Here is a 72,089-nt window from a genome sequence, read left to right as displayed (position 1 = left end):
CAAAATATAGCCAAATTGCAGATCTCTCAGTTTAAGGAGAAATTATTGCAAGTATCCAGAAAGAAATTATTCAAATATCATGGAACCCTAATCAGAATCATACAAGACTTAGCGTTTTTCACCTTAAAAGAGCAGAGGGCTTGAAATATGATATTTCAGAAGGTACAACCAAGAATTACCTAATTATGAAAATGAGAATAATCCTTCAGAGGAAAAAAGTGATACTTAATGAAATTGAGAACTTTCTAACATTCCTGATGAAAAGATCAAAGCTGAATAAAAAATGTAGCATTTAAATACAAGACTCAAGAGAAGCATAAAGTAGTAAATTTGAAAGAGTAATCATAAAGAATTCAGTAAAAGTAAGTTGTATAGGTACAATTGGTGCCACAGTGGATAGAGCACCAGCCCTGAAGTCAAGAAGACGAGTTTGATGTGATTGGTGGTGGTATAGAGACTTGTGGGAATCCCCCCTGGTCAGAGGCACAAAGGTCCAATATGAAAGAATTCACAAACCCAAAAACTCTGAATGGCAAAAGGGAAGTTTATTAGCACTGAAAAGCCAGCTTTACTAGGGAGACAGATTCTTCAGAGGCAAGAGGTCATGGCAGAGAAATAACAAAAGGTTATCACTGAGAAGAGGGCCTCTTCACAGCAAGCTGGAGTGCTGGCAGGCAGCTTTGCCAAGAAGACAGCTTCTTTGGAAAGCATAATTCCTACCTTGGACATCTGCAAAGATTTGGAGTTCAAAATGGTCATTTTATTGGCAGTCTGCGGGGTAGGACTTCCATTGAATGAGATTCCCTCAAGGTTATCACTGCCTGCAGGCCTAGATTTCCAGCTGAATGAGACTACTTAACTTGTTAAGTTACTGGGAGTGGTCCTAGGCTAATCTTAATGAAACCACTTAACTGCCCTGAAGGGTGGGTCTCTGTCAGAGGAAAGTTTCAGGGCTCTCCCCCATGGCTTCCCCCCAAAAGCCAGGGGAGATAGTTTCAGGGTTCACTCCCATCAATTTCAAATATGATCTCAGACACTTAAACACTTCCTAGAGCAAGTCACCTAACCCCAATTGTCTCAGCAAAAAAATAAAAAAAAAAAAAAATAAAGCCAGTTGTATACATTCCTATTTGAAAAGATTCATGTAACTCCCAGAAACTTTATCATTACTAGGACAGTTAGAGTCTACATAAACATGAATTCAATTGCAATTGATGGTATTGTAATAGTAGTAGTAGTAGTAGCAGTAGTAGCAGCAGCAGTAGCAGGAACAGTAGGTGTGGTAGTAGTTATAACAGTAATAGCAGCAGCAATAATAGCAGAAAGAGTAGAAGTATTAATTGTCACAGTAGTAATAATAGTAGAAGCAACAGCAGCATCATGAATGTGATTCAATTGTAATGGTGGGATGATCTAAAAAAAGTGGGGGGAGGACTGAGGAAAGTGGATACACTAGGAAAACAAGAAAGAGAAAGATTCAATGGAGAAAATTTTGTCACATAAAAGGAGCACAAGGAAGATCTTTTATAATGAAAATGGAAGAGTCACAGCAGTCACTGCTTGAGTCTGACTCTTCAGAATTGTTCAAAGAGAGAAGAATACACACATATAGATATACACAGTCTCTTATATATGGAAATATATCTTTCTGAAAAATGTAAATAGGAGGGCAAGGGAATAAAGATTTGTAAGGATGATAAAAGATGGGAAGATTAAGGTGGCAGTGATGATAAGCAAAACTTTTGAGAGGAAAAGAATAAAAAGAGAGAAAGGCAAAGAGAAGAACATTGGATGGAGGGAAATATATATTTTGTAATCATAATTATCAATGTGAATGAGATGAACTCATCCATAAAATGTAAGCAGATAGAAGAATGTATCAGAATCCAAAATCCAGCAACATGTCATGTACAAATTCTAACCATGAAATAGAAATATACTCAGAGAGCTAAAATAAAGGACTGGAACAGAATCTTTTCTATTTCCTAATTGAAATAGAAAAAAAAAAGGCAAGGGTAGCAATCATAATCTAAGACAAAGCAAAAACAAAAATAGACCTAATTAAAATAGACAATCAGAGAAAGTACATTTTGCTAAGTACCATAGACAATGAAATATTAAAAAATATTTTCCTTTATCAAAGAATATTTTCTTTGATAAAGGATTACTTTCTCAAATAAAAAGGAAACTGAGTCACATTTGGAAAAAAAGGAAGAAAAATAAGAGCCATTCCTCAATTAAAAAATAGTCAGAGATATGAACAGGCAATTTTCATAAAAAAAAATCAAAATTATCTACAGTCATGAAAAATTGTCTAAATCACCACTGATTAAGAAATACAAATTAAAGGAACTCTGAGGTTCTACCTCACTTCTATCAGAAATGACAAATACTGGAGAGGATGTGAGAAAATAGTACACTAATAAACTTCTAATAAAGATGTGAAGTGTTCTAAACTTCTGTAGTATGATTTATAACTATAGTCTAAGGACTATAAAACTATGCATGCCCTTTGATCCAGCAGTGCTACTGTCATTAGTAGGTCTGTATTTCAAAGTGATCAAAAAGAAAATGTATATAAAAATATTTATAGCAGCTCTTTTTGTAATGGCAAAACAATTGGAACTTGAGGGGATGCTCAACAATTGGAGAGTGGCTGAACAAATTATGACATGTTATGATGGAATACTATTATGCTAGAAATAATGATGAGACAACTAGTTAAATAGGGAAAAAATATGGCAATTCCTATTTTAACTGATGTGAGATAAAGTGAGAAGAACCAGGAAATCATTGTATACACCAGTGTTCAACTGATGTAATGATGATCAACTGTGAAAGACTTTGCTACTCTGATTGATTCAATGACTCAAGACAATTCCAAAGGATGCATGATGAAGAAAATGCTATCTACCTGTAGAGAGAGAACTGAGTGCATGTTGAAATATTATTTTCTTCACTTTATTTTATTTTACTTTTTGTGATATGGCCAATATAGAAATATGTTTTGCATGATTTTCCATGTATAATTGATATCTTTTGCTTTATTTCTCAGTGGGTGGGAAGAGTAGAAGAGAGGGAGAGTATTTGTAATTCAAAATTTAAAAAGAAAATAATGTATGTGTACATGTGATGTGTGTGTATGTGTGTGAATTTTAAAATGTATTAAATTTAACATAATAGTATAAATCAAAATATGCTGCTTTGGTGGTCTCTGTTCTTGAGATCTTTCTGATCTCTGGAGTATTTTAAAAATGTTTCACTGATGCTCTTTTTTTCTCAATTTCTTCACAAACATTCTTTCTACCTCTTCTCTTTAACTAAAACCTGATTCTCTCCCTGATCATAGCAGGCTAGTTGTATTTCTTTTCAAATGGAAATTGTCCCTTTCTCATTCTCAACTTATTGAATGAGGAGGTTTGGATTCACTCCTAGTTTCTCTACCTTTCCAGACAATTGTTTACCAACCATCCCTCCAAACTTTTCTTCTAGAGGGAAAGAATGAAAAAGCAATTATTAAGTGCTTCCTAGTTGTCAAGCACTATGCTAAGTGCAATGGAAACAAACACAAAAGAGAAAGCAGTTTCCTTCCCCAATCCCTTTAAATTCTCCCAATGGTGAGGTGTAATATTTTCTCTAAAATGTAATGTTCTCTGTCGAGATTTTCTTGGGGTCTCTGGAGGCAGCCTTTGTTTCAATTCAGTAATCACCACACAAGTAGCTAGAGGTTAAAGTCCAAATCCTTTATTGTCTCCTTCAAAGTCTTGTCTCCTTCAATTGGGCTCTGTTAGTTTTTCTGGAGGCCTTCCAGATCTTGGCTTCAGTGGAGAATAGAAAGGGGAGAGCCTGCCACCACTTCTCTTGTCTTTCCTAGTTCTGATTCTGGCTGAGTTTGTCCGAGCTTATATGGTCTCTTATCAAAAGTGTGAATCTTGTACAGCTATAGTAAGTACTAAGTACATGTACTAAACTAGAGAACTGTTTCAAGTTTTGGCCCATAACAGTAGGGAGAAAAAATAAATACATGGAAATGGTGGCTAGAAAGGGATACTTTGCTTTGAGAAGTTACAGGATTGGTGAGTAGAACTAGAACAGAATAGCTTGAGAATCCCTGATTATGTTTTCAAAACTCAAATAAAGGGAGGGCTTAGTATTTTTGTGGCATGGCAGATAGTAGGAAAAAAGCCTGGGATAGAAGTGAAGTTTGGCTTGATCCAAGACAATGACCAATCAATATAAGAGGGCTCTAGAACATCAAATGGTTAGGTCATTTGGGGACTTGGTTTCATATTTGCTGATTTGGTGATTTATAAGAAATCCCAGAAATAAAGTCCCTGCTATCTGCTTAGACTGCAATTTTCACATCCACATTGTCTATCAATTTCCAAGATGCTTTCCCACTTTCTGTTATGAGTGTACCTATATGTTGTCTCTCCTAATTTAAATTTATTGAGGGTAGAGACTGTTTTACTTTTCTATCTATTAAAAGAAGGAATTGGATTAGGTGGACTCAAATCTCTTCCAGTTCTATATCAGTGATCCATGATTCCTCTACATGCCATTGCCAGACTCAGTAATCTAGGACAGCTTTGGCCATTTCATTAGATGGCTTCATTGCTTATAGAAATAGATTCCTTGCTCCATAGAATCCCAGCATCACAGAAGCACAGAATTGTAAGGGACCTCAATCTAGTCCAATCATTGCCTAAAGAATGATTCCTCTACATCAAATTTGAATAGTGCTCATCTGGGTTTTACTTAGTGTACAATTGATAGAGAAAACATTACTTCTCAAGTGAATTAATTCCACTTTTGGATAATGTTGATTGTTAGTGTTATGCCACAGTTCCCTTTTAATGTCCTGATCCAATTTCCCTAATTTTCTACTTCATTTATTTGCCTCAGGCTATAACCATTACCTTTTAATCATTAGAATGTTTGATTGAATAAAGGTCTTATATCTTAGACCCCAGGCTATAATCATTCCCTCTGTATGTTTGATGGGATAAAGGTCTTTATCCATTTTAGACATCATTAGAATATCAGGAGCCTCTCTGGTACCTCACTCTGGTACCACACTCATTATGTCATCGTAGGTACTTCCCCTCATTAGTTCATCCACATCCAGGTGCCTCCCCCCCTTAGGCCATCCCCATATCAGGTATTTTCCCATTATGTCACCATTCTCGTTATGCTATAAAAGAATCTGCATTAGCTGCTGGATTCTTAGAGACTATAGTCTCATTCAGCCCTGGGACCAAACCATGGATCCATTTGGTCCCAGTAAATCTCTCCCTTTCAAATAAAATATTAAATTGTTCTCTAATCTCTCTCCTGCCTTATATTAGGAAGCTTTTCCTTATGTTAACAATAGATATATATTTTTTTGAAACCAAAATACCTAGCATGGTACTCAAAAGTCACTTTCACCATGAAGCTCCTCCTAATTCCTTTACCAGAAGTGGTAACTTATTCTGTTCAGACTTCACTTATGACTTTCACCATACACTACCTTTTATTACCCATATTTGAGCACATATCTTACTTCTTTCCATTTATTATTAGATAATTAAAGACAATGTCTTATGACATTTATTTGTGTTGTGATATTATCGCCTTATTAGATTGTAGAGCCCATGATAACAGTGTTGTTAAATTCCTTCCTCCATCCTCATGTATTTAAAAACATACATCTTCTGGTAACTTATTCATTAATATATATATTCCCCTTAAAGTGAAGAACAAGCTCAATTTTCTTTATATATCTGAAGTACTTAGCATAGTGCCCAGAACATAGTTTGAGACTTGATATATATCATTTTAATGCCTTTATTTTTCTTTTCTTTCCTTTTCAAGATCTGTGCTTTGTGATAAGGAGCTCTCAGCATGGAAACTACTTCTATTGATATAAATTATCAATAGATATAAATAGATTATCTCTCTATCTTTGTCTTTGTACACAATTCTTGTTCACAATTTCCCCTAAATTTGCTGCAGTAAATTTACTCAATGTTATGGAGAATTTTCCCAAAGTTAGAAAAAAAATTTGCATGTACCAGCATGTCTCTGAAAATGTCTATCCATTGTTCCTTAATCTAGTTACAAAGACTATTTACTAAAAAAGATGATATAGTATTGTAGAAAGAACACTACCATGAGATAAGAACAATTTCATCTAAACCACAATTATGTTATGATATCTTCATTACCTTTAACAAGTCATCTAGCATCTCTAGGACCCAATTTTCCCCAAAGTCCTTCAAGTTCTAAATTATGATGATATTGATTCTGTATGGTTCCCAGTCTGATATCCATTGAGTCATTTTTAGTTGCATATTATCACAGGTAGAAATTAAAGGCATCAAGAGAGATAAAGAAAAGGCAAAATGTCCCTATTTGCTGATGATATGATGGTTTGCTTAGAAAACTCTGTGGAATTATAAAGAAAAATTATAAAAAATAACTAGTTAACAATATCACTCTTCTGTTGGTACAATTATTAAATGTTCTTTAAAGAAATAAAGAACAATCTAACTGAAGAAGTATTCAGTACTCATGAGTGATAATGTTCACATCATCGTCATTAGTATTTGCATGAGATTTTAGGACCAGTAGGTGTCAACTGATAGAGGACTGGGTTTGGAATCAGGAAGATTCATCTTCTTCAGTTCAAATATAGCCTCAGATACTTACCAACTGTATGACCCCAAGCAAGTCACTTAATATCTTTTGCCTGAGTTTTCTTATATGTAAAATCAACTGGAGAAGGAAATGGTGAACTATTCTAGTATCTCTGCCAGGACCTCAAAATGGGGTCATGAAGAGTCAGAAATGACTAAAGAATAATAAAATTGGACTTTAAGATTTGTAAAGCATTTTACAATATTATTATATTTAATTCTCCAACCTAGAGAGATAGGTGTTATTTTTAGCTCAGTTTTACATGTGACAAAATTGAGCAGACTGAGGTTAAGTGTCTTGCCCTAGGGCACCCAGACAGAAGTATTTGATTTTAGTTTGGTTCTTCTGAACCAGGGCCAATGCTCTAACCACTGTATGACTTAATATAAAAATAAAAATACAATCTAAATTAGTTTATAGATTTAATTTACCAATAAAAAGTCTAACAGGTGTCTTGCAGAGATAGACAAAAGAAAAATATTTAGAGAAATGAAAATTCTAGAATATAAAGGGAAATAATAAAAATAAAAGGTAGAATAGCAAGTTGTGGAATTTCTATCCCAATTGCCCTCTGGCCTGATGAATTGGGTCCAGAGATTGTGGCTGCTATGATTCTTTCCTAATGTTATAACTGGTGTGCCTCATCCCACCCCTCACTTTGCTTTCTGTAGATATTGTTAATCAGAATCAATTTAACTAGATTTAAATAGCTTTTAAAAAGAGGCATTTCCTGAAGGTGGTAGACAGAGTTGGTATAAAATCTTCCTCCTTAAGAGTGCGTTGGATAATTGGCCCAGATTAACAGAAAAGGAAATAAATTACTTAAATTGTCCCATTTTAGAAAAAGAAATTGAACAAGCTGTTAATGCAATCACTAAGAAAAAATCTCCAGGGTCAGTTGGATTCACAAGTGAGTTCTATCAAACATTTAAAAATGATTAATTCCAATACTATGTAAAGTATTTGGAAAAATAGGTAAAAAAGGAATACTAGCAAATTCCTTCTATGATAGAAATATGGTAGTGATACCTAAACCAGGAAGAGTCAAAACAGAAAAAGAAAATTAACAATTTCCCTTATGAATATTTATACAAAAAATTAGATAAAATATTAGCAAAGAAATTATAGCAATTTATCAGAAAATAATATACTATGAACAAATGGGACTTATTTCAGGAATGCAGAATGGATTCAATATTGGGAAAACTATTACCATAACTAACCATATCGATAAGAAAACCAAAATAGATCATATGATAATCTCAATACAAGCAGAAAAGACAAAATACAGCATCCTTTCCAATTAAAAACACTAAAGAGCATAGGGATAAAGGGAGCTTTCCAGGAAATAATAAGCAGTATCTGTCCAAAACCAACAGCAAGCATTATTTGTAATAGAGATAAACTGGACACATTCCTAATAAGATTAGGGGTGATACAAGGATGCTCTATTATAACCACTATTATTCAACATTGTACTGGAAATGTTGACTTTAGCAATGAAAAAAAAAGAAATTAAGGGAATTAGAATAAGCAATGAGGAAATAAAACTATCATTCTTTGCACATGATATAAAGATATACTTAGAAAATCATCCAAAAACCTGATGGAAAAAATTAACAGTTCTAGCAAAGGTACAGGATATAAAAGATACCCACACAAATCATCAGCATTTCTCTATATTACTGACAAAGCCCATCAACAAGAGATAGAAAGAGAAATGTCATTTAAAATTATTGTAAACAAAATAAAATACTTGGGGATCTACCTGTCAAGAAATAGCAGAAGAAAATCAGGAAAAATTTCTGGTATCTGAATCGTGAAGAGAGTCAAGGATTGTAAAAAGCAAACAGTGAAAGATAATCATCATTTCTCTTCTAAGTTTCCTCTTAATATAGGAAAAAAATCTGGATTTATATATTTCAGAAAATTTTATTTTTTCCTTCTCCTTGGAAAGAGGATGATGGTGAAGTCATCACTCAGATCAAGATGGAGGTAGCAAGGGGAGAGTTTTAGGAAAAGGAAGGATGCGTTAAGGGAAAACAGTTCCAAGATAAGGATTGAGTTCTTTCTTCCTGCTCAGTTTGGCTTCCCAAGTTTTGTAATGCTGGAGAAACTGAGGCAAGATAGAGATTAGTGAGTTTTTGATATTTTATTTGAGAGGGACAGATTGTGCTGGGGGCATGTTGCCCCCAGGACTGATGTCTCAAAGCATCCAGCAACGAATGTGAGTTTCCCATGAAATATATATGGCTTTAAGCTCAGGCAACTAGACAAAGATGGGGGTTTGGGATGGTGGAGTACAAACTCTGGTGAGTGGAATCTCCAAGAAGGGATCATCAGGCTGTTTCTGACAGGGTAGGAGGTAGGACCATAAATTCTTACAAATTGAGAGTAAAGGAGATAGTTAAATTAGAGCCAGGAAATCTGAAAAGATAGAGGTAGACAATGCCAATTAGGTATCTGAGATAGGAATCTGGAGTTTTATCTTTTGGAATGCCTGGGAAGGCCACAGCCCTAATTATCTCAGGCTTAATGATCAGGAGAGGGAGGTATTGCAACCAGGGGCATTTAGGCAGAACAATACAAGGACCTGAGACATCAATTCAGGGAAACTGAGTCAGGGCAATAAAAGTGAACTGTAACACAACAGTTCAGGAACAAAGTATCAAAACTTTAAAAAATGCGTTTTGGCCATTCTTTAACAATAATCCTCAACAACAAAGTTTAATCTGACCTATCAATATCTTCATCATTTGCTTAAGTATTTTAGAATTATATAAAAAAAGTTACTTAAATATCTATGTCCTTTGACCCAGAAATTCAGTTACTAGGTATGTATAACAAAGACATCGAAAATTAAGAAACACTCCATATACACCAAAAGAATTAGAAATGCAATAGATGACTATAGACTAATAGCTAAAAAGTTGTGGTGCATGAATGTAATGAACATTACTGTGTTATAAGAAATAATGAATGTAATGGTCAAAGAGACATGAGCCCAAGATAGACTGAGCAATGCAAAGGAAAATAAGTGGAATCAAAAAAGTTAAATACAACATAAATGTAAAAAGAAAAAAAAAACATTAAATAATAGTAACTAAATGATGTGATATAAAACCAAGCTCTTTGCACACACCCCTTCCCCAAAGAGAGATGAGATGAAACCTCTCTTCCTTCTCTATGGAGGCAGATGGTTATAATATAGTATCTTATCAATGTGTTGACCACTTTTACTGAACTGTATTTTCTCCCTTATTATAAGGAGTGGCTTTCTGCAAGGAAAAGGAAGGGGAAAAGAAGGGATGTTGGGAATTTCAGGTGTGATAGGAATGGCTACCTGTTTAATATAGGCTGATTGGTTTTTACTTAATGGAGCTTGGAGACTATTTTTCAGATCATCACTGGAAGAGAAAAGAAGAGTTACTTGATCAGGAATCAATATAGTTGAAATTTGAAGCATAAAAAAAGCCAAAAAGAATTGGTGTTAGAGCTTTTAATGGAATTCCCATTGCCCTGGGGATTGTCTTTCTGACCTAGTGTTACTGATTGCTTTGGGGACTGTAGGTACAGGGGGGAATTGTGTTTTATTTGAATTCAATTAGGAATTATATACTTTTAAATCTTATTTTAAATAAAGTTGTCTTTATTGCATTTTATAGTCCACGAAGGTCTCATTGCTTTCTAATCCTGAGTCCGAATCACTGGATTGGTCTGAAATAGACCTGCTCTAGAATTTGAGATGATGTAAAGAAAATTTAAAATGTAAATTTTTTTTAAAATAACAGTTTTCTAATCCCTGATGTGTGCTGATAGTTTTTAAGAACTGGCTCTCCTAGAAAAACATGAACACCCAATAAAATTTTAAGTTGAATCTACATTAATATTTTCTCCATCACTTTATTTAGGCTAAGCAATCAGCTAAAGAATAGCTTTTCTGATTTCTGAGTATAGACGCTTATACTGAGAATTTGACAATGGGCTACAAGTTGGCTCTAACACACACACACACACACACACACACACACACACACGCCCCTATACCCCCTAATGCAATACTCCCCTACCTCTACCATCATCACTGGAAATGTTTCATTGGAGATTATGGTTACTGGACAAGTATAGTTAAATTAAGAGAAGTTTATCACTTGGTTGACTACAGATTGATGAATTTTGGACCCATATAATTCTCAAATTATCTACTAAGTTTTGAAATGCTTGCAACCTTTATTGGTGGGAGGACAAATTGATAAAATTGACAAAATGATAGATCCTTAAAGTCTTCAAAGAATGGTGGAATTGGAGACAAGAATGTAATCTGAAAACAACCACAGAAGGGGTTATCATTATCTCCTGCTTCCATTCCTTTGAGTGTCACTATCCTCATGCACTCTTTCTTAACCTCTCCCCCATACAATCTGTAACTTCCTTTAAGATGTATCTTGTAAACCCTGTCCTCCCATCATCTTGGTTATTAATATTTTTCTTTCATTAAACTGTGTGCGCGCGCACACACACACACACACACAGAGAGAGAGAGTTGTTTAACTAGCATTTATGAAGCACCTACTATGCTAATTGCTAAAGATACAAGGAAAGGTAAAAATCAAGTAATTCTCAGTCTGATGTGGGGGAGAGAAAATGCAAACATGAGTATTATACATACATAGAAGAACTTTAGATAAGATGAAAGGAACTAAGGAAATTAGGAAGAAAAAATGAGGAGGAAGAGAATTTTAGGCAGAGGAGACAACCAGTGAAAATGCTGAGATGGGAGATAATGTCTTGTGTGAAGAACAACAAAGTGAATAATGTCATAAGATCACAGTGGGTTCAGGCAGATGGGCAAGAAATGAACCAGAAGTTAACTGCTAGAGAGAAGAAAAGGCCTCCATAGAAGTCAAGAAGGATAAGGATTGAGAGAAAGACATCAGATTTTATAATTAGAAGGTCAAAATTTTGTTTGACTGAAGAGTTTGGAAGCTGGACCACAAAGAGTTAAAAAGAAATGAAATGGAAACACTTGTTGTCCATGACTCTTTAGAAGTTTAGATGCAAAAGGAAGGAGAGACCTAGCTAGTGATAGCAATAAAGAGAGGAAGATACACATCCATGTATGCATGCTTGCACACACACACATAAGTAGATACATACACACATATATATATAAATCTATGCATATAAATGATGACATGCACATATCTCAGTATATATAGACAAACCTACTTTTCATGTGTTGTATGTCTTCAATAGAACATAAATTCCCCAAGAGCAGGATCTGTTTCATTTTTGCCTAACATCTAAGTCAGAATTTTGCACAAAGAAGGCACATAATTAAGGATTGTTGGATTGCAATACATTTTACAAATTAGCAGCTACTTATATATTGCCAGAATTATCTTGAAGTGGGGCTGAGACTTTGCCTTTCTTTGTGCCTTTAGTTCATGGCATATGTTGCTGTTGTTGAATTATTTATCTATGCCTGATCTTCATGAACCTATTTGGGGTTTTCTTGGCAAAGACAATGGAGATGTTTGCCATTTCCAGTTCATTTTACAGGTGAGGAAACCAAGGCAAAAAGGGTTTAGTGATTTGCCCAGCATCAGAGAGTTAATATGTTTCTGAGTTCATATTTGAACTCAAAGAGATGAGACTTCCTAATTCTAGATCCAGTGCTCTGTCCACTATACCACCTAGCCACAAAATTCATGGCAATACAGCATAGTTTCTTAAATTGTGACTTGTGACTTCTTTGGGATTAAATGAATATGAGGGTCACAAAATTATGATTTATTGAGTAAATATTTGATCTTTATACCTATTTTATTTATAATAATTTAGATATTTTAATTATATTTAATTATAATACATAGTTATATTAATTTATATAATAATTTATGTAATTAAATAATGATTTATAAACCTGGGTTGGTGTAAAAACTTCTCAGGTAAAGAGGGCCACATTGGGAAAAGTTTAAGAAGCCTTGGAAAAGAGTAAGCATTTAAAAATGATTTTGAAAGGTTAGATTGATTGCTTTACCTCTAAGAGTTTCATATTCATTGGCTTCATCTCCCCAGGTATTCTGGGAATACCTTAAAGGAAAGGACTGTCTTGTACTGCTTTGCTACTTCCTAGAGCAAATAGCATTGTGTGAAGAATATGTAAGATGTCCTAATAAATACATATTGATTCAAAATGAAGCCTGAAAATATTACCAAGACAGGACAGAAATAAAAGGAAGTGACTTAACATGCTAATCTATTGAACTTCCGATAATATATTAGTAATCTACTTAATAACTGATAGCCATTGGTAGAACAAAAGACCAGAGATGCTTGTGAAAGACTCTCCAATTTTGGTTGTCTCTCCAAACAAACAGCAATACCAGATGACAATGAATCCTGGTCCCTTAGATGGAGTTGTCATGCAAGATAGTGTGCTAAGATGGTGGCTATTCTCTGTACATAAATAGATATGCTCCTCGGGGCCAGCATGAAGTTAGTATATTTGATGGCACCCTGAAAAATCAAATAAACAACCATCTCTACTAGAAAGCAAATTTATGAGGAAACATTAAAATAGCCAAATATACATAGATTGACCAAATGAATATTGTCAAGGGGGATCCTAGCTACAAAAATAATTGATGGGTTGTAAATGCTAAGAAGACTCATTCAGAGTCGTGTTGCTAGCAGATGTGCTAAAGCAAAGATAAGATGCTATTAGAGAGAAGAGGGGAAACACATCCCCTGGAACAGACCCACTGATCTTGCTTCCCTGGGGAAAGTGGGAAGGAAATTTCCACCCTTCAGTCATGTCAAAATGGACGGTGTCCATTTCAGCTCTAGGAGCAGATGAGTCGGTGAGGGAGAAAGAAAAGCTTTCTGTTGGCAGAAGATGCCCTGACATTGACCTCATGGGTTTCTCCCCTTTTTCTTTCTTGATTCAATTAATTTATATGATTCAACACAAACAGACAAAACCGTGCCAGGCCAGGGCGGTGAGCCAGAGGCTTCCATCAGATTCAACAGTCTTCTGGCGGGGGTCCTTGAGTCTGGGTCATGTTTGGGGGGTTAGAGCTCAGGTTGTATCCTACTGAGGCAAGGTTACAAAGGGATCTGTCTGTAAACAGGAACACTGATCTCATTAAGGATAGGGGAAAGAATTCTCTTTCCCAAATGGGGTGTATAAAAATTCTCTTTAATCAAGCAGCTTTATAGCCTAAATTATCATTCTTTTAGATACTGTGAACCACAGAAACCCATTTCTCTCCGAACTAGATTTTGGGGATTGCCAACTAGAAGTCTTTGGCTGTCGGAAGCCACATTTTAATGCATTGACACAGGGCCCATGTTTTCTTTCCCTTCTTTTTAATCAAGGGCATATTGCAAATATTAAATTAAATTAATTTGCCAATTGCCTTGTGCTGCCTGCTGCTTAAGAAATATCCTAACCTAAAGAAAAAAAAAAACTTTGGCATGTGACAAAAGAATTTTAGAACTGAGACCTCAGCTGTGATCTAATTAAACAATGAGAGTTGACAAAATAGTCAGCTCTGTCTGTTAATGACCTCCTGGGGCAGTTAAACACACCAAGGCAAAGAATGGACTGGGAAGGTCATCTTCTTCCCTCTGATAAAGATTCTTGGAGGATCAGGGCTTGATTGAATCTCACTTCAGTTTCTTCCTCAGACATCCAGGCACACAGGAACCCCTGAGGCAAGACTGTCTGGCTCAAAATCCCCCAAACAAAACTTACCCAGTAATGGAAAGCAAGATATTTCCAGGTGCCAACCAAACAAAACAATGCAAAAATGCATCATGTGTTCTTCAAAATAATTTAACAGCATAAAAGTTAAATAGAAGAAGGTGGTTATGAATGATGCTGCTGCTAGAACTTAACTTTGCAAAACATTTTCTCTAATATGCAATATAACTTTATGGAAACGGCTTCATTTGATTCTCACTATAGCCCTGTGAGATAGATGCTATCATTATCTTCACTTTACAGATGAGGAAAAGAGATTGGGAAATAGGAGGTGACTTGTCCAAGATCATATAGGTAATGTCTGAATCAGGATGGGAATCTAAAGTCTAAACCTGTATATGTACCATTTAGGCGCCTATTTCTGATAGGCTCTGAAAAGTACACATGGAAACTAAGGAGAAAACATAAGTAACTATAACTAATGATGAAGAAAGAATGGTGAATATATTGATAAGTACATATATATAAACATTCATACACAAATCTATCATCTCTCTATCTCTGTCTCTATCTCTCTTTGCTATTATATCTGACTCTTGCAGTCTCTGTGTCTCTGTCTGTCTCTCTCTGTTTCTCTCTCTCCTTCCATAGAATCAAACCTATTGCTAACAAGCACATGTGGAAACATCTGCCTAGATGTTGAAAAAACCTGTTCCCAAATAGCTCTCTAACTATTTTGGAACACATTTATAGATAACATGTCTAGAAACAAAATAAAACAGAACATGAGAACCACTGAATTTGACTCAATTCAGTTCAAATCAATTTCTTTTATAAAAAATCTGGGCATTCAGGGAAAGAACTCTGGGTGATGACTAAAAACCATTACATTGAATTCCCAATCCCTATGTTTATGCCCACCTGCATTTTTGATTTCCTTCACAAGCTAATTGTACAATATTTCAGAGTCTGATTCTTTTTGTACAGCAAAATAACAGTTTGGTCATGTATACTTATTGTGTATCTAATTTATATTTTAATATATTTTAACATCTATTGGTCATCCTGCCATCTGGGGGAGAGGGTGGGGGGTAAGAGGGGAAAAATTGGACAAGAGGTTTGGCAATTGTTAATGCTGTAAAGTTACTCATACATATAACCTGTAAATAAAAGGCTATTAAAAAAAATAAAAAATAAAAAATCTGGGCATTGGAGATAAAAAAGCAAAAAAAAAAAAAAGGTGTGTATTCTGGGGTGGAAGAGGGTTATATAATGATAAATGAGTTAATTTGATGGGGGAGGGAGTACTAACAACTGAAAATTATGGTGGAAGGTCAGGAAATCAATTAATCAAGAAATTATTAAGCACCTATTATATCAGACCCTGTGCTAAGTGTTGGGGAATATCAAAACCAAAGCCAAAAAGCAAAACCTTAAAAATCTCTTGCCCTCAAAAAAGTTTATATTCCATAGTAGAAGAAAGGATGCATAACAATTACTATACATAAAGATTCTTTGGGTTTTAGAGGGTATCTAACTAGAGTTTTAGAGGGTATCTCCTTCCAAGTACTAACTCGTTCACAGTGGTTGAGCTTAAGAAATAATCAGTAGTTAATTTAATTAGAATGAAGGGGGAAAACAGAAATTGGAGAGGGTTGGAGTGGAGTCTGAAGAACTAGCTTTGAACTTCAGCTCTGCTTTGTGACCTTGAGCAAACAAATTTCCTCTCTCTGGTGCTTCAGTTGCCTGATTTGTGCAGAATGAGAGTGTTTCGTTGAGATGACCTTTAAGATCTTTTTTAATTCTAAAACTTTGAAATGATATGGTCCACATGCATATAAAGCTTACTCAATATAACCAAATTAATTGTTATTGTTCAGTTATGTCAGTCCTGTCCAAGTCTTCATGACCCAATTAAGGTTTTCTTGACAGACCCGGATGGCTTGCCATTTTCTTCTCCAGTTAGTTTGAAGATAAACCACTGAGACAAAAAAGGTTAAGTGGCCAGCTTAAGAGTCACATGGCTAGAAAGTGTCTTTGGCCAAATTTGAACTCGGGAGGATGAGTCTTCCTGACTTCAGGCCCAGCATTCCATTTATTGCTCTACCTGATATATTAAAGATGCCGATAATTTAATGTATTGCTGAATTTTTGGCTTTTGTCAATTATTTTCTTGTTGTTGGGAACATTAAGGATATTATCTCCATCATAATAATCAACAGAAGTGTTCATTGACTTGCAGCTATTTTTGCATGGCATTGTCAAAATACTAACTCAACCTTTTTAAATAATTAAGGCTATATTTAAGAAGTGGGAGGGAGATTGCTGTGAGGAGGTTTGTTGGTTCAAACTAAACAGATTCACATACTTAATCTGTCTCATCAGGATTTATTCACCTTCTCGTCCTCTAAAACATTGAGATTTCTTTTTAAGTTTTTAATGCAGCAAACATTATCCTACCTGCCACTTCCATTGGGATTTCTGCATGGCTTAGTCTAATTACTCTGAATGCTAGACCTTGCATGCTCTGAACAACTTCAAAGAAAAAAAAAGACTGAAAAGGGGGAGTTTTTCAAGCACAATATCAAGGAGACAAGATAGCATTTTGTTCTCGGGCTATGATGGACAAATCATATGGATAATCTATTAGAATGATGGATGGTACACATCTTAATATAAAACATCAAGTGTGGGGAATTGTTTTTTAGAATTTCTTTGAAATTGCTCAGTTGTTATTTGGTCCAAATATAATATGTAAAGTTTAAAAGTTTTTTGTGTCGAAAAAACAAATGTGAGGTGGTAAGGGAGAGTTCTGGGGAGGGTGCATCTGATTACCTTTGATTCTTTTCTTGACCAACACTGTTAAAACACTGGTTCAGAGCAATAGTTTCAGAAAGAAGTGCCTGAAAATGAATCATACTTCCTGCCTCCAGGCTATCCTACCTCTTAAGCACAGTGGATATTTTCCCTCTACCATGGATTGAATACTAGTGGCTTATTCTCTATTTCTGAGGAAGCTAAATCAGCTAATTGCAAAATATTTTCACAGTTTAAAAATCTAGATTCTTCTTACCATTTTTTTTCCTAATGAGAGTTTCTCTCCCCCGCCTAACCTCCCTGCTCCTATAAATGAGACCATACCATCCTGATCAAAATGACACAATCATGGGAACCTTGATTAAGCATTAAAAGGGACCTCAGCAGCATCCAGTCCAAATCTCTCTCCTTTTACAAATGAATAAACTGGGTTTCAGTTAGGCAAACTGTTATTCAATAAATGTTTGCTTTTGTTATTGCTGATGCTTCTGCAGCATTTCAGTCTTGTCCATTTCTTCCTGACCTTGTCTGGGGTTTCCTCCATAAAGACACTGGACTGGTTCATCATTTTCTTCTTCACCTCTTTTCTTACACATGAAAAAAAAACCTAAGGCAAACATGATTAAGTGACTTACTCGGGGTCATACAGCTAGGAAATGTGTGGGAGAAGACCTTTTGTTATTATTATTATTATTATTAAGCTCCTTGATAGAATGTTTTGCTTTGGTATGTTTGTATTCCAAGCTCAGATAGTTTTTGGCATATAATAATTGCTTGTTAAATTGAAAACAGGATATTTTTCTAAAGTCAGGGAGTTAGCAAAGGTGTAGGTCATGATTTGCAAGTATCCTTACCTCCCATTAATCCCCACTGCTTTGGCCACTGTGCCACATTACTTCCCATGGGTAGTTTGGTTTCTTATCCAAAATTCAACAGTGAAGAAGAATAAAGGCAACATCATGATGTACTGACCAAGTAAATCATCCAGGGTCAAGGACTCAGCTAACTGTCACTCACCAGAATGGATCCATCTGAATTAGACTTTTTGATGGTGCGATTCACAACCACAGAATAACTCCAACCAAATAGGGAGGGGCAAAGCCTACACCTAAAATAAAATAAAACTTAGCTCTTTCCTTGGGTTTTAGTGAGACCATGATTCTCATTTCCTTTAATATTTTGTTTTTTATATATGTGTGAGTATAACATATGTGTATACACACAAAGATAGAAGAGTGACACAGAGAGAAGAGAAAGGAAGAGAAAAAGAATGAGAAGAAAAGAAAGAAGGGGAGACAGAAGAAATAGAGAAGAAAGAGGAGGAGAGGAGAGAGGAAGGGAAAAGAGAGAAGAGGAGAGGAAAAGGATGAGAAGAGGATAGGGGAAGAGAGGAAGGGAGAGGAGGGGAGACGAAGGAAGAAGAGAAGAGAGGAGAGAAGTGATGGAAGGGGAGAAGGAAGAGACACAGAGAAAGACATAGAGAGGCAGATAGAAAGACAGACAGATATATAGAGTTGGAGGGAAACACAGAGACACAGAGAGTCAGTGACCAGACAGACAAACACAGAAATAGAGAGACACACAGACACAGAGACAGAAAAACAACTATACAGAGACAGAGAAACACATAGAGATACACAGATACAACACATTCACACACACATAGACAAAACTGGCAGTTAGGAGACTCAAGGACACATCCTCATGGTGACACTTTCTATCTGAGTGATCTTGTTTTATTTTTTGAGCCCTATTTTCTTCTGCTAACTTTAGAGGGCTACAAAAACATAAGTAGTGACCTAGTATAACCCTTCCATTTAAAGATGGGGAAACATTCCCAGAAAGGTGACAAAGATCTCAATTCTCAGCTTAACACAGTACTCTGCCAATTTTGAAATGGATCTGAGCTCTCACTCATGTGACTATTCCCTCCAGCCATGCAGATCACAACTTATCCATGAAGGTCTCTCCTGTGTGACTCACACCCACGTCCTCCCAAAATTTTGCCAAAGTGGGGGCACCCCATTGTAGGCACTTTGCTCCCTGTTAACACTGGAAGGATGCCAGTATTAACACCTGGACAATTCACTGGTTATCTTTCCCTTGCACCAAATGTCTTCTTGGTTCTTACATGTTATTGATGACTGTCTACACTGTGGTTTTCTCTTGTGTTTATGTTTGATTTTTCTTTTTGTTTTTGTTTCTGTTTGTGGGAAATGTATTATACTCAGAAGGCAGTGGAAAGATGTCCAATTGATATGTATAGGCTGGCAGGCACACAGTAAGTGTTTAATAATTGCATGGTAGTTCAGTGGATAGAAAGATAGAATATTGGAGATGGAGGCAGGAAGGCTGAGTTCAAATTCTGCCTCAACCATTTATTAGACATGTGATCCTGAGTAACTCACTAGATCTCAGGTAAATGAGAATAACAATAGAACCTTCCTCTCTTGGTTGTTTCTGGGATCAAAGAAAACAATAACTATAGAATACTTAGCAAACCATAAATACTGTGCAAACACTATTCTCATTATCATTTTTCCCCAGAAATGAAACCATATCAGTTAAAAACAAAGAAAAAGCAAACTTTATTAACATCAGATCCTTTGTCAAGGAGAAAAAAGAAGTTATAAATGACTTTTCAAATTAGAAAGTCAGGAATAGAACCCAGAACTGAGGACTCTCAATCTTGAACAAAGACATTTGACAATCTACTCATCATCTTATATGCATGTTTTCCTTGGGGCTGTGGTCCCATAAGTCTGGAAAATCATTCCTCAGAGGGGTAAAGGGAACAAAAGGCAAATCCACATTGATTCAATAAACAAGCTAGACCTAGGATAGGGCAACTGGGACTTTGTCCCTGAGTTTAGAGCAGGCCAGTAGCACCCATAGTCCTTCAGCAGCATAGAAACAATGGAGATTTGTACCTAGTTAATTAGAACTAATCTAATTAGAATGAGAAGTTACCAGATGGTCTACTTTCTCACCCCAGGTGATTTCCTTGGCACACCCCCTTGACATGCGACTATGTTGCATGCTGCTTGCCCCAGGGGTAGCTTATGTGACTCCAAACACAAATATTCTTACTTACAGCCCTGAGCACGCTCAGAATTCACACTCAGTTTGCCAGAACTTGTCTGGTTTCCCTCCCCTCTTCCCCTCTCCTTTCCTCACTCCCCTCCCCACTACCCCTTCTCTACCTATCCTCCAATCAGTAGCATCTGATTAGAATCTAGCTGACCTAGAGAAGCCCCCTTTGGTACCTCTGTTCCTTCCATCCAGAAAAGGAATGGGTTTCTTTTGTCCTTTTCTGCACTCGGTTGGCCTTGTCACAAATTACATTGTTGTCCCGTTCCATTTTCTGGAGTTAATGCTCAGTCTCCATCAAACAGGAAGCAGGGTTTTTTGCCTTTGAAAAGTCAAACTTGTCTTTACTGAGAGAAATGGCAATCTTTCACATTTGACTTGGTTGTAGGAAGGGATCCATGTGTCACTAGGACAAGCTTGAAAATGCTAAGACTCTAAGAACACGAGTCAGCCAAAAGGCGTCATGAGTATGCAAAAACTGCACAATCTAATTGAATTGTACAAAGTACATGACATACACTTTTTCATTTGACTCATTTTTGTGATGATCAGCTATTAGCAATTTTTATCACAAGGTAAGGGAAAGAGAGCTGGCCACCAAACCTAGAGGCTTCGGGCATAAATCCTGCCCGTGGCACATGCTGATTGTCGTGACCCTGTCAGGGACATAGGTAACTCTCTGAACATAAAAATTGCAGAGAAAGTGCTGACCTACATTGGTAGAGAGAATCTTCTCATGAAGAATTTGCTAGATTAATGAAATTACAAGATCCATTACCATCTGTATTCATCATATATTTGAATCCAGACCTGTGATTTTATTGATGTAGCAGTTTCTGATATAGAATGTCCCTCCACTGATGCAATCTGGCATTTTTGTAATTTAGAATCTAACAGAGTTGCCTAGGAAATTAAAATGTCATCTAGGTGATGCAGTGGATAGAGTATCAGATTTGGAGTTAAGAAGCTTGAGTTCAAATCCAGCCTCAGATATCTATTAGTTGTGTGACCCTGATTAACTCCCTTAAACTACTTTGCCTCAGTTCCTGATCTGTAAAATGAGCTTAAGAAGGAAATGGTCAACCACTCTAATATCTTTGTCAAGAAAATCTCAAATGGGCCCACAAAGAGTTAAAACAACAATGATAAACCAGCTTATTTAAACTTCCTAAGCCTCAGTTCTCTTAATGGTAAAATAGGAGTGATAATAACACTTAATTAATGGAGTGGTTGTGAGGATCAATTAAGTTAATATATGCAAAATGATATACAAACCTTAAAGCACTATGTAAATGCTCACTATCATTATGGTGACACAGTAGTATGATTCTAAATCAGAACTTGAACTCAGATTTTTTTTTTTTTTTTTTTTGGAAATAATCAGGTAAGTGACTTGTCCAGGGTCACATAGCTACTAAGTGTGTGAGGCTAGATTTGATCCTTCTGATTCCAGAGCCTTCACTCTAGGCACTGAGCCATCTAGTTGTCCCAACAACTCAGATTTTCTTGAATCTAATGCAGACCTTCTCTTGACTGTGACATGCTGATTCTCCATTTATGGAGAACTAAAATAATTCTCCATATTTTAGTTTCAATCTTGTTATAAGAAATTATTATATTATGATAAAACTATATAAACACAGCTATTATTATATAGTAGCAAGTACTCTGACTTAGGAATAAAAGGACCTGGATTCAAGTCAAGACCCTGATAACTTATTACCTTTCTGACCATAGGCATCACTTAATTTCTCAAAGATTCAATCATCTCATCTGTAAATCAAAGGGTTTGGGATCAATTTAAGAAATTAAATCATATTTTTAATGTGAAGATCAAAGGAGAAAGCCTTTCTCAGCCCACCAAGTTTTTATTTTCTGAATTGTATTAACCTTAAAAATTAGCTCAACATTTCTAAAGATTCCCCAAGGTTTATTGATATGGGTACAATCTTTCTAGGCTCCAATCTCAACCATTCAGTATCTCCACTGATTACTCTATGAGCTTTTCCAGCCAGAAATATGTCACCTCAAGGCCAGATACAAAATGATGAACCTTATGATACACTCATGTTTCAGACAAAAGCTCCATCCCCAGACTGGGCTCATACTCAAAGTTTCCTCTTCTTGGTGAGATTTATGCTTCTCTGGCATAGTCTTTAACCCAGAATTCCTTTAATAGGAAGGAACATCTGACTTTCAGAGAGGGGTCATGAAATCTAACATGGTTAAATATAAAAAGAAGCATATTTTTAAAAGCTACTCATGGACAGCAACTGATTTCATTGTAATGGAAAGAGTATTAGGTTTGGAGTGACTTGTTCAAAGGAACAAATTTGAGGGATCTATTTCTCTTTAAAATCATGTTTCTAGAACATCATAGATCATAGAGAAGGGAACTCAGAGAACATGAGAATATGAGTGAGTCATAGAGCCAAGGATGGAAGGTGCCTTAGAGACCATCTGATCTGCCTCTTTTATCCTTCAAATGAGGAAACTGAGGACCTGACGTGTGGAATGATGGGTCCTAAACATAAGTAACAGATTGAGGATGCAATTTAAGTCTTACCAGAATCCAGTGTTGTTCTAATTCCCATCTTTGGCCACATCCATTATTTTTGTTCAGAGATTAATCTGTATGTGCCAGATATGGAGAAAGACCTTTAAAAAATCTTAACATGGTTTGGGGAGACAGAAGGATCCTGAGGTGAGAAGCATTGTTAGAGAAATGAACCATGTACTTCCACTTAAAGCCATCTCTCTCTTTATATTCATCCAGACTGGGCTAGTTAATCTACAGATTTAAAATTTGACAAATATATCACTTCTCTTTGAGTGAAGGTGGTGGCTAACTACCCATGGTACCCCCACATAGTAAGTACTTCATAAGTGACTGATAAAAATCTAATTCAGTTTAATCACCTATCTCACACTTTTTATACCTAGCACATAATATATGATGTGGTTTTATTCTTTAATCCTTATTCCCCCTGGCAAGTTAGGTCCCTATGAAGGACATGCTGCTGCACTTCCTCTACGGGATTTAGGGTGTAACCCTGAGGGGTTAGTTCTAGTTTTATAAGATCATAAGCCACTACCAATGTTCTTCCCTCTATGACAGTTAATATCAACTAGTGAGCCGGATTTAATTAGCTTTTAAATACAACAGCTAAGGGCAGTGCTAATCCCTAACATATTGAGGAATGGACTTAAATGCAAGAATATCAAATCTTGTAATTCTCTTTCCCCTTTTATCTTACAGAGTCAATACGATGGCAACAATCCATCATGAAACTTAAAGAAGTCCGATTCACAGACATTCTCACTCAAAACACCTCCTTTCTTCCCAGCTTCAAGAAAGCTTCAGTTAATGTTTACCTAGCTCCTGGGGAGCAGATAGATTTCTCCAGATGTCCCAAATGAGGCCAGCAGATTGTGAGACACTGAAAGAGAGTAGCTGAAACTAGGAAAATTCAACATGGTAATTAACAACACTGGGCTTTCCCATAGCCCATTGAACTAAATAAGTGAATATATGTGATTGATCCCAATATCAGCAGAGTCCACTATGAATGGACGGCTTCTAAGGATTGCTAGACACAGTTATTAGCTAATAGCATGAGAGGTATGAATGCTGAGTGGTTAACTAATTGGGAAAGGGAGGGAAAGCAATAGCATTTATATAGCACCTACTATATGCCAAACAGTTTATTAATTACAATTATTACAAATATTGTCTCATGATCTTCACAATCACCCTTAGAGGTAGATGATATTAGTATCCCCATTTTACAGTTGAGGAAATTGAGGCAAACTTAGGTTAAGTACCTTATTTAGAGTCATATATCTAGTAAATGTCTGCAGTCAGATCTGAATTCAGGTTTTTCTGATTCTAGGTCTAGCATTCTATCCATTGTGTCTAATTTATACATATCTCAGTGTTAATAATTTTCTCATTCATTTTTGGATAGCATATATTATTCTTACATGACAGAACTATATTATAGACTAGAAAAAGGCCTATGAAGTCTTATAGTCTATTGTCTTGTTCTTCAGTTTGTCCAGTTCATCCTGACCTCAGGGACCATACTGTCCATGGGGTTTTCTTGGTAAAGATAATGGAATGGCTTGCCATTACCTTCTCCATGGATTAAGGCAAACAAGTTAAGTGACTTGCTAAGGTAGCAAGTGTCTAAAGCTGGATTTGAATTCAAGTCTTTACTTCTGATCTCAGGCCCAGTGCCCTATCTACAGAGGCACCTAACTGCCTCCTCTTCAGTTTGTGTTTGAGAAAACCAAGATGCAGAGAGCTTATGTCACACAGATACAAATGGCAGAACTGGAATTGGAATCCAATTAATGCAATTGTAGTCCCTTTCCTCAGGGTAATTACAATCTGATGAGAAGGAGGAAGATGAAGTAGAGGAAAGAGGACAGAGAGGGGGGAAGGGAGGAGGAAAGAAGAGAAGAAAGGAAGTACTAAGGGGGAGAGAAAAAAAGGAGAAGAAGAAAGAAGAAGATGAGGAGGAGAAGGAGGAGGAAGAGAAGGAAGAGGAGGAGGGAAAGGAGGAAGAAGAGAAGGAGGAGAAGGAGGAGGAAGAAGAGGAAGAGGAAGAGGAGAAGAAGGAGGAGAAGAGGATGATGATTTGGTGAAGAAGAGAAGAATGACAAGGAGGAGGATGAGGAGGTGATTCATCTAGGAGAAGTTTGTTCATCATTACCAATACATGGGTAATACAAATGATACCTGGAGGACAATATGACAAAAGTATGTTATATAACATTCAAAAACGGTAATGAATAGTAGAATAGTTGACAATGCCAAGGACTTGGATGGCAAGAATTGATTTTTTCAGATCTTCATTAGCTAAGGCAACTGAAAAAAGCTGTGTGCTGCGATGGGATAAAGCCTCTGAAGAAGCATTTACTATCCTTACCCCTACCACCACAAGGGTGCCTTCTATGATGACTAAGGCAGCCTGGGTTAAAATTAAGAATAATTCAAATCTGAGAATATTTTTAAACACTAAAATGTTCAGGTACTGGAGGTTTAATGGCAACAATGAAAGGTCTCTTATCCTCATGGAGTTTACATTTTATTGCTCATGGGAAATTAAGTGCAAAATGTACACAAAGTAATTTTTTGAAGACAAAGTACTAACAACTGAAAGCTCAGGAAAAGCACTGATGTTTGTGATGAATCCTGAAGAGAGCTAGGGATTCCCAGATCTAGACCATTCCAGGTCTCTGCATAGTCTAGGGGAAGGAAATAGAATGTTATATATAACAGACAACAAGACAGTCAGTTTGATTGAAACAAATAATAGTACATGAGGTGAAACCACCAAAAAATATCGTCAGTAAGAAGAGAGGTTGGAATCAGTTTCAGAAGGGATGTAAATGCTAACCAAAAAAGTTTACATTTTGTCCTGGAAAGGAAAAAGGAAATTAAACTAAATTGAATCTAGTACTTGAATCGTGTCCTCTTCCTTGTCCAACTTAATTTGACATCTATTTGATAGAATTAAATACACATGATTGTCACTGCAAATCTTAAATAATATATAAATTGAATGAATCGATAGATGAAATAGAGTCTTATTAAATATTAGTTATATGCTAAGTGCTGTGCCAAGCACCAACAATAAAAATGAAAAACAAAAGCAAAGTAGTCCCTGTGCTCAGGGAGCTCACGTTCCAGCAGTGGGAGGCAACACACAGAACCAGTTTGATTGCCAATCCTAAGGAAACATAGTGTTCTTAAACCTTTGTTCTTTAGGGTGCAGTGGCCAAGCATATAATATGCAGTTTCAAGTTATGTCCATTTCTGGTGTTGAGTCACCTGACAAGGATTTTAGTAGTGAGAACTTTTTTTTTTCTGGTTCTTCAGTAGTTGTGACTACTGAGAAGACAGAAAGCTGGCAGCCCCTGCAGGGGGTCAGACCGTAGCTTCCAAAAACTTGATTCCCTGAATAGTGACTATGAGGGCCAAGATGAAGTCAGGATCAATAGCTAATTCTGTTGTGCAAGTCGCAAAAATGAGTCAATCCCTCCCCTCAAGGAGCTTACATTGTGTATTATATTATGATGTTGGTATGATTGGAAAGAAATAGCCTATTCCTCACTAAATGTTAAGGCTATATGAATTTAAAGCAAAAGACTGCTGAATTGAAAAAGACAATAAACCATCCTTCTCAATAAATATTGAGCTTGTGCTAGATATGACATACTTTATTAGGAATATTAAGAGGTTATGGGTATAGTATAAAACAAAAAACATTGCTATTTGTCTCAAAAGTGAAAAACCATATATACCTTTGCATCTGTATTGGAAATAATGGATTTGGAGCCACTGGAGATCTGGATTCAATATTGTCTCTGCCACTTTTTAACAGGGTGACATCTCCTGAGTTTTATTTTCCTGATCTGTAAAATTGGTTTATCAGTGTTCATAATACCTGCCTCATATGGTTGATGTGAAGGTTTTTCCTAGGATTAAAATAGATGATAATGCTGCTGCTGCTGCTGCTGCTGCTGCTGCTGCTAATGCCACTGATGATGATGACAATGTCATCCTTCCTTATCTCCTACAAAGCTTTACTGCAGCTAGCTTTACCTCTTTGCCAGATAGCTAAAATTTAAGCATCAATATGGGCTCCTTCTTATTGCTTACAAATATACATGGATCTTCTCAGTTCTAAACAAGCCTTCCTTTGATCTTGCTAATTCACCTAGAGTCCATACTCATGTCTTCCCACCCCTTCCTACTCTAATTTCTTTTAAATCTAACCACACTCAAGGACTCTACTTAGTTCCACCTCATCTCTTCTCTTCCTTTGCAATCTGATTGTTTTTCTATCTTCTGCAAAATTATATCTTACAATCTTAGCAGTTTTTGTTAATAGCCAATCTCAGTGACCTCTTCTACCTCTTTCTCATCATTGACTTCTCCATAGCATTTGACCCTATTCACTATCATCTCCTTCATATTTTCTCCTCCATTGGTTTTAGGTTAGGACACTGACTGTATTTTTTTCATTTCTAGCTTCTCTGTTCCCTTCACTCTTAGTGGTTGCCCCAGAATATATCCTTGGCCCTTTTTTTTCTTTTTTATACAATGCAATTGTAGACATCATTCTGCAATGTCCTGGTCATTCTTGTTCATTTCTACAGATTCAAAAATAACCTCTATACCCATCACTTTAAAATCCCATTCTTCAGTCCCAGCCTTTTATTCTAAGTTCCAGACCTATTCCTCTTGCCATTGGTAGAACATTTTGATCTTTATGTCCCCTGGCATCTGATTCAGCATGTTCTAGTGTGAGCTTACTATTTTTCCTTAGAAGTCTCTTTTCTCCTTTCAGTTTGACTATTTCTGCTAATGGTACCATCATTCACCTTATAGACATAACATATTCTTTTCAAACTTTCCCTTATCTTTCTGATCTCATATTATTTCAATTAACATTTATGTTCCTTATTTATTTACAATCTCTCAGATAGACTCGGTTCTCTCCAGGCCTACTGCCAGCTTTCTATTCCAGATCTTCCTTATTCATCAGTCTTTTTCCAATTCTTCCTACTTTTACTTTCCCTTCCACTTTCTGAAATGTAAATGATCACATCACTGCCAGACTAACCTCCCATTTGCCAAGATCTGATCATACTCCTCTTCAAATAAAAATTTTACAATGATTCTTAAAATGAAAGATGATTCAATTGGGAGGTAGAGAACTTGGTTTCAAATGGTGGTGCTGCCCCTTATGAACCTTATGTTTTTCTTTAAAAAATTAAGAAGTTTGAGGAGATGATGGATTTATTTCTGGAATGAATTGGGGTCATCTGTTGGGGTCATCTAGCCTAACTTCTTTACTTTATGGATGAAAGAAATGAGGAACAAATAGGATTGATAACTTTATTAAAATGACAGAGATCTTGAATGAAAGAGCTAGAATCTGAATCAGGCTCTCTGACTTCAGATTACACATGATTCCTCTATGGCTCCATTTGCAAGTTTCTATTACTTCTCAAAAGATCAATGTTATAGGATTTACCTTCTGTTTTCTCCCAATAGAATTCAGACAGTTATATATCAGAAGGAACATCATACTCTGACCTACTTGTAGCCTTAGATTGCATTAAATTAGAAATGGTATTTTAATCATGTCACTGAGATAGCTAAAATATCTGAGATAGTCAAAAGTTATTATACACAATCTCTAAACCTATATGTAGACTGATCAGAACACCGCACACTGCCTATTTAAATTCAGAAGGATTTTATTTTGTAATATAGCAAACATTTATTAAGCATTTTTTGTATACAGAACATTGAAAGAGATACCAGGGGAAATATAAATTTTACTAAGACATAGTTTTTGCTCTAAGGGATCTCACAGTCCAGTAGAAAGATGCTCCCCTTAAAGGTAATGGTCATGCACAATATTATTCCATCGAATTTGAATCTAGTAATATTTTATTAATCTCCATTTGAATCTGTAGAAATGAACAAGAATGACCAAAACACTTTGGATAAAAGGGCTGAAAATATGATCTGGGCCAACCACTTTAGGGTAAGGGTAAGGGTAAGGAATCTATAAGAGAACAGAGCAGCTGGAAATGAGGAAAACATGGTCTAGTGTCCTAACCCTGTAACCAATGTAGGAGAAAATGTGCATGAGAGGGTAGTGAATAGAGTCAAATGCTATGGAGAGGTCAAGGATGAGAAGGTGGGAGAAGAGGTCACTGGAATTGGCTATTGACAAAAAGCACCAAGGTTGTTTGTGAGATATAGTTTTGCAGAACATGGAAAAATCATCTAGATTGCAAAGGCAGAAAAGAGATGAGGTGGAACTATGTAGAACCATTGAATGTTAAAGGAAATGAACCATAGATGTTAAAGGAAATTAGATAAGGAAGGGGTAGGAAGACATGTTGACAGAAGACAGGTGAGTTAGCAAAATCAGAGGGAGGCTTGCTTAGAACTGAAAAGACCCAAGTATATTTGTAAACAACAAGAAGGAGCCCATGGAGATACGGAAATTGTAGATATCTGAGAAAGAGATAAATTATTGACCTATTAACATGTATCTTGGAGCTGGTACAAACTGGTACAAACAGACCTTGCTCTCAAGGACAGTATTCTACTGAGGGAATAAGACATATCAATCATTAATCAGCATTTATTAAGCACCTACTATGTGCCAGGCAGTGCTAGAAATACCAAGAAAGGCAAAATTTCATCTTTAAGGATTAGCTGTATTACCTTTAAAATGAGGGAATCACACTGACTTATCTTTAAAGAACTCTTAGGGCTTTAAATCTGTTCTACTTTCTTTACCAAGAGGAGGTATCTGTATTTCACTATTTCACCTGAAGATAACAAGGAACCACTGAAATCTCTTGGAGAAGAAAAGGAGATGGATAGACTTGGGGGTTGGGAACATAATTTTGACTGAACTGTGGAGGATGGAAGGAAAAAGATAGAAACTAGGAGCCTCGAATCCAATTAAGGACCTATTTTGATAGTTGAGGAAAGAGGTGATAAGGGCCTTGTTAGTGGAGGGAAAATGACAGATAAAAGATATATTATGGAGGTATAATCAGCATGGCTTGGAAACTAATTGGATATGAGAATGAGTGTGGGGTGAGAGAAGTAAGTACTTTAGTAACTTTTAATGGGGAAAAATTCTTAATAAAAATCTTTGCTGAGCCCTTATTAGTGCTTAAATATTTATTTATCTATGAAATTTTCTTTAAAAGCATATATAAAGTTTAAAACAAATGATACACATTTTAGAAGATGCCAATATGTTCTGGAGATAAAATGAACATGTTTTGCAAATGAATGATTGAAAGGTGTGAGGTTAGAAGATATCAGGAGGTTTCCTGGTGCAAGTCTACCAAAATGATCTACCTTGGGAAGCCACTGGATCTTTTATGAACTGATCATTATAGATGGCTGTCAACTTTGGGAGACATCAGCTATGAGGTCATAGTTGAAACTATAAAAATGAATGAACTCACCAGGGAGTGCTTTGAACTCAGGACTCCCAAGCTACCTTTTGGGGCTTATTTCCTTGATCAAAATAGTCAGAAATACCTAGAGCCCATGTGAATACTTTGCCAGATAAGTAGAAAGTTGTAGCTAAAATGAAAATTGTTTTGTCCCCAGAATATCTATGAATTTAGATTCATGGGACCTAAATTCAAGTCCCTGTTTTGCTCACAGAGTTTGTTGTTATTGTTGTTGGATTATGCCATGGGAACATGGGCAAATTACTTATGGGTTCAATTTGAAAAGAAAAAGTATGAGTGAGAAGGCCTCTGAAGATCTTTCCAATTCTAAATCAATGATTCTATCTTTTCTCTGGGATTTGGGATTTCAGTGATATAAGGAATCCTAAGTGAGAAATCTGTGTTACTTGTCTATACCAGTACTTGTTCTATGCTTGACTCTTGGAGAGTGCCCATGACCTAAAGAAGATTACAAAGTCACAGAGTTAGTGAGTCAGAGGTTGGACTGACTCTCCTTCTCTCTCTCTCTTTTTCTCTATACTCCCATCGCCCCCCCCCCACACACACACATATAGTCCAGCATTTATAGGAAGATTTCACTACTAAAACAAACAAAAATGCTGATTTATTTGGCATATTTTTGAAAACACTAATATATTTTGTAGATAAAATGCCCCTGGCTAAATTGGTTATTTATTTATCATGGAAAACTAGATGGAAAGTCTTCTTAGTTGGAAGTGGAGGGTTTGTGACTTTCTTACTAAAAATACTTTCTCCCCATGTTGTTCAAGACAAAAATATGCTTTCTGATCTACTTGTAAACATCCATTCCATATATACATGGGAATGTGTTTGTCTTTAATCATAAGCATATATGGGTGATACATGGTAAGATTTAGTATCTTAGCCTGTAATTATATTTGATAAACATGTTAAAGTCAGGTATATTAAATAGATAGTTTTTCCTCTTTTAAAAAGCCAATATTTTAGAAATCATAGAAAATAATTATGTCCTACTCTGGGGAGGCTTATTTCAAGCCTTGGCTTAGGCCCCACAGTGGCCAGTGCTTACATTTTTCAAAATTGATTTTTTTTAGAACCATATAAATAGTGACCCTGGGGCTCCACGTGGCATTTCCTCTCACTAACAATGACACAGTATCTCAGAAACATTTCCTGCTGTCACACTATTCTTCCTTCTTTCCAAATTGCTCTATGTTTAACCCTTTTCTCCTAAGAAAGACAGACCATCATACAGGAGCAAGAACATTGGGGTTGAATCCAGAAAGAAATAGGGTTCAAAGCTTGCCTCAGGAGCTAGACAGTTTTGTGACCAGATGAGTAACTTCAGCCCTCTAAGCCTTCATTTCCTCATGTGTAAGATGGACGTGATCATATACATAGTACTTACCTTAAGAATTGCAGTGAGAATCCAATGAGGCAATAAATTGGAATACTGCCTTTCAAATTCATAAAGACATCACTTTGACCTAATTTTTCATTTTTATCAAATGGGAAGATTCCTAATTAATATCTAGGAAAATGAAGAGTGGAATGGGGAAAAATATGGTTTCTAGAGTACTGTAGGTGATTGATTCCTTGAATGTTAATTCAACTACAGTTAGATTCAACAAATTTTTAATGAATTCATGGTATATGAAAAGCAACATACTAACTACTTAGGAACCAAAGGGAAAAAAAAAAGAAAAACACAGACCCTGCCCTCAAGCACTTTGCCATCTAAGACAAATTCTTGGATAATTTTAATTCCACTTAGACTGTAATTAAATTCATGAAAGAAATCAAGCAGAGACACAAATAGAAAGATAAATTCTATCTAGGAGAATAGAAGGTTTCTATATGAACTGGGCCTTAGGAAGAAGGGGTTATAATAACGACAATAGTAGTAATAAATAATAATAAATGTATATAACTTTGTAAGGATTACAAAGCTATCAGTATGAACTTGTGAGATAAGCTATCATATTAACTCCATTTTATAAATAAGAAAAATCAAAACTAAAAGATTCAGTGACAAATCTATGTGAACAGCTAGTAAGTGTGGAAGAGGAGCAGAATACTGCTCTCCAGACTTCAGATCTGTTGATCTACACACTATATCACAATGTCTTTCAACAGGGAGAAGTATGTATTGGAGTGTGGCTGTCCTTTAGATGTGAAATGATATGTGCAAATGTTTGGAAGAAGGAGATGAAAAGACAATACTGGAAAATGATGGGTCATTCCATTTAGCTAGAGCAGAGAATGCATGAAAGAAGAGATTTAAAATAAGGCTAGAAATAGACGTTGGAACTAATTTATGGAGGGCTTTAAATGAAAAGAACTTCATAAGTAGCCAGATACTGCTCCTCCTTAATAATTTTTAATAGTCCTTTGTTCTCCTCTTTTTCTTGAAATATGGGTGCCTTGCCTAAGGTTCTGCTTTTGATATTCCTCTCTCTATAGATTTATAGAGAATATTTGTATTCTTGTCTTCTCTAATGTCTTTAATTATCATGTATTTTGGAGAAGACTCCCAAATTTATATATCCAGAATCAAGGTCTTCCTTGTATTATAATTCTTTTTTTTTTTTTTTTTTTTTTTTTTTTTGATAAAGAACATCTCTGAAGCAGGTTGTGGTCCCTTTAAGAAACTAGTCCTTTCTGACTGATTTATTCCTTGATTTATTCCTTTCTGATTCCCAACCCCTCCTAGCTGATGCATTATCAATTCAAGAAGCTAGGACCTTTGATTCACAAATCCTGGTCAAATTCATGCCTTTGAATTCCAATAGGAGATCTGAGCTTGTCCCAGCCCCCATCAGATCTGAGCCAACTTGGGACTCCACCCATTGGCCCCTTTAGCTAAATCTCCTATTATAAAAGAGCCAAACAAAAACCCTCTCTTTGCAGAGGTTCCAAACATGCCAGCTATGCCATGCTTGGCATCCCAAAGAGCCTCTGCCCACTGGAATACTGTTTCCTGTGCCTTCTTCTCTTTACATAACACCTTTTACTAACTAGACTTTAACCTTACTTCCAATCCCCATAATAAACCTGTTTTATCAATTTAGGTTTTCAGGTCTGTAAATTCCTTTACATGGGACTCTTGTGCCACCAGAAGGGAATCCTCAAAACTCCCTACCCTTGCACTGAATCCAAAGGGGTTGCAGGGGAGCTCCATTTAACTCCCTGAACCCCACCCTAACACTAGACCTGATTTACCACCAGTAACCCTTCATTTGTATACCCCAAATCTAAACCTCATCAGTCTCCATGTAATATAAAGAGACTGATGGCTACGCTTTGAGAGAGAGGGAAGCACGTGGAAAAAATAGACAAGAAATCAGACAGATGAGAGATAACTATCAATAAGACTTTATTTTCCTTAATTATCTTCACTTTCAAATGTAAAATCTTTAGAATTCTGTTGCCATACCTGTGGTTCTTGAGAAAATTTCAACAGCAGTAGAGTTGGCCAGAGACACCTCTTATCTTCCAACACTGAGTACACTTCCCTTTTCTCCATTCACCATCTTAGTATTAAGTGTTTTCGTCCCACCCATCCTTTGGATATATATGACCATTGTTCTTCTTCCATCCATTCTTCCTGGCAGTAAATGCCTCTCCAGGTAAAGAATCATCCTTTCTTTTCCATAACACCTTTCTTTTTTCAAATAAATTTCCTTAGAATTTTACACTTTACTTTCAAAGTGGCAGCACACTATGAAAAACTAATATGAGCTAAAATGTAAAAGGCTAATAATTTGTTAATACATCATAGAGGATATGCTTTATTTTAGACAGGGGGCTTCTGTCTACAATGTCAGCCAAAATAAAACAAAACTTTTAATGTTTAGAAGTATCTATGATGGAAAGAGCTAGAAGATTCTCTTAGAATGAGGGCATTTTGTGGGGCTTCTCAACCCAATCCATAAAGGAAACTACCTACTCTGTCTAATTACCCATTCAGGGCTAGATAGCAGTCTCTTGCTTTATTCCCCAATTTAAAGAATTATCACTTATTTTCTGATTGTGTGGAGCATCTTGTCCACTCCCTATATATATGACCTTTCTCTCAGAGAAACTCTTGGTAGAAGAAACTTTTTGTGTGAAAGCTTTATCCAAAAGGAGCTTGAATCTTGTGGTACAGGTGGTTTTCCTTGGAGAATCAGAATATACAATGATATCATTTATAAAGTGTTAACCAGTGCAGTGCTCAGGTCCAGGCATATAAGCCCACTAAATAAATAGCAATAGGGCAAATAGCACATAGGAGGGACTGCACATTCTTCAGATTCATTAGAAACCTTCAACACATACTGCAAAGGAGGGTAATTAGATAGTGGATAGGCAGGGTGATCCCCAGAAGAATCCAGCTATTGAAGAGCTTCATCTTGGGATCCAGTTCAAAGGGAATTCAAACTCTAAGACCTGTTCCCTGATTTTTCTATCTGCTTCTGAATGTGATTTTTAAAGCTTTTCACTTTCAAAACATATGCATAGATAATTTTCAACATTCACCCTTGCAAAACCTTCTATTCCAATTTTTTTTCCTCCCTCCCTTCTTCCTACCTCCTCCCCTAGATGGCAAGTAATCCAGTATATGTTAAACATGTGCAACTCTTCTATACATATTTCTACAATTATCATTCTGCACAATGAAAATAAGACCAAAAAGAAAAAAAAGTATAAAGAAAACAAAATGCAAGCAAACAACAACAACAACAAAAATGAAAATACTATGTTGTGATCCACACTCAGTCTCCACCATCCTCTCTGTGGATGCAGATGAATCTCTTCATCTAAAGATTATTGGAACTGGCCTGAGTCATCTCATTGTTGAAATGAGCCATGTCCATCAGAATTGATCATTGTATAATCTTGTTGTTGCTGTGTTCTCTTGATTCTACTTACTTCACTTAGCATCAGTTCATGTAAGTCCCTCCAGGCCTTTCTGAAATCATTCTGCTGATCATTTCTTACAGAAAAATAATATTCTATAGCATTCATATACCATAACTTATTCAGCCATTCTCCAACTGCTGAGCATCCACTCATTTCTAGTTCCTAGTTTCTAGTTCCTAGTTCCTCACCACCACAAAAAGGCTGCAACAAACATTTTTGCATATGTGGACAATCCTGTTTCATCCTTGATTTTATTGGGAATGATTCTAGTTTATCCCCATTACATATGATGCTTGCTGGTAGTTTTAAATAGATTCTACTGATCATTTTAAGGAAAACTCCATTTATTCTTATGTTCTCTCATGTTTTAAATTGGAATGGGTACTGTATTTTTGTCTTTTCTGCTTCTATTGTGATAATCCTATGATTTCTGTTGGTTTGGTTATTGATATAGTCAACTATGCTAATAGTTTTCCTAATATTGAGCCACCCCTGCATTCCAGATATAAATTCTGTTTGGTCATGGTGTATTATCCTGGTGATAACTTGTTGTTATCTCATTGCTAGTACTTTATTTAAGATTTTTGTATCAATATTCATTAGGAAAATTGGTCTATAATTTCCTTTCTCTGTTTTGACCCTACCTGGTTTAGGTATCTGCAGCATTTGTGTCATGAAAAGAATTTTATAGGACTCCTTCTTTCCTTATTTTTCTAAATAGTTTATATAGTATTGGAATTAATTGTTCTTTAAATGTTTGGTAAAATTCATATCTAAATCCATCTAACCCTGGAGATTTTTTCTTAGGGAATTGATTAATAGTTCAATTTCTTTTTCTAAAATGGAACTATTCAAGTAATTTATTTCTTCCTCTGTTAATCTGGGCAATCTATATTTTTGTAAGTATTTATCCATTTCATTTAGATTATCAGATTTATTGGCAAACAGTTGGGTAAAATAGCTCCTAATTATTGTTCTACTTTCATCCTCACTGCTGGAAAGTTCACCCTTTGTATTTTTGATATTAATAATTCGATTTTCTTCTTTCCTTTTTCTAGTCAAATTAACTAAAGGTTTATCTAATGATGTGAATTTAAATTGGAGGGCAAGGAATTAGTGTCCTGAGGATAAATGCAATTTTAGGCTGAAGGTTAGACCCGAGAAGCTGCACAATACATAGTACAGGCACTGAAGAGATTCAGTTGTAAGTTGAGGAAACTCATCAGAGTAGCTTAATATATAAGGATTGGAAAGAGATGAAGAATAGGTCTTGGGATAAGGGAGCTCAGTCAATCGATAAGCATTTATTAAGTATTTATCACATGCCATTCACTGTTGTGATCAATGGAGATACACAGAAAAGCAAAAACATAGTTCTTGCCTTCAAGTACTTCACATTCAAAAGGGGAAAAACACATTTAAAGCCTTATGAAGCTAGCCTGAAGACAGCCCCCAGTGTCTTGGAGTAGAACTACCCATAGTAATTTGAAGAGGTGTGGGGAAAGTGCCCACTCTGTGAAAAAAGTTGCCTTTTCTTCTTTCTTGAAGATACTGAGAGAAATCCCAGTGTCCCCTTATCAATTACAGTTCTACTTAATTGCAAATTTAGAGGTGCTCAAGGAGTTAGAGAAAATCTTTTGAGAGATGGGAGATAGGGAGAAAAGAGAGAAAGAATAAAATGACTGAGATCTAATTTTAAAACAGAATAAAATCAGCAAAAAACCAACTACTCACTAATCTGAATATCTGTCCTATGAAGTGCTCATCTTCTAATAGCTCAGATCTCAGAACTGAGGGCATTGATGGACCAGCCAGAACAAATCAACTTGGTCCAAGATTTGAAGGATATCTGTGGTTATGGAGAAATAGTTCCCCTCACCTGGCCCAATCTGGAGAACTCTTCAAAGATGTCTGACTCAAGAGGTCTTTAAGTTCCTACTGCATACTAAACTAGTCTGGACTTCAATTAAAATAGAATCATAATGATTATCTTAAATGATGATAAAACTAGTTTTATCATCATCATCACCATCATCATCAGCAGCAGCAGCAGCAACAGCAACAGTTACAACAATAACATTCCTCTGTTTTTTATTGATTGGGACAGAGTTTTTGATATTCCTAACAATTCTTCATATGACTTTGTTATAAATACCCTGGAATGCCTTAACTATCTAAACTTAAAATTCCATGTAGGGGGTTAAAGTTTAAATATATTGGGGAGAGTTCATTGAAGAAAAGAAAAGGAAAGGAAGAGAAGGGGAGGGGAAAAGAGCAGAGCAAAGGAAAGGGAAGGGGAAGGAAGACAAGAGAAGGAGAGGAAAAGGAAGACAAGAGACCAAGAGGAAAGGGTAGACAAAAAAGACAAGGGAAGGAAAGGAAAATGGGAAGGGAAAAGGAAAGGAAAGAAAAGGAAAGGAAAAGAAAGGAGGGGAAAGGAGAAAAAAGAGGACAGAAGGAGAGGGAAGGGAAAGAAAGGAAAGGGGGAAGGAAAAGGGAAGAAAAAGAAGAAAAGAAAAAAGAAAAAGAAACAAAAAAACAAAGGGAAGAAGGGAAAGAAAAGAAAGAATGAAAAAAGAAAAAGAACACACACGCGCGCGCGCACACACACACACACACACACACATTACCAAAATGAGGAACTATTGACTTATTTCCAGTTGTTGGGACAGTCAAATGGGTCAAGGAATAGGACACTGGGCTCAGAATGAGAAAAACTTCAGTTCAAATTTGGCCTCTTACACTTTCCAGCTGTGTGCTCCTTGACTAGTCACTCTGGCTGCTTCAATTTCCCTAGTTCTAAAATGAGTCTAATAATAGCTATATTAATATATCATATTATATTACAAAACCTGAGTTTCTTGTTGGAAGTATAAAATGAGACACCAAGCACAATGCCCAGAACTGTATAAATATTTATTATTATTATTATTATTATTGTTGTTGTTGTTGTGTGTTCCACTTTCTTTTGTTGTTCTTAATCTATTTGTTTTTTCCTTAGTATAGAGCCAGATAATGGTGATATAATGGGTAAAGTTTCCTCTTCATTTGATTGGATTTTTGAAGCTCTTGGCCAATTCTTGAATTGCTCCAATTCCTAGAAAACAGCCTGATTAGCTTGTGAGCTGGGCATTAGCCTCTTTTTGGCCATGTTTTCTGGGCAATGCTTAGGCCCAAGTGAAAATACCTTCAGATTTTGCATTCTCAATCATGTCATTCTTGTCTTTATTCTGAATTTTTCTTTCCTTTCCCAATATCTAGTAAACTGCCAAATCTCTGTTCTTTAACCTCTATGATCTCCCTCAAATCTGTTACTTTCTTTCCACTTGTACAACCTCTACTTGAGTTAGCTAGACTATGGTAGATCCTACCTAATCAGACTCTCTGATTCTAGTTTCTCTGTCTTCCACATAGCTGCCAAACTAATATTCCTAAAATGCAAATAGAATAATTTTACCAAGACCACCTCAATCTCCTCAAAAATACTTCAGTATCTGCTTAATACTAATAGGACAAAATACAATACCCTCAGCCTGACATGAAAAGCTGTTCATTTCTGGCTTCCCACTTAGTTTACCAATATTAATACATATTTATTCCCTTTATACACATTCTGTACCAATTACACTGGCCAGTTCCTATCATGATATTCCATTTCTTGGCTCTAGACCTTTGCAAAAGTGCTGGTAGGTGTTCCTTCCTCATCTTTGCCTTGTAGCATCCCCAAAGTACATGTATAAATTTGAAATTTTATATATAAATATATAATACACACATGCACTTAAATGTATGAGTATATGTATATATGTGCCTTTTTGTACATTTTTCTATGTTTATCAAAAGATAAGTTCCTGAAATTCAGGAACTGTTTTAATTTGGCAGTTAGGCACAATGTATAGAGTTCTGGACTTGGATTCAGGAAGGTCTGAGTTCAAATCCTGACTTATGTACCTACTAGTTGTTTGACTTCTGTGCCTCAGTTTCCTCATCGTAAAATGGAGATGATAATATTAACACCCTCCTCCCATATTTACTGTGATGATCAAATGAGATAGCATATGTAAAACACTTTGCAAACTTTAATATACTATAAAACACTACCTATTACTATTATTAGTTGTTGTGCCCAGGATCTTTACACTTTGGGCAAATGACTTGTATCAAAAGTACGATTTGGGAAGACAATACTAGGTCACCTCCCAGAACACCTCAGTGATCCATAGTAAAACCAGGCATTTAGCAACTCAGCATAGACCCTTCTCTGTCACAAAAGCTGTAGGGAAGTTGCTTTGTTCATTAAACTGACCTGCACGAGCTATTATTGCTATTTGGCTCTGAATTATTAAAAATCGGTAGCAGAATTTAGCACCCCTCTAACTTGGAGTTCTTCTTCCTTCAAGATAAAAACAGCCTCCTCTTGATGCCAGTTAGAAAACACATGTGAACGTAGCAGCACTCAGCTTCCAGTGATAACCTTGTTAGGGCTCCATATAACGGCATGTAACCACTCAGCATGACATCCTTTTCCATCTCTCTTTATGAATAATTTTGTTATACCTCATCCATTTTCGAGTGCTCTTTATTACAGCATGCTCCTACATTTATTAGACTTCCCATCAGAGAATTCTTCTTCTTGTTATCCTTAATAGTGCCATGTACTGCCCTCTCTTGACTGTAAGCCTGGCACTGTTCAAAGCACATTTATTAGTTTATAACCCTTACATTTTAAATTCCTGCCAAGAACTTTCTAGGTGGAAAACAAGTTTGTATTAAATATTCAGACCAAAACTCAACAGCAACAAAACATAAAGACAAAGGTAACTAAAAACAAAACAAAACAAAAATTACACAAAACCCAGATGTCCGTCTGTTAGAATGGTGCTAAGGATTGCTCTTTAGCCCCCCCAACTCCCCAAAGCATGAAAAACTCCTGGGCTACGATAACTTTTTTCACTCAAACTGTTTATTCCCTTTATCTTTGTATGTGTCCTCCCAGCTTGGGAGATCTCATCCATTTGGGCAAGAGATGTGACTTGCCCTTTTTCCCCCCTCAATAACTAAACTTCACACCTCTGCATGTGAAGGGCAGAACAGTCTCCACTAGTTCCAGGCTGAGACGACGTTTCACCAGTCTCCCCCTGAAACCTCTCCCCATTTGAAGTTGGTCAGATTAGACAAGGGCTTTTTGACACGGGCAAATTGTCTCTTGTGGCTCCACTCTAATATCTCCTTTGAAACGCAGACCATTAATATTCAGAGATCAACTGGAAAACAGAGTACAGCGTGTCCCTTTGTTGTTTAATTACCTGTATCTGAGCTTGTAGAAATTGGTTTTCCTGAGGGACAAAGCATTAAGCCTTAGTCCATCCTCTGTTCTTCAAAGTAAAACGGGTAAGCAGGGCTTTGAGAGAGAGAGAAAAAGGTGGAGGCTGGGAGGGAAGGGGGGGCATATAGCCTGGATGGAGGGAAGAGAAGAGGAAAATGAGAGGGAGAGAGCAATGTTTCTGCCTGGCCATTAGTGCTATTTATGAAAAAAAAAAGCATTCAGCAATGGAATTCACAGAATGAACTGTGTATTAGCATAAAGCTATAAAAAGCTTTAGATGCTTTCCCCCCTCAAGTGGATATATTCCTTCTCAAAACAATAGCTTTTGTGGTTATAGAAAGATAATAGGACATTCATGCCAAATTTCTCATCATTTTGATGCTCCCAGAGTCCTGTTCTACTGAAGCCCATTTCCATGTATTCGAATGGAACGAGAGAGCCAGCTAGTGCCAAAGAAAGACAGGAATGGAGTCAGGGTCCTAAAATAGCAAGAAAACACAGGGGAAATCCATCAGGTCTCACTCAGAAATAGTATTAAAGTCATTTCCCATAGATATATGTGTTTGTCATTACTAAGTCCCATAGATTTGATCCCACATTAAATGGGTTTCAAAGGACTTTCAAAAGATTAGTCTCTGGACAGACAGACAGAAGGGATTTATACATCTAAAATAAGACATCCACACAGTTTCCAGAGATAGGACAGGAAACTGTTCCACTGATGAAAGAAAAAAAAAATGTTGATATGGGCCAAGCTAGTCATTTCTTGCTCTGCTTCCCCATGCTCTGATATCCCTGTCACTATCATCATCACCCTTTCCTCTGGAGCCATAGTTTCTGTTTCCCATTGAACCCTGAGGAAATTGTTCTTGCCCTTCCTGCTATTGGCAGACTGGTCAATCCTGAGTTAGATATATGATTTGCTCTACTCTAAGCTTACTGGTCTACTGGATTTTCTGCCAAACCAGAAACAGGGTCATATTTTGGGAGTCTCAGTATCCAGAAATCAGAGGAATCTAAAATTTGAACCTGTACTTTGGGGATTATTTTTAGTCCATCATACAATGAACAGCCCCAGGCTTGTGAAATATTTTAAAAGTTTTTTTTTATTCATTCACAAAAGCAACAAATAGCACTTCCACCCCTCACCCATCTGCTTCCTGGCATTGAGTTCTCCACAACTGCATCCGCATATATTAATTGCAGAATGGCCTCCAAATTGGTCAACATAAGAGCAACTTCCTACTTGTCTATTTCAAAAAAAATTGACTGATATATAAAGGGAAGGGTGGAGGTCCAAAGGCACAACGGACTCGAGTTTCCATGGCCTTAAGTCTGCAACATGACCAAAGACAGAATTTCAGTGATACCATATTAAACACAAACACACACACAGACATACACACACACACACACACACACGCACACACACACACAAGAATGAAGAGAAAAAGGATGATATAGAGTGTTTGGACAATCTAGTGAGTAGACACTAGACTTGGTATTGAGAGATCTGAGTTCAAGTAAATCTTGATTCTGATATGTATTATTTGGGTCACAATGAGCAAGTCCCTACCTTTCAGAGCCTCAGTTTATTATCGAGAAAATGGGAATAATAATAATAGCATGAGCATTATTTGTCCCATCAAATTGCCATTAGTGAAATGCTGTATAAACTTCCTAGTTCAGAAAAAGTATTAAACTATTATCAGTGTGGTCCAGAATAAAGTCTGGAATAAGGAAACTTCAGTATCTGGAAACATCCAGCAATAGATTAAAGGATAAAAAAAGAATGACCTAAAACAGAGGAAAGACCCAGGGAATCCAGGACAACCTTCCATATTTCCTGGTGGCTGAGAACAACAAGAAACTTAAAAGGAGGACTCTCCAATAGTGAGAGATAGCAAGTAGGGCCAGAAGCTTGGACACCAGGGATAGAGTGAATGACCACTGCTGGGGGTGGAACCTAGACCAGAAAGAAGGACAAATGGACCACCTTGTTAAAAAAAAAAGCAATTATAAGCACAGATGGCTTTATTTTAGATACAGTTTTACTTGGAACAGGGAAAGTCTGTTGGGGCCCAGAGGGGGCAAACGTTGGAAACAAAAGGCAGAAGATGAGGGAGACTTATGAGGGCAAACACAAAGCAAATCTCAACACCTCTCCCCAGTCAGTTCCTGAGCTGGAAATGCCCATTGATTGCTTTTTGATGACAAAATTGATTTTGGCATAACATAAATTGTGTCCAGTGCTCACAGAAGGGCTCCAAGGTGCACAGGAGAGTATCCTTCCTGGATAAGCCCAACAGGCTCTTCTGACACCTTGAAAAAGGTGTTCAATATGGAGTTCTCCAGATGCATATTGGAGAACTCTGACCTCTTATATAAACATATATTAGTAGTTTTTATTAAAACAAAGTGTTTCTACACCTTTTAGGCAACAAAATGTTCATCCATAATAGCAGTAATAGCTTACATCCATTGACAATTAATGATAGCTTTTGCCTTACACACACACACACACACACACACACACACACTTTCCCCACTTTTTAATCACTAAACCACTCCATATGAAAAAGTCCTTAAAGGGACAGAGGGCTTACATGAGTTAGTATGACTGAGTTCTATAGATTCCATTTAATCTTTTTCTAAACACACCTCCCATTGATAGGTTAGTTTTTATGAGAGGTATATGAGTGTTCAGGGAGGATTTGCATATCTGGTATGAGGACTTGTTGAGGGAGCCCTTTTCAGCTTTGCTCATTTACTTTTGGTGTTTATCTGACACTCCACTCTCACCTGTAGCTCCAAGAAGTTGTAGCATGTGCAGTAGTCACACCCTAGCAAACTATCTTGGCAGATGGACTAAACCAGGTTGGTAACCAATGTCTCAAATCTTTTGTTGATTTATAGGGATATCTACCCCAAACATAGGAAGACTTCCCCAGTAAAATGAGCAGATGAAAAGAATCCAATCCAATGACCATGAAACATGTAGAATTTGGTTATACACCAAAGATGTCAAGGTCATTCACTCCATCCTGGGACATCTGTATTAGTCCTGACTTTTGCCTTGCCACTGGACTTTGGTGGCTTTGGAAGAGGGAATGGTGCTGACAACATTGTGCAGCTCTACCTCGCTTAAATCCAATTAATGTGCAAGTCAAGACATCACTTCATGATGCCATTGATCCTCTTTGAAAATGAAGGATAAGCAACAGTTTCTTTGTAATGTTATTGATACTGTTTTATTGTTTTTTATTTTTTAATGTATTATGTGTATGTGCACACATATGTATATATGTGTGTGTTTCCCTTCAAAGATTTAAACTCAATCTTGCTTATAAGACATCCATATAGACCCTGGCAATGATCTGATATCTATGGAGCCACTATCCCTGAGAATTTTTCCTAACACCCTTTTATCTCTCCGTATATCCTTCACATTGTTGGATTGGACTAAAGGTAAAAGTGGGACATGAGAGAAAGTAAGTAATTTGAGATAGCAATATGCATCCATTTCAAGAATTCCACAGAATTTCAGATGTAGAAAAGAGACCTAAATGGCCATGTAGTCCACAAAAATGGAATAAATGATCATTGAATTGAAAAATGGATCTCCTCTACAAATTGTCTAAGTATCATCACTTTAAAACCTCCAACATCACAGAACCCTTTGCCAACAGAAGGGGACTATTTCACTTTGGGACATTTATAATGGCTAGGAAAGTGAGGTAGTACAATGTCAGGAAGATTCTACTTCTGTGTTCAACTCTCACCTCAGATACTAGCTATGTTACCTGTCAAGTCACTCAACCCTCTTTGCCTCAGTTCTTTTGTAAAAATGAGCTGGATAAGGAAATGGTTAATTTCTCCAGTATTTTTTGACAAGAAAACCTCAAAGGTGGTCACAAGGAGTCAGACTGAAACAACTAAAGAACAACAACTTGCTATAATGTTTTCTCTTATATTCATCTTCAATCCATCTTTCTATTAATTTCACCCATAATGCCTAATTCTGTCTCCTAGGGACAAATAGAAAAAAACAAAATCTCTTTTCATTCAGTCAATAAACATTTATTAAGCACCATCTATGCGTTTCTGAAATTTCTGTGCCTATTCTTTTGCACTATGGCAATTGCAGTCCATAGGTCTATGTAATACCCTAAACTAAAAGTTCTCATCTAAGCGGTTATTGAAGAATGACCTCATGCATTCAGACTTAAACCTGGACATTCTGACAAAGAAGAATCTACTTTGTAATCACTGAGGACAGAAATGACTATTGTAAGAAGGAGAAAAAAGTGGTCATCTTCATTATGGAAATCATCCAGATACAAGGCACTCCTCTTGGCATCTGTACTGTTTCATGTCAGAGGGAATTTGAAATGGTTGTGCTGAGACAAATTGATGAAGTTGTTGTAAGTCACCCTTTCTTCATTGATTTCCTCTTCAGAAGTACTTTCATGTTACCTGAAGCAAAAACCCAATTGGAAATAGGCTGTTTTCTGAATGGTCAGTGTATCTTCCATAATCCCTTCAAGAAATATGATCCTATGCGTTACTGTCTTGACCAAGTGTAAAAGTCCAAGAAAACTGAAAGTGGTTACCATTACCATGCTTATATGTGGTTGTTTAATGTTATCTGACTCTTAGTGACCCCACTGGTATTTTCTTGGTAAACATACTAGACTGGTTTGCCATTTTCTTCTCCAGCTGTTTTATGGTGAGGAAACTGACACCAACTGGGTGAAGTAACTTGCTCAGGGTCACATAGCTATTAAGTGTCTGAAGTGATAGTTGAACTCAGGAAGATCTGTTTTCTTGATTCTAAGCTACCAAGCTGTCTACCTGCCAATGTAAGTCTATCATCATTGGGAGTTGAAATTTTGCTAATGTAAACAAGAAGCAGAAAGACAGCTATCTATCTCTCTACTCCAGAGCAGCATTGAATTTCCAAGTAATGTGGAAGTCCTTTTGCAGTGTAGTGTAGCAGTTTGTTAGCTACTCTGTTTCCAGTTCTTGAACATCAAAGGAAAACACAAGACCTTTCTTGTCCTCAAGAAGCTTTTGCTTTTCTCTGTATTCCCAGAGTTTAGCAATTTGTTGGAACATACCAGGTGCTCAATAAATGTTTTTGACTGCTTATTACAATGCCTTCGACCTTTGAATTTATAATATTATAAATCAAAGTAAATGCAGAGTAATTTTGAAAGAAAAAAAAAACTGTGCCAATAAGGAAGCTAGTAAATTCTTCTTAATGATTAACTGGTTCATTCATTCATTGGTTGGGAGAAAATTTCAACTCTTTATGGAGACTCCAGTATGGGAAGGAGAGTTCTTCATAAAGAGAGACCAATAGTGTCAAACACTAGAACAATGCTTCTCAAATAATTTGCAGTATCCAAGTCTTTCAAACAAAGTTTAAAGAAAACTTTGGTAAATTCTTGTAGCTGAATCTCTTAAAATTATTTTTTAATGCCAAATATACAACTTAGAATCTTAAACAATCTTGGAGTGGTTGAAAAATTTTCATGTTCCCTGTGATTTACATGCTGTTTCCACCATTAAAATATAAATTCCACTACTAGGTCTATTTTCAAAGATGATTAAGGAAAAAAAGAAATGAACCTATATGTTCTAAAATATTTATAACACCTCTCCTTGTGGTGGCAAAGAAATGGAAATTACAGCAATGCACATCAATTGTGAAGGTTTCTTTCTTATTCCTTATCCAGCTCTCTTTGATAAGGATTTGTGAAAGGAATATATTTTCCATTAATTAATTAATCTATTTAGTTAATTACATCTATATTTTTATCTTTTTTAGATTTCTTTTTTTATAACACCTTGTGAATATATTATAAGAGAGGGAAGACTTCTGAAGTGGAATAGGGGTTCAAATACTTGTCAAACTTAAAAACATATAAATATCAGTTATTCATATTATTATTAATATTAAGTAGAAGTTATTCAAAGCAGTTTACTGGAAATATCAGTGTTCCCCTGATGACCAATAAGGTATAGTCAATAATCCATATACTTTTCTTAGGGTCCCTTCAAGGAAATAAAGCAAGATAGATTTCAACTTGAATGGCCCCTTGCTGATGTTAGTCTTATCATAAATATCTGAATCACTTCTCTGCTTCAACCATTCAGAACTCTCAAGATACAAGATATAATATCTAATCAAGAACAATTACCATTTTTCATGAATAAAAAAAAAGTTCTCAAAATGTCTCAGTTCCACCTGCTTCCCCACCCTCAACCCAATATTTTAATCACATACCAAGACAGTTGAAGCTTCCATTATTATTCCCAATTAACTCTATCCTTTCTATGAGCAGATATGGTCCATTTCCAGTCCTGGGAACAGCATACTCAACCCATGATAAATTGACAACCTGAAATCTCATCATTATGCTGATTGACTTCAGTTTTTGATACTCAATATTTTAATTCTCTCTCCTCTTTACTTGGAGGGCAGAGTGCAAAACTCCTCCCCCAAATCTTCTATTATAGAGGACTAGGATATTATGTTGTTGATGAGTAGTTTCAATATGTTTGAATTTTTATGATTCTACTTGAGGTTTCCTCAGGCAAAGATGCAGGAATGGTTTTCCATTTTCTTCTCCAGATCACTTTTTAGAGGAGGAAACTGAGGCAAACAGAGTTTACCAACTTGCCCAGAATCACACAGCATATTTGAGGCCAAATTTGAACTCAGGAAAATGAATTTTCTTGATTCCAGATCCAGAACTCCATGCCCACTGAGTCGTTAAATTTCCAACATCATAGATCCTAGCTGAATAATCCTTTTTATTCCCCCTTTCAACTACCTTTTGTATGTTGTCTGCTCCCATCATATTGTAAACTTCTTGAGGAAAGGGGTTATCTATTTTATTTATTTGTTCTTTTTTTTCATCCTTTAAAAATTTGTTTGTTTATTTTTTTGTGCTCCCAGTACTTAGCACAGTATCTGGTACATAATAGGTACTTAATATATATTGAATTGCATTGAAATTCTACTCCTAAGAGCATTGGCAATATTCCTTGTCTTTCCCCTTTAAGTCTTTGCCACCTTGGCCCAAGTCCACATTACTTCTTATCTGAATCACTATAGTCCTAACTAGTACCCTTAGTCCTTTTTTTTTTTTTTTATCTCTGGTTCCTCCATCTATTCTTTATATAACTACCAAAATAATCTTCATTAAAAATATATATATGATTATAATACTCCCCTAGATAAGGTATTTTAGGGGCTATATGTTGCCTCTAAAGAAAATCCCTGCATAGTTTTGCAAAAGGCAAACTTTAAAAAAATAGTTATTATTTAAATCCCTAATGACATAAGAAAATAAATTTAACTTTTTTTTTCAAATTTTGAGTCTCAAATTTTCATTTTCTCCCCTGCCTGCCAATTGAGAAAACAAGCATTTTGACATGTTGTGCATGTGTAATCATGCAAAATACATTTCCAAGTAAATCATTCTTTGAAAGAAAACACAGACAAAAAATAAAAGAAAAACAAAGAAGAACAATCTTTGATCTGTTTTTAGGCTTAACCAGTTCTTTGTCAGAGAGCAGACAGCATTTTTCATCCTAAATCCTGCAGAATTATCATGGATTATTGCATTACTGGGAATAGCTAAATTATATACAGTAGATCAAAATACAATATTGCTATTACTGTGTACAATGTTAGACTGATTCTGCTGATTTCACTTTGTATCAGTTAATGTAAATCTTTCAATGTTTTGCCGAGAGCATCCTGCTCAGCATTTCGTAAATCATAATAGTATTCCATCATAATCACATACTACAAATTTCTTCAGTTATTCTTCAATTGATGGACATCCCCTCAATTTCCATTCTTTGTCACCAGAAAATAACTGCCAGATAGGTGATATATATTTGTACATACAGGTACTTTTCCTTTTTATTTTTTATCCCTTTGGGATACATACTTAGTTGTGGTATTGCTAGGTGAGAGAGTATGCATGATTTTATGCCTTTGGGCATAGTTCCAAATTGTTCTGTAAAATAAATGAATTAGTTTACAACTCCACTAACAATGCATTATTGTCTCATTCCCCCCCTCCTCCATTCCGTCCAACATTTATTATTTTCCCAATCTGATAGGAATGTGGTAGTACTTCAGAATTATTTTAATTTGCATTTCTTCAATCAATAATGACTTAGACAGCGAAAGTGATTCAAGCCAGTTTCAATGGTCTTGTAATGGAGAGAGCCATCTGCATCCAGAGAAAGAATTGTGGGGACCAAGTGTGGATCACAATATAGTATTTTCTCCTTTTTAATTGATGTTTGCTTACATTTTGTTTTCTTTCTCATTTTTCTTCCTTTTTATCTCATTTTTCTTGTGCAGCATAATTGTGGAAGTATTCATAGAAGATTTATACATTTAACATATTGAATTACTTGCCATTTAGGAATTTAGGAAGGGAATGGGGAGAAGAGAAGGAAAAAAAATAGAATACAAGGTTTTGCAAAGGTGAATGCTGAAAATTATCTATGCATATGTTTTGAAAATAAAAAGTTTTAAAAAGCTCATTTAAAAAGCTCAAAAAACTCATTTAAAAAATGGGTTAGAGCACTTTCAATATGATTATGGATAGCTATGATTACCTGATTTGAAAAGTATTCTTAACTTTCAATCATTTATCAATTGGGAACTAATTTTGTTATAAATTTGACCAATACTCTTTATTTTTTTTTTTGAGAAATGAGGCCTTTTATCAGAGAAATTTCAATTTTTTTGACAATTGTTTTTGCTAATTGTATTTTCTTCCTGTTTTTTCTCTCTCCTTTCTTTGTATTTCCTTGTCTTTCCTCAAAATTATTTTGCTTCTGCCTAGTCCCTCTCCCAATCATTCCTCCCTTCTGTCATAACTCCCTTCTTCCCTTATCCTCTTTTCCTCCTATTATCAGGTAAGGCAGATGTGGGGAACATTCAGCCTATGGGTAGTATAAGGTCTATGAAACCATTTGGTCTGGTACTGACAAGATAATGGCAAATGACAATGAGCTGAAAGCTAGGTGCAACAACCTTCTACTGCTTGAATTTTTAATTGATAATTTTGTATAACCCACAAAGATATTATAAATATCCAAATGGTCCTTAACAGAAAAAAAAAGTTACCTACTCCTGCTGTAGTATAAGATAGACTTCTATACTCAATTGAATGTGTATGTTATCCCCTCTTTGGGCCAGTTCTGATGAAAGCAAGGTTCACTCACTCTCCCTTACCTTTCCCCTCTTCTCCACTGTAATACATTTTTTTTCTTGCTGCTTCTATTTTTCATTCTTTTGATTTTGTTTGATTATTTCTTGATATTTCATAAAGCCATTAGCTTTCACTTGGCAAAGTCTAACTTTTAAGGAATTATTTTCTCAGTGAACTTTCATATTTCCTTTTCCATTTGGCCAATTTTATTTTTAAGGAGTTCTCTTCAATGAATGTTTTGGTATGTATATTTTCCATTTAGCCAATTCTATTTTTTGAGGCATTTTTCTCTTGGATTTCTGTTCTTCTACCATTTGACCTTTGTTATTGTTGTTGTTTTTTTAATGCTTTTTTCTTCAATATTTTTGTGTGCCTCCTTTACCAAGATATTGACTTTTTTCATGCTTTTTTTTTATTATTCTCATTTCTCTTTCCAATTTTACCTTTACCTTTCTTATTTGATTTTTTAAATCATTTTTAGCTTTTCCATGGCCTGAGACCAATTCAGATTTTTCTTGAAGCCTTTGGATGCCAGAATTTTGACTTTATTGTCTTTTTCTGAGGGTGTGTTTTGCTCTTCTGCTATAACACCATAGTAACTTTCCATGGTCAGAATTTTCTTTCTTTTGTTTGCTCATTTTTTCTAGTCTATTTCTCGACTTTTAATTCTATGTTAAAGTGAGTCTCTGCTTCCCTAGTAAAGGAGACAGTCTTCCAAGCTTTTGGGTTTTTTGTACAGCTGTTTTAACATGTAATTCATGGAATTTTTAAGTTTTTGGATTTTACAAGATGTTATCATTGAAGAGGTGTATTTTACTTCTCTTCTATACTCTGCACTGATTTGTGAATGACCCTAAGTACTCTTTTCAACCTGGAAGTATGACTAGAGTCCCTGATCCCCTTTCTTTCTAATTTCTGTTGTGTTAGTTACTGCTACCTCACATTAGGATTAAGACTCAGGACTAAGATCCAAATCCTAGTATAGACAATGCAACACAATCTTGCCTGGAATCAGCAAATGGATCCCTGTAAATCTTCTTCTGATCCATTGTCTGATCTAAAAACTGCCATAGCTGCCACTGATTCAGATGCCTTAAGGCCTACTTCTGGTTTGCTGGAGTCTGCCAAGTGCCAGGTCTGCACTTATGTAGCCTGTGTGTGATGTTCTTCTTTAAAATATAATATTCTCTGGGAGCAGGTTTCTTGGGGGGGCTTCTGGAGGCAGCCTTCATTTCACTTCAGTATAATCACAAGTGCGACCAGGGATTAAAGTCCAAATCCTTTATTGTCTCTTTCTAAGTCTTGTCTCCTCCCTTGGGCCCAGTTAGCTTTTTTAGAGGCCTATCTCTCTCCTTGATTCCGAGAGCTCCTGCTGCTAGTCCTTTTACTCTGCCAGCTTCAGCCTCCAGCAAGCACAAAGGTGGAAGATGGAATGAATCTGTCTCAGCCTCAGAAACCTTCTAGTATGTTTGCCTTTTCTGGCCCTGACAGCTCCTCCTTATATGCCCCACACTGAGTATACATCAATCATTATATAACATAGGAAACCATTATTTGTTGAAGGATTAAATCAATGCTAAACTAGATTTAGCCATTTTCTTCTCAATTCCACTTACTTAGCACCTTGTAAGAATCCCAACACCTGTGGCTTCATCTCTGTGCTCCTCTCTTATCCTAGTACAACAGATCCTTCCTGCCAAGCTTCTAAGTTGTCTTGGATTGGAAAATTATCTCACTCTGTCTTTTTTGTGAGTTCTGCTGCTCTAGAATTTGTTTAGAGTCATTATGTTGAGGTATTTGGAGGGGTGTGGGGGAGAACTTAGGTGATTCCCTGCCTTTACTCTGCCATCTTGTCTCTGCCTCAATAGGAAAATTATTTAGATTTATTTCATATCACTCTTCACACAATTACCATTGTAGCCCATTAACTTACTTGTTATTCCCACAACTGGAATTCCATCTCTGCTTTTGATCCCAGGTTGTTGACCATGCCTAGAATGTACTTCCTGCTTAGCTCTTCTGCTTAGAATTCATAGTTTCATTCAAGGCTCACCTCAGGAATCGGCTTTAATAGAAAAAGATTTTCTGATTTTCTGAGTTTTTAAGATGCTTTTGATCTTCAAATCATCTTGTATTCATTTTTGAATTTACACTTGATATCTCCCAGAGGATGGAAGCTTCCTCAGGGCAGGCGCTGTTTGCAGTTTTGGTCTGTTTCCCCAGAACCCTAACATAGTACAAACAATCATTACTTTACATAAGTATGCTCTAAGCAAATTGGATGTTAGTTATGAATTCTGAAAGTCATGGGAATATATAACAGAAACATGTATGAAAAGAATTGGGAAAAAAGTCTTCTTTCCCAATTTTTATAGATTTGACAAAAATGGAACATTTGAAAATGAGGAACAGAATTGTAAAATTAGCACAAGGATTGGGGCTAGAAATAGATGATAATGATGTGGAATAGTTGATTGAGTCTCATGGAGAAGAACTGTTGAATGAGGATCTGATTGAGTTGCTAGTTGCAAAGATTGCCTAAGAAGATAGGGAAGCTTCAGAACTCAAGATTGAACCAAAAAGGTTCACAATAAAACAGTTGGCAGAAGCATTTCATTATTTGAGTGATTTTTTTTCTTGCATTGAAAAGACAGATCCAAATACTTCAAGATTTTTTTAAAAGTTCAAGGACTATAGAGAATAATATTACTTGCTATTGTCAGATATACCAGGAAAAGAAGAAACTCACCGTCCAAAAATCTCTCAATAGCTTCATTTTTTAAAAAAGTGACAAAGCAAACCATCAGTGAAAAAAGCTATGTGCGATGGTGGAAAAGGCACTACTACACACTTATATTAACTTTCCTATATAGTACTATGCGCACTTTATCATTAACTTTGCCTTTCATTTCATCATTCTGTTTATTATCATGGTACAGTATTTAATATGTCTGTATTTTATTACCTTTACTATGCATGTAAATGTATTATTTTGTGTATTACTTTGTTATATAGGCTAAAGGAAATGGGTTTTAGGAGCAAATTCACATTATTTCAAAATCACTGTACAAAGAGGTCAATGGAATGATCGACCTTATGTCAAGTGGATAGATCTCTTTTCTTTCTATATAGTAAGCATCAACAAATGCTTATTGAATTAAGTTTTTATCAGTAGGACAATATGACAATGAGACATAATAGAAGGTAGGAGACCAATGGCATGGCTTTGTAGCCAAAAGACATGTGGAATACATATTTTATGCATCTTGACTCAAACCAATTGGAAGATATGTAAGATAAATTGGATCAGACAGTGGGTTTTCCCTCATTGTTATTCCTTCATATTTCTGATATAACAAATATGGATCTGGAGCAAAATGGATTCTTTTAATAATCACTGAGGTCCACAAACGGGTGAAAACTTCCAAGGAACTCCTGTGGGGGAATCATGAAAACCAAGGAGGGTAGTTATTAACACTTTTCAGTCTCCTAACATTAAGCTTACCGTTAAAATCTTTGAGTCCAACCTCTACACATAGGAAGAAGAAATACCCTGTATGGCACAACCTGGGAGTCAGCTAAGAGTCACAATGCATAGAATGCTGCACTTAGAATCAGGAAGAACTGAGTTCAAAACTTGCCTCCTAACTTGATGGCCATGTGATCATAGGCAAATCACTTAATTTCTGTAATTTAGTTTTTTCATCTGTAAAATGGAGTTAATAATAGCACCTATTTCCCAGGATTACAGTGAGGATCAAATGAGATAGCATATGTAATCACTTTGCAGACTTTAAAGCAGTACAGGAATGCTATTTTTGTTATTAAATATGCTTTCCACTGGCCTAGAGCAGTTCCTAAAATTCCTACTAATCCTCCTTTTAAAATAAAGGATCAAAGGAGCTTGTTGAGATACATATGCATTTTCTGAGATGGAAAATATACTTTACATAAATTAGATTATCTTCTGTCACCTAGCTAGGTCTAAAAAGCTAATGGATCAGAGGAAAAATACAACATGATGAAAGAAGAGGGGAGAGGGAGAACCTATGTCTATGATGCTAAAGTGAAGGAGAATGGGAATTTCTTGGGCCAGCATAAGAACACTAAGACTCAGGGAACTGGGGGGGGGGAATGAAAGAGAAAGAGAGGAAAGAAAGGTGGAGAAAGAAAGATAGGGGAAGAGACAGAGAGAGGCATGCAGAGAAAGATACACAGAGAGATGCAGAGACAGAGAAAAAGAGGTAGGGAAGTAGGGAGAGGCAGAGAGAGAGAGACAGACAGAAAGAGACACAGAGATACCCAAACACAGAGAGACAGAGACTGAGAGGAGAGAGAGAAAAGGAGAGGGATTGGGGGAGAGAGAGAGAGAGAGGAGAGTCATATATTATGTCTTCTTCAAAATTTGGTTCTGGAATGGCTTTGTAGCCAAATGATATGTAGAATATATATTTTATGCAGCTTGACTAAAACTAATTGGAAGATTTGTAAGATAAACTGGATCAGACAGTGGGTTTTTCCTCATTATTATTCCTTTATATTTCTGATTAAACAGCTACGGATCTGGAGCAAACTAGGTTCTTTCAGCAATTACTGAGGGCCACACAAAGGTAAAAACTTCCAAGGGATTCATTTGGTGGCATCATGAAAACCCCCTTAATGGCTGTCCATTTTTAAGAATTGTCACTAAGTGAGATCTTAAACTTTTTTCTGTGGAGTCAATCATAAATATTTCAAAATTTGCAATGCCTCTAAAACTTCTGATTTGGAAAGTGATTCTAAGAATGAAATTTTCTTCAACCTCAAGTTAACCAAAACCAATACTGTATATTTTACTATAGTTGCCATAATATCATCAAATGTGTATTTCCCAGCACTCCAATGGGTCCATGATCTCATCAATTAAGCTGTGTGCTGCAATAATACAGATAACAATCTATTCCATGGACCCATATACTCTCTTATGATAACCATTGAGATGAACCTGACATAATGGATTCCATGGTACTATATTTGTCTTCAGTCCCTGCTTGTTATGAAATCCTTAGGATTGTGTCCCTATAGAAATGGTATTTTACCTTCTAATTTTTCTTTTTACTTCATCTTTCCTTGGAGATCCGTGTTATGACTTCATATGTATGCATGCTAATTTTGTTTCCAAAAGAGCCTGGACATCTTCCTAGCGACTCTCTCCAATTGTATATCCTGTCATATCCTATTACAAAAATAGAATTAACCAGAGATATTACAGAATCTAACTTACTCAAAAAAGTTCAATGTCAATATCAATGAATGAAGGCATTCAATGAAGAGTTCAGCTAGTACTTGGAAGTAGAACCACAGTTTATTGCAACCCCAGGGCTAATTATGCGAGTCAATATTGTCTCCTCCAGATTCTGAATATTACCAGTGTCCAGTAACATTCATGTCCTCTTCACCCTCACCCCTACCATGAAGATGGGCAAACAGGGATTTTATAATAGAGATATGTATTATTGCAGAATTTACTACCAAGCTGAGACCCTGCATGCCACACTAAATTTTTATGACAGTTATAAACACCTAAAAATCTAAGTCTATCATGGGACTGCTTATAAATCCCAATCATAACTCTCCTTCCAAGCAGCTTCATAAAAGAGTCCAGTGGCTAAAGTCGAGGATCCCCATACAGGAGAATTGGCTACTGTTCCCAGCTTCATGTTTCACTCATTTCCCCCACACTCTATAGGGTATTGAGGAAGGGAGGAAAATGAGAAAAGATGGATGACTCTTCTTTCCTAATCTTCAGTTTTGGGGTTATATAAAATGACATTCAATTCATTATGAGGTCATTTGAATTTTCATGACATTCAATCCCTTCAGGTACTGAGAGGTAAGAGACAAAAGTGGTTTTGGAATTTTCATCTCCTAAGTGCTGTCTTCAGAAGTATTCCCTCATTTTATTTTGCTTTTCCTCTTTCAAGAGTCTAGAACTCCCAGGAACATATTGAATATTAATGAAATTATATGATTGAATTAGACACAGTATGCCTATAAAATAATGAGACTGAAGTCACCAGCCCGAAATGACATTCAATTTCATCATTTGACAGTCACATTCATATTATGACTTCAAAAGGCTAATCATTGATGAGGCAGCATAGAATTAACTTAATTCAAGAAACATTAATTGCTTTAATAAATGTGAAGTAGTAAGCTAAATTTTAAGGATATAAAAATAGAAATGAATCTGTGTCTGCCTTCAAGGAGCTGATGTTTCTTGGGAAGGGGGAATGGATTCAACTTGTACAGAAATATAAGGTAAATCTACATATATTATCAATTGTGATTGAAAAAGGAAATAATGACTGACCAGGATACAGAGTAAGTCTCATGTAAGGGGTGGTACCTGAGATATACTTGGAAGGAATTTGGAATTTCACATCATGAAAGTGAGAAGAAAGACATTGTAGCCTTAAAGGACTACCTGTCAACCACATGGAGAGGGGGAACTACGAGATTTAATAAAATTTCCTTTTTTGAAGAACCACACTTAAATCACTCCTATACGGCTGGTTAGATAATATTTTCAGAAGTCCCCAAATGATGTTTCTCAAGTTGCCAATGTGTTCAAAGTCCTCCTTAGTAAATTCTTCTGACCATTTCATCTCTGTGACTCCTGCTGAACTGATGAGATGTATGAAGTTTATCCAGTTGTCAATGGAAATAGAACCTCTAGCCACAAAATATTTAACCCAGCATGTGTAACTTTGGCCAAATCCCTTAACCTCCTTGAACCTTGGTTTCCCCTGCTGGAAATGAGGGGGTTGGGCAAGATGATGTTTAAAGCCTCGTAGATTGAAAATAATGTGATCTGATGATTTCCTAGGAAGCATTTGGAAATGTAGAATAGTAAATCTTTTGACTCCTCCAGCTCTCAGTCCATTTAGTACCCCCATCTGCCATTTCTTTTCCTATGGTTGGTTTACTGATGTTGTAATCTTGGAATATATCAAATGATTGACCCATACACATTTTCTTTATTTCTCTCATTACTAAGATACCAGGAAACAAAATTCACTCTTTCCCCTCAGCCATCATTCTTGAACTTCCTAGCCATGTGGATGGAAAGGCTGTAAGGAAACATTCCTTTTAAAGCTTTGATTTGCCTCATCCACAAAACTTTGATTTGCTGCCACAGGCTGGAGCTGACAGATGAGGAGGGAGGGAACCATGTCCCCTAAGCAAAATGGATCTATCCATTGGCTTTTCTGACTCTTGGGAGGAGTTGGCTGTATATCCTGGAATGCCTAATGTTAAGAAAATTTATCTTGGTAAAGACTCAGGAAAATGAATGTTTTTATATTACCCAAAGTAAAAATATTGGTCAACGTGAAATTAAAAAGTGAAAATAATACTCCCCCTTGTCAAAAATCCCAGTCTAACCCACTGCATCTCCTAGACTTTTAAAACAAATAATATGCATTTTATGTGTTTTTTCTATTAAGATTTTATTGGTATTTATAATGTCATACAGGGAAAAAAGACTCTTAAGAAGGAAAAAAAAAGACAAGTTATAATAACATACCAGAGTGCTTAGTAAAGCTTGAGATTGCAAAGGATACCTACTCATGTCTTGCTACCTTCATTTACCAAGTGAAAAATCTGACAAATAGACCCAAAAAGAAATATAAAGAAGAATTATTTACGTCCCCTATTTCTAATTAAACCTTTCATAGTGACTTCAATCAAGCAAACTATTCTATGCAGATAATTTAAGAAAGAGGGGAAAGAAAAACTTTTGGACCACAAAGCCACCATAAACAACTTCCATTATAAAGAAAACATGGTGTGACTATTGTAAATGTGAATGGATATTAACCATTTTTAATAACTCTAGCAAGCCATATTATAACAACCCAATAACAATACCCATGAGATTGAAGGAAAAAAAAAATAGAGGCTTTCATTGCAGGCCAGAGAATCAGGAATCCAAGGCCAACAGGGACCACAGAAGTCATCCAGCCTAACCTCCCCATTCTATAGATAGGAAAATTGAACCACAATAGGTCAGATGATTTCCTCAAGGTCTTACAGTGAAGTGCCAAAAGCAGAATTTGAAACCATTTGTTCCAAAATTGTCATTGGTGAGTAGAATGTGGACATTTGAATTGCAGAGCATCTTGAAACAATTGAAAACTTTCCACAATTTCCCAAAGGTTATCTTTTCTATTCTTTTATTTTTCAGTTCTGGGATCAATTCAATACCTGACCAAACCTAGATATAGGTGTCTGTCTGTCTGTCTGTATGTATGCATGTATCTGACTTTCTATCCATCTATCTATTTATCTATCTATCTATGTGTCTATCTGTCTATGTCTATCTGTGTATCTAGGTATTGATCTATCTACATGTCTGTCTATGTATCTATGTATCTAGGTATTGTTCTATCTTCATGTCTGCCTGTGTATGTATAGATCTATGTGTCTATGTATCTATGTATTGATCTGTCTACATGTCTATGTATATGCCTATGTATTTATATATTTATCTATTTTATACATACACACACACATATATATATACATGCATGAACATAGACATGAAATAAATGGATAAAAGGAATGGCTCTGAATCCACATGGCATAAGCTAGACAATGTCACTATCTTGATGTGTTCTCACTCTAACCTGATGCTGGGCTCAGAACTCCTAAGTACTGAGAGCTCTCCACATCTAGCCAGATCCCTATCTTCATACCATGTCAACATTACTGCCATCTCTTTTCCAATCAATCAATTGCCAAATATTTATTAAGTTCTGTTAGGAAACTGCCTTAATAATCCATGTGGCAAAAACAAAAGGAATGAAAAGAACAGAAGAATATTTTAAAAGTATTTATTATTATGCTAGAAATATGGTTCTAAGCATTGGACATACAAAGAAAAAAATGAAAACAATTCTTACCTTTAAAGAGTGTGAGTGCACATTCTATTCAGAGAGAAAACATATAAATCTGTACATCAAGAGATGTACATCTGTACAACTTTACGAGATAGATGAACTAAAACCATTTCTAACTGGCTCTTGAGAGCTGGTTATTAAATTTTCAGAGTGAATATTTATAACTTACAAATTGGAAAATCTACAAATCAGAGCTTGATTTAATTTTGTGTTGACTATTTAGACTTAAGAAGAACTATGGAGAAACACAATGGAGAAAGTAATAATACAAATTAAACTTTAAAGTGTTTTGTGAGTTTTCAGGGGCCTGGTTGTTAAATAAGAGTTGATAAGATTGGTAAAAGAACCAGAGAAGGAGGAGATAGAATTTTTGATGAGTCTTAAGGGAAGGAAGGATTTCAATTCAGGGAAGTAATCAAATAAACATTTCTCAGAAAGGACTAATCCTTTCCTAATAACTCCATTCACTATCCCTATAACTCTTATAGACCAAAAGAAGCGTTTCACTTCAGCTATCATTTCTCTACAAGTTTTGCCTTTCCTATTAAAATAAAAGCCTCCTGAATGCAGACAATTTTCTAATTTTAGTATTTGTATCCTCAGGATATAGCACATGGCAGAGAATATAATACACTCATAATACATGCTATTTTATTCATTCATTCATTTTTCATTCATTAATTTTTATTCATGTCATTTGTTTAGTTTTTCCTGCATAAATTATTAACACATTATCATCTGAATTATTCTGGATCTCATTGGGGAGATGCATTCTGTTGCTCAAAAAAAAATAATACAAAGAATTTGGGGGCAGCTAGGTGGCACAGTGGATAGAGTACCAGCCCTGAAGTCAGGAGGACCTGAATTCAAATCTGATCTCAGACACTTAACACTTCTTAGCTGTGTGACCCTGGGCACCCCAGCAACCCCAGCAAAAAAAAAGAAAACAGAAAGAAAGAAATATCTCACCAACCATATAAAGAGATTCTTTTTGATATTTGGACATGCTATCTGGTACCCTTCATGACAGTAGCAAAACCATTTGCTTATCGTGACTCCTTTATCCATTTCTTAAGGTTAATATTCCAGATAATTATTATGTTATCTTATAAAATAGTAGGAAAAATAAAATTATTCTAGTTATTTTTCAAAATACCTTGTATAAACTTGACATGTTCATGAGAGACATCTTTTTAGGGTACAGCCTTTAAAATGGTATTTTGCTCTACTGAAACTAATTTTAAAATATTCAAAAAGCAATAAGAAGAAACACAATAGAGTTTTGCATTCTTTAAACCTTGCAAACAACTGTGTGACTCTAAAGATGTGGTTTGAGTATAAAGATTTTGTTTAGGAAAGTCTGCTTGTTCTCTTTTCATATTTTCATCAAGGAAACTATTGATATTTATATAACTCCTTCCCATAAACATACTAAGTAGTCATTATGGGTCAGATTACTTTTAAATAAATTGTCTAAAAAGAGTTCCAATCTCAAAAGTTAGTAAACATGTGATTTTTGCATTGTACTTTTCCACCCACAAGTGCCATTGTGTTTGAGTTACATTTAAATTATTTACTTATTGCCTTGACACTTACTTCATTGGAACTGAGATCTCATTAATGTGGGCACTCTCCAATGATGCATGTCCAAACTCATCTGTATCTTCTTAACCTGTGAGACTCTTCCATTTTTTTCTCTATATTCTCCACTGGTGGTCTGCCAATATGGTGGGAACTTTCCTCTAGATCTCTTCTTATTTGTTAGATATTACAACTCCATTACTTAAACATTAGAAAAGATATATTAAATCTATCATGCAATTCACAAGCATTTATTAAATACCTACTATGTGCCAGACATTTCACTTAAATGTGAAAGAAAAAAAATCTCTGAAAACAACTTTGTGAAATTTTGCGACTGTGTTAGCCCTTTTAGTAATGACCTCCTAACTTGGAAAAAAATGAATGCAGCTTCCCAAAAGACTGAGCTTTCTCCCAGGAAATAGTTCATATATTGAAAAATATGCTTATTTTAAGTAGATAGATATTCATCCTGAGGGGTCACAGACTTCCACGTCTAATACCTATGGGATATACATATATTAAGAAGCTATCACGGAATGAGGGCTTTGGAGCTGGTATTTACACTTTCTCTTGCTAATTGGCCCCTTGTACATTTCTTGTTTCTTTTTAAGGACAAAAATTCTTAATTTGAAATTCTGCTAGGTATAATAAAAACCATCTTACAATCCAAGAGTTTTCCATCATTGATTTCTGGCCAGCCTTGCAAAGACCCCTGAACACTGTTTGGTGGTTTCTTGATAATGTCCAGAAAGCTTTGTAATTAAGCAATTAGAATGTCAAACTCTATGTTCTATGGATCCTTTCTTTTGGAGAGATATTTATTTTCCTTCATCACTGAAGAAAAGACTAAATCTGGCATTTTGTTGGTCTAAAACCAGCCCCTCCATTTCCTGTACATTCTTCAAAATGGCTTTGATTGATAATTAAGTGTTATGATTTCCATCTAAGTTTTTGTGGGAAAACTCCAAGAAACTGTTCAGTTCAAACTTTTAGGCTAATTGTCCATTTCAAAATACAATAGCTGATGAATGCAAAAGGGAATTGAGGTATCACCCTTGGAACTGGGGAGCTATAATTTCAAACAGTGTATTAACTGGCAGGAACTGTATTGCTTTTTTTAATGCATATTGGAATTTCCAAATTAATAGGATATTTGTATTTTTAAATATTTGAAGAAGAGCTGCTCTAAAAGAATCAATTTAGAATTGGTTGAATTGTCAGAAAATTAAATAATATGCTGTTGTAAGTTTAAGACTAAATAAAACCCTAACTAGGATGGTTTCCTAGGCTTGGTCCTAGGAAACCAACATCTAGTGAGAATACTTTTTTAGGGACTTCCATTGTTCTGCATTGTGGTATGGAATCCCATTTTCTTGACTGATTCCCCTTTCATGATGCTATTGTCCTCTTCTATGTATCTACTTTGCTCCCCCAAAACCCTGTAGATACAAAAGTACAGCTCTTTCTGGGAGCAGATTGCCCTCTTGTTAGAACAACTGAACCCATGGTGGAACTGCTTTTTTTCCCTGTAGAACTTTGCTTCTGTAGAGAGTTGTGAGTCAATAAACACTTACTATGTGGCAAGTAGTGGCTAGCTGGGCAGAATAAATAAACAAGACAAAAAGACATTCCTGGTTCTCAAGGAACTCATAGCTTAATTGGGGAGACATTGAGCCAACAGTTCCACACAAGACATATGAAGAATAATTTGGATATGGTCAATAGAAAATGCCAGCATTAAGCACAATTAGAAAAAAAATTTGGGAGGAGTCAAGGTTTTAATTTTGACTTGGAAAAAATCTAGAAAAGCCAGGAGGTGAAAATGGGGAAGTAGTTAGGGCATGGAAAATAGGGAAATGCTCAGAGTCTGGAGGTAGAGTAACTTGTGGGAGGAATAGCAAGGAGGTCAGTCGTTACTGGATTGAAGAATAGATGAGAGGTGAAAGATACAAGAAGACTGGAATATAATGGTGGAGGCAGATTATGAAGGGTTTTTGATGAAAATTGGCTTTATATTTTATACTAGAGGTCAAAGGAAGCCATTGAGATTTATTGAATGGAAGATAACATAATCAGTTCTCTGCTATAGGAAGACCACTTTGACAGATAATTGGTGAATGGATTGGAGAGGAATGAGTCAAGGAAACTATTGTAATATAATAGTTCAGCTATGTGGCAATTGGCACTTTGGCAGAGGAAATGTCAGATGATAGAAAGGGATGTATGGGAAAGATGTTATGAAGTTAAAATTGATAGCACTTAATATCAGACTGTCTAGGGAGAGTAAGAGTGAGGAGTCAAGGGTGACACCATAATTATGAGCCTGTGTGATTGGGAGAATGGATTAATGATGCCTTCCTAACAGGGAAGTTTGGAAGGGGGAAGAATTTGTGGGGAAGGATAATGAGGCCAAATTTGGAAGTATTTAGTTTAAGATGCCTTATGAGGCTATTTAATAATCATTTGGAGAAGGGAACCTAGAGAGAGGTTAGGGTTGGATTTGTAGATTTGGGAATCATCCTCATAGAGCTGATAATTGAAACTATGTAAACTGATGAGATCACCAACTGAACTAGTTTAGAGGGAAAAGAGATGAAGTCCAGATCAGAGATCCATCTCCTAGATTCCAGTGTTCCCTACTCTCTTCTACTGGACAAAGAAACAAATAATTATGGATCTAGCTCTATATAATGAATTTTAAAACATCTTGATAAAATATCTGACTTAAAATATAGGGCCATCCCAGTGTTTGGTAGTGCCAAACAAATATTTATGTAGGAATGAAAGACATTAAATCTCTTTGCTCTGTTTAAAATAAAACAAAATAAAATGCAAATAATACAGTTCATCATACTGAGGCATTTTAATGAGTTTTTATGAATGGTCATAGAATCATGGATTTCCTGAGGTTGAAAATGACTTAAAAATAATCAAACAAGTAACTGATATGCCATTTAAGTTTTCAAAATCCTTGGTAACCCCTTAGGACACTGTAGGTGCTTGGGAAGTACTTTTGGCATGAAAGAGATTTTTCTCAGTAAATTAGTCCCACCAGAGCTTATTCTTAATGTCCATGACTATCTATCTATCTATATAATTCATGAAAAAGTAAAGAAGTCTTATAGAAGGCTTCTATATGTTATTTACATACATATAGACACACACATACATACACACACCCTTTCCCCCAAGAGATAAGTATAATTTTCGCATGTTTCTCCTCACAGATAAAACCAAGATACATATTAACTATGACCAAGATGGTATTATGGTGATCATACTCTCACTGTCTTAACATCACCTTATATAGTATGAGAGTTAGAGTCAGAAAGTCTTGAACATAAATCCTTACTGGCAATTTACTTCATCCCTCTAAACCTCATTTTTCTTATCAAAAATAATAACAGTAATAATTGTACCTACCTGGAAGGATGAGATATGTCACATACCTTGACAACTTTAATGTTTTATATACATGCTACTGCTGGTGATGGTGACAGTAGTAGCAGTGGTACTAGTGGTGGTGGTGGTGGTGATAGGAGTAGGAATAGTAGTTATTGTTATTATTGATGATAATTTTATTTGTATTAAAGCAACTTCTGGGTGAGAAAACTCCTTTTATCACACCTGATGTAAATACAACTGATAGTCTTAGAGTTTTCTGGGACACTTAGGAGAAAGTTATGAGCTTATCTTGGTAGGTGTAAGCTTCTTGAGGAAAAAAGCTATTTTAATTTCTTTGCATCATGAACACCTAGCATGGTACATTACACTTAATAAAAATAAAAAATAAATAAATGTTTGCTGAATTTGTTCTTTATTTGTCCCACTTACTAAGCAAAAGTTCACCATTCAGAACAACCAAAACCATTCCACAGAGTATTGGTGACCCAGATATAGGAGGTTAGAAATTATTCATAATCCAAACATACAATTCAGGGAAATATAGTAGATTCAATGGTATGTTTTTTTTAATGCCCTTAGAATGTATGATTTGTGAAGATCATATATCTTTTATATTTTGTTTTACTAACAGATGCCCAGCATGTAAAGGCAATAAAATAAATAAGAATGCTTTGATACTTGGATGATTCCATAATTTCATTGGTGTGGGTACTTTTTTAATAGTTGTAATTAAATCTGTGTGACCATCGCTTTGCTCCCTCCTAGCCTGTCATTAACATTCTGTACTGCAGACCATAATTTCTTTCCCTCTCCTTTCTTTCTCTGTTCTTCCTTCTTTGCTTTTACCTTTTCTCTTAATTTATTTTTCCTTTTTTAACTTCTTCTTTTCTTTTTGCTCTTTTATTCCTTCCTCCCTCCCTGCCTACTTGTCTCCTTGCTTCTCTGCCTCCCTCCCTTTCTACCTCCCTCTTTTCATTCCTTCCTCTCTCCTTTCCTCTCTTCCTCCTTCTCTCCCTTCTTTCTTTCATCTCATGCGCCCTCTCCCCCAGATTTCCTAGTGCTACATTTGTTTCTTTGGGAAATACTGATTATAATAAACCCACTTGTAATACTGGAAAATTTGTCAATGTCCTTTATTTAGTGGAAGGTTTGCCTAAGGTGAAAAGGCTGTCCCAATTTTTTCTAACATTTCATGAACATCAATATAATACTTAAGTTTTCCATCTGTTTTCTTGTCCTTCTGCTATATCATCATTTGATTACATCTCATTTTCTAGTCTTACAAATCTTTCATAATGGATTTTATGGCATTTCTTGTCCCAAGTCTGTAAAATGCTACAATTAACTCATAACCATTATGAATCTATTCATTGCCACTTGGGCCACTTAGAATTTGGATTCTTTTGAGATCATAGCCATTCATGCAGCATATATATATATATATATATATATATATATATACACACATACATATATACATATTATGTATGTATTATATATGTATTATATATACACATATGTACAATTTATATGTATATGTATATATGTATGTATTATATATACACATATGTGTATATATATTGTATATATGTAATATATATTATATATATTACATTTTATATATATATAAAATGTAATATATGTATTATATATACACATAGGTACAATTTATATGTATATGTATATATCATTCATATGTCTGTATATATATGTATGTGTATAATATGAACATATAGTATATAGAAATACATATGTGTATGTAGATTTATATGCATATATATATACACATATCACCTATGGGAGAATGAAGCTATAAATGTGGATTTTTGTGGCAAAGTTTTATTTAAGGATTCTTTAAGTATTCTAATTTTTAATATGCCTTTGGAAGTGAATGGGTGATCACCAACAAATCACTTTATCCAGCTGACCTTTAACTTCTCTATAGATAATACAGGCCATTATAATATCTTTGTTGTCTAGCTCATAGGATTAATGAATGAATTAAATGAGGTAAAATGTGTGAAAGTACTTTGCAAAGTATGAGTTTATATACAATTTTGAAACAACATTTATAGCTGCATTTTATTTCCTTATCCATGATTTTCAAAACACATTTTATTGATGTAGTTATTCTTCATATCATAGTCATTTCATATAAGTAAAGCACTTTGCAAATCTAAATTAAGTGCCATATAAATGCCACTGTTGTGGTTATTATTGTTGTTATAATCATTATCATCACCACCACCATCATCATCATTATTAAGTTTTAAAAATAGAAAAACAATATTCATCACCAACCACCCCCTATAGATTGAACAGATTTCCATGACAAAGAGTAACAAACAAAAACAATGGATACAGTTATCGCAAGTGATAATGTATAAAGAGTTTTGCATGCCCATCATTACCCTCTCCTGGAATTGCTTCCTTCTAATTCCACCTAGATAGATGCTATACTGAGTCTTTTTCTCTTTTCCCTTTCTATCACTTCACCTGGAGATTTCACAGAGATCTCATCATCTCTGTGCTGATGATTCTCAAATCTGCCTGTCTTGCCCCAATCTTTAAGTTGGCCTCCAATCTCTCATCTCCAAATAACTTTCAGACATCTCAAAATGGAGGTTCAGTAGACATTCTAAATTCAACATGTCCCAAACCAAACTCTGAATTTTTCCTCCTAAACCCTTTCTCCGTCCTAACTTTTCTATTATTGTAGAGAGCTACACCATTCTTTCAGTTCCTTAGTCATCCTCAATGTCTCACTATCTCTGATCTCTTCCTCTTGCTTTTAGTCAATCCATTGCTAAGGTTTGTTGATTTCACCTTTGTCACATCTCTTGAATAAACTTCCATCTCTTCTCTGACAACGCTACCATTTTTGGTACAGACCTTTATAAATCCATGCCTGGACTATTGTAATAGTCTCCTATTATTCCTATCTGCCTTAAGTCTTTCTACCCTCCAATCTATCCTCCATTCTACCATGATAGTAATTTTCTTGAAGCACAAGTTTGGCCATCTCATCTTATGTCACTTCAATAAACTCCAGTGGTTCAAAATGGTCTATTGTTAATTATCTCCTATTTTCCTTCATAAAATTTGTTTTGTCTATATTTGTTTGAATGTTGTCTCTTCTAGGGGATTCAAAATTCCTTAAGGACAGGGATTATCTTTTACTTCTTTTTCAATCTGAAGTGCTTAGCACATTGCCCAGAACGAAGAGAATGTTTGTTGATTGAATGATTAATTTTGTCCTATTAGTCTTATTCTGCCAAGAAAAGATAGGTAGGAGTTAGTTGCAATGATTCATCCTAATAATTTCAGTATGCTTAGTGTCAGTGTTGTGAGCCTCCGTAAGCAGAGAGATACTGTAGAGGGCTACAGATAGTGGGGAACCCTGGGCAAAATATAAGACCCTTTAGTCCAGTAAAAGGAACCCTGTTGACAGTGTCTGTTTCAGCTCCCCATCTCTCCTAAGGCTCTCAGTTTTTCTGAGAGGTAGTGACAATCTGTGTTGTAATTAAAGCAGAGTGATACCAAGTGGCAAAGAGACATTTACACACAATAGCAAGTTGTTTATGTGATCCCCGCAGGCAGTGTGCCATAATTATATGAGGGTGTTAGGGTATATAAGGCTGAGAGAATTTAGATAAACAGACTCCATATTTGACCATCCATGTGAGTCCTGCCTCTTCACTCCCCCCTCCCCTTTTTTAATATGTATTTTTTTATTATAGCTTTTTATTTACAAGTTATATGCATGGGTAATTTTAAAGCACTGACAAATGCCACACCTTTTGTTTCAATTTTTCTCCTCCTTCCCTCCATCCCCTCCCCCCCCATGCCAGGTTGACTAATACATGTTAAGTATGTTAAAGTATAAATTAAATACAATATAGGTATACATGTTCTAACAGTTATTTTGCTGTACAAAAAGAATCGAAGTTTGAAATAGTGTTAATATTCATATACCACAATTTATTCATTTTACAATTGAGGAAACTGAGGCCCAGAAATATTAAATGACTTACCTGTGTTCCTGCAGATTGAAAGTATCAAAACGAACCTCTGACCCCAAATACAACAGTTGTTCCATTAAACCATTTTCATGCAGATTGCCATTTCCTTTCTTACTAATCTAATTTGTTGAATTTTTTAAGGAGACCAAGAGTTCCAACAAAAAAAAGAAATAATTTTGATGCCTACATAACTTACCTATGCATAAGGCAGAAGAATATAGGTGGGATATTTAAAAAAAAATAATGGAGGAGCTAGTAATTTTGTTTAAAAGTTTAACAGATTAAGAGTTGAGCTATTTATAAACCAGATAATGTATAGCACATGTCAATTATCACTTTATAAGAGATCAAAACCAAGGGATAGGACTAGTGTAGTCTTTTGATTTTCAATCTCATCACAAAAGATTAGAATGTGAAATAGATAGAATACCTAAATTCTGAGATCTTTCATGATTTCAAGACCAAAATTTGCCCCCACTTGGACCAGTGATTAACTTCAACATGAAAAAAAATATATAACACAGTAGTAGCTATTTTGTGAATCTTGAAAAAGATACATAATAAAACTTGAAAAGAAACATTAATTACCCATTCTGAAAATGACTTTTTAGATTCTCACTATAGACCTAAATATATTTTTATATTCTGCGTCTTTTTCCTCCTTCTCTTAGAAATGAATATTAACACTATTTCACTCCCCTTTTAAGACTAAGGACTCTGGCTGGTACTGAAATTCTTCAGATAGCTAGTCCAGACTTTACAGGTACTAGGCTGACCCAGGCCAGAAACATGGAGCAGATTAAAGTTTCTCTGCTTATTAGTGGAATCAGCCTGTGAGTAGAGGCTTCGCTTCCAACCTGAGTAAGATAGGAAGATCCAGTTTCAATAAATATTTTTAAATAAAAGGTAAGTTTCATGATCTATTTGGAATACAGTTATTGTTTTCTCTCACACTCAGAATTCAACTTGCTTTAAGAGATCTTTTATTTAAATTGTTATCTTCATTGTTCATATTATTATTATGTTTGCTATTTTGTTGTATATAATTTCATAGCACACATATCTTCATTTCTCTTATTTATTATTTCATATTGAAAAAAATAATAGCTTATTGCTTGTGTATACCACATATTTATCATCTGTTCTTCGAATGATGGACATTCATTTTTTTTCCCAGTTCTTTGCTACAACAAAAAGTGTTATTATGGATATTTTGGTATATGTTGGATAATTATTTTTATCTTTGGCATCTTTGAGATGTAAGTCAAACAGTAGGACCATTGCGTTAAAGGGTATAAGACATTTAGCAAACTCTTCATAAATTCCAAATTGGTATCCAGAATACTTGGATTAATTGACAATTCTACAAACAATGTATCAGCATGTCTGATATGCCACAATCTCTTATATTTATTGTTCCCATATTATTCCTATTATCATTGTCATTTTGCTGGTGGGAGATAAAACATCATAACTGTTTTAATCTGCATGTATCTTATTATGAGTGATTTGGAATATGATTTCAAATTTTTAGTTTAGAATTCTTTTTTAAAAATTCATATTCTTTTTAAAAACATTATATTCTTTTGCTACTTATCTATTGAGTAATGGTTCTTAGAATTATAAGTTTGTAGCAATTAACTATACATCTTGGAAATCAAAATTTTATTGGTGACATTTAATGAAATTATTTTTCTACTCTCCTGTTTCTTTTTATTCCATCTTAATTGATTTTATTCATACAAAAACTTTTAAATTTTATGTACCCAAAAGTATCTATTTTCCTTTTATGATATTCTTTAGACTTCCTATGGCTTAAATTTCTCCCTAAGCTTTACATATAAAATGTATCTGATTTTTTTCTCCTGTTTTTTAAAAATATGGAACCTTCCCTGTTTAGATTGTGTATCTATCTCAAATATATCAAAGCATATAATATAAGTTCTTTGTGCAAACCAAATTTTTGCCAAGTTACTCTCTATTTGTTCCAATAACTCATGTCCAAAATAGAGTTCTTTCTCTAATGATATATAATCTTGCTTTAATTAAAATACTTTCAATTGATTGTGCTTCATGTTTATCTAATATGTTCTACTGATATACCTTTTCTTTTTTAAAAAAGTCAATACCATATAATTTTGATGTGCAATAATTCTACTGACAAGCATTTGTAAAACACATATTTTTTGGTCAAAATTGGTGGTAGATGCTGAGAATATAAACAAAATTATAGTCCCTGCCTTTGAGAAGCTTATATTCTATTAGACTAGACAACATATTCAAAGGTAGATATGCAAAAATGTATATATTCATTTGTAGTATTTCTCATTATTTGTCTTGAGATTCTAACTTTCTTGTTCTTTCAAATGAATTTTTTACCTAGAACTACAAAGCATTGCCTTGATAATATGAATAGCACAGCAATGAATCTATGATAATATATAGTATAGTTATTTATACTCTGCCAGAATAACCAAATTATAAGAAGTAAAAAAGTGTCTACAATCATTAGTTCCCTTTATTTCTGTAGAGTGTTTTGAAGTTATTTTTATAAAACTTGTGTGTACTGTGATAGGTTAACTTGATTTATACACATTTATGACTTTTCTAGTTATTTAAAAGTGTATTTCTCAAATGATTATTTTTTTTCTTAATTTCTTAATACACTATATAAATTCTGAGAATTTCTGTAGATCTGTTTGGTATCCTGCTACTACATTATTGATATCAATCATCTCAATCAAATTCTTCATTGTTTTTATGAGATTTTTAAAAGTAGGACATCGTGAAATCTGTAAATTGTGGAGGTTTTTTTCCTCCTCTTTTATGATGTTTATGCTTTTAATATTTTTCTTTTGGTTGTATTGCTATAATAGAAGTTTTAGAATTTTATCATGAATAGCAGGGAAAGGGACAATTCTTGCTTTTTTTGTATCTATCTTTTCTGTTCTCTTTTATTTTCATAGACATGAACATTCCTCTAAAACTGCTATAATTGTATGTTGTAAGTTTGGTCTTTTGTTATATTCTTATTACTTTTAGCAAAATTATGTATATATGCATGTATGAATATATATATGTGTGTGTGTGCATGTATATATTTATCTCATTTTTGCTATTATCAATCCTTTTTTAATGTACTTATATTTGCTTTTAAGAACCTAACTGCTATATGTCATTTAAGACCTAAACACTATTATCATAATATAATCATCATAACCATCACCACCAATATCATCATCACCATCATCATCATTATCCTTTTAAAATTCATTTCAGCATACTGTGTTTTTTGTTTCTCTTTCTTGACTTATCAGTTGTTATTTTTGCATTATCTGTAATCATGATTAAAACTCCTATCTTTTTAGTAGCCTGAAGTAGAATAGATAGTATTCTATCCCCTCAATTCTACTCCATGTATGTTTATTCATTTTTAAAATTTCTTATATGCATCTAACAACTTCTGCAACAACTCTTCATGGTATGTCTTATTTTCCTTAACAAATTGACCTTTAAGAACTCTGGGAGATGACTAAAAACCATTACATTGAATTCCCAATCCTTATATTTATGCACACCTGCATTTTTGATTTCCTTCACAAGCTAATTGTACAATATTTCAGAGTCTGATTCTTTTTGTACAGCAAAATAACGTTTTGGTCATGTATACTTATTGTGTATCTAATTTATATTTTAATATATTTAACATCTACTGGTCATCCTGCCATCTAGGGGAGGGAGTAGGGGGGTAAGAGGTGAAAAATTGGAACAAGAGGTTTGGCAATTGTTAATGCTGTAAAGTTACCCATGCATATATCCTGTAAATAAAAGGCTATTAAATAAAAAAAAACAAAAACAAATTGACCTTCCATAAACTAAATATAAATATTTTAAAAGCAAATATAATTATATTTATATTAAATGAATCTAATCTAACAAGTATTTATTAAATACATATTGTGTGAAAGTTACTGTGCTAAGAGTTATGTTCTATTGGGTGGATGGGCAAAATACATAAACAAGTATATGTATATATATATATATACTATAAATATGCATTATATATGTATAATACATACATAATATATATGTGGGTATATGTCTGCATGCAAATGTTATATATGTAGATTATATATGTGTGTGGATTTTATATATTTATATGCATATGTATAATTACATATATATTCATATGGATGGAAGTGAGGAATAATAACTATAGTAAGTTGTCCCTCATGTTTATAATCCTCTTCTTCTCATCTTCACCTATTGCCTTCCTTCAAGTCCTAACCCAAATCTTCTATGGCATGTATTCCCAACCTTTTTTTTTTTTTTAATTAA

This window comes from Sarcophilus harrisii, chromosome 4 (genome assembly GCF_902635505.1).
Source record: "Sarcophilus harrisii chromosome 4, mSarHar1.11, whole genome shotgun sequence".
NCBI classification, from domain to species: Eukaryota; Metazoa; Chordata; class Mammalia; order Dasyuromorphia; family Dasyuridae; genus Sarcophilus; species Sarcophilus harrisii.
This window is presented reverse-complemented; position numbering follows the sequence as displayed.